This window comes from Giraffa tippelskirchi, chromosome 12, assembly GCF_054371585.1.
Source record: "Giraffa tippelskirchi isolate mGirTip1 chromosome 12, T2T-mGirTip1v1.2.pri, whole genome shotgun sequence".
Taxonomy (NCBI): Eukaryota; Metazoa; Chordata; class Mammalia; order Artiodactyla; family Giraffidae; genus Giraffa; species Giraffa tippelskirchi.
In genome coordinates this window covers 148,746,579-148,816,879 of record NC_137286.1, presented here as the reverse complement: position 1 = coordinate 148,816,879, position 70,301 = coordinate 148,746,579, and the positions used below count along the sequence as shown (strand labels likewise).

At 53.4% G+C, this 70,301-nt stretch overlaps 1 protein-coding gene and 2 long non-coding RNA genes across 3 annotated transcripts; 1 reads left to right on the top strand and 2 right to left on the bottom strand.

Moving 5' to 3' along the window:
- Nucleotides 1-18,016: 18,016 nt before the first annotated feature.
- Nucleotides 18,017-22,572, bottom strand: LOC145530594 (uncharacterized). The gene is made up of 2 exons (XR_014071923.1): nt 22,398-22,572; nt 18,017-19,566 (listed from the first exon to the last, which is right to left on the bottom strand). It is a non-coding gene; the product is annotated as an uncharacterized LOC145530594 (long non-coding RNA).
- Nucleotides 22,573-25,830: 3,258 nt separating this feature from the next.
- LOC145528658 (uncharacterized) lies at nt 25,831-51,785 on the bottom strand. The gene is made up of 11 exons (XM_081547304.1): nt 51,721-51,785; nt 49,671-49,795; nt 47,499-47,637; nt 45,611-45,754; nt 45,470-45,556; nt 42,911-43,099; nt 40,413-40,504; nt 38,414-38,971; nt 37,799-38,374; nt 37,507-37,755; nt 25,831-28,307 (listed from the first exon to the last, which is right to left on the bottom strand). The coding sequence occupies exons 1-9, from the start codon at nt 51,783-51,785 to the stop codon at nt 37,983-37,985; spliced, it is 1,791 nt and encodes a 596-aa protein (XP_081403430.1). The 3' UTR covers nt 25,831-28,307; nt 37,507-37,755; nt 37,799-37,982.
- Nucleotides 51,786-55,594: 3,809 nt separating this feature from the next.
- On the top strand, nt 55,595-56,240 carry LOC145530493 (uncharacterized). The gene is made up of 2 exons (XR_014071837.1): nt 55,595-56,003; nt 56,123-56,240. It is a non-coding gene; the product is annotated as an uncharacterized LOC145530493 (long non-coding RNA).
- Nucleotides 56,241-70,301: the final 14,061 nt, after the last annotated feature.

Genomic DNA, 70,301 nt, shown 5'->3' with positions numbered 1-70,301 from the left:
CAGCAACACTGACGATGCCAAAACTGCAACCAGCGAGTGAGCCTGGGCCCAGGGCCCACGTGATGGAGGATGCGTGAGGCCAGCTGGGCGGGAACCGTGCAGCCAAGTCCTCCAGCCCCGAGGACGCCTCTGCTCCCAGTTCTAACTCCAGCTAGACAGCGTTCACGTGCAGCTCGGCCAAGACTCGAAGTTAACAAACTGTTTAAAAACATCCCCACTTTTCACTGGTAAACACCGTGTCTACTAATATATATTGAGAAAATTAGTGTTTTCATGCAACAGTTTCTGGTACATTACCTAAACTCAATGTGCAACTCACACACGGCGTTTCGTTGCTAGCAGCATCGGAACGCAATGTTTCACCACCAGCTAGGGGCGTCGCGGCAATTATTTGACAGGCGATAAAAAGAGAATAAAGCTCTTTGGTGCGATTTTTATAGTCTGTTCTCCACAGTCTCATTCATCGGAGTGGAAGAAATGAAGATGTACAATTTAACCAGTATGTTTACGTGCATCCAACAGATATTTTTCTGGGGAGATTAATTGAATTACACCTATAAAATGCTTACATTGTACACTTATCAGTCCTGAGATGGTTTGGAACAATTAGGAGAATATGTTTTCATTAGTAATAGAAGATAACTGCCCCTGCCCAGCAACACTGTGCCACAGCCTGTGAGGGGAACGTGCTCTGATCGGCTCTTTTATGTCACGCCACGTAACACAGAACTTCACTGATGTACGTTAACTCCAAAATCTCAGATTCTCGATGTAAAGTGACCTGTATCAAAACCCCACGCCTTACGTCCTGGCAGCGTGGTACACAAATCTAGCAACAGAAAAAGCTGTGGATTTGTGGGGTGGGTTAGAGATGCCCTGGGGTTTTCCCAGTTCTGCTGTTGCACTTTGTGTGACGGAGGGCTGGCTCAGAGGAAAATGGAGCCATCCAATCCGAGAAATTCCCTTCACCGCCGATGGATGGGAGCTTCATTTTCACACGTATTTTAAGAAGCTTCTGCAGTTTGTCTTTCCTCTCGTAAGCTTGGGTCCCCGGAAGTGTCCGTGACCACAGAGAGCCCAGGTGTCTCCCAGGCATTTCCCACCAGAGGCTGCACCCGGGGACCCACCCTCACGCTCGCAGGAGACCACGCTGCTCTGAGCGTGACACAGAGCGTCTGGCTCCGAGAATAAAGGCAGGACCTTGTGTGCTGAGGCAGCTGCACCTCTCAACACGCACCTTCTCTCGGGCCCCCAGCCCTGCCCTTGAACTCTGCCCCCTCAGCTCCCGGACCCGACGTGGGCTTGGGACCTTGACTCCAGGATGGAGGGAGAGTGAAGTGGTGAGTCACGGGTATTGCAGTCGGATGACGCAGGGCACTGTGGACTCAAGGGCCTGAGTCCCCCAGGGGGCTCTGGAAGATGAGGACCCGCCCTCTTGGACCTGTCACACCCTCCAAGTCCAGCGGCAAGAGCGTGCCAGCCAATCCAGGTGTCCCAGTGCCAATTGAGAGGGGCGTCAGGGGGCAGCTGGGGTCCCACAGGGACCTGGCTGCTGGCTGAGCTGCTTGGGAGGTGGTGGAATCAGGCATCCCAATCAGCCGTCCATCAGTGAGTGTGCAGGAAGACGTGAGTGAGGTGTGGCTGACGGGGCTGGTGCAGCTCCCATGGACCCCTGGGGTGGACTGTAGGTGCCCTCAGCCCCTTCACCCAGAGAAGGGCTCGTCACCCCACCCCACCCCAGCTTTCACACCATCCCACTTGGGCCTGAATCTGCCTGCTGACCTTCAACCTCCGACTCCTTTTCAACCGGCAGATCGTCTTTTAAAAGCGCAAATTTGAGGACCTTAGATGGGAATACCAGACCATCTGACCTGTCCCTTGAGAAACCTGTATGCAGGTCAGGAAGCAACAGTTAGAACTGGACATGGAACAACAGACTGGTTCCAAATAGGAAAAGGAGTACATCAAGGCTGTATATTCTCACCCTGCTTATTTAACTTATATGCAGAGTACATCATGAGAAATGCTGGGCTGGAAGAAACACAAGCTGGAATCAAGATTGCCGGGAGCAATATCAATAACCTCAGATATGCAAATGACACCACCCTTATGGCAGAAAGTGAAGAAGAACTAAAGAGCCTCTTGATGAAGGTGAAAAAGGAGAGTGAAAAAGTTGGCTTAAAGCTCAACGTTCAGAAAACTAAGATCATGGCATCTGGTCCCATCACTTCATGGGAAATAGATGGGGAAACAGTGAAAACAGTGTCAGACTTTATTTTTTTGGGCTCCAGAATCACTGCTGATGGCGACTGCAGCCATGAAATTAAAAGACGCTTACTCCTTGGAAGGAAGGTTATGGCCAACCTAGATAGCATATTTAAAAGCAGAGACATTACTTTGCCAACAAAAGTCCGTCTAGTCAAGGCTATGGTTTTTCCAGTGGTCATGTATGGATGTGAGAGTTGGACGGTGAAGAAAGCTGAGCGCCGAAGAATTGATGCTTTTGAACTGTGGTGTTGGAGAAGACTCTGGAGAGTCCCTTGGACTGCAAGGAGATCCAATCAATCCATCCTAAAGGAGATCAACCCTGGGTGTTCATTGGAAGGACTGATGTTGAAGCTGAAACTCCAATACTTTGGCCACCTCATGCGAAGGGTTGACTCATTGGAAAAGACCCTAATGCTGGGTAGGATTGGGGGCAGGAGGAAAAGGGGACGACAGAGGATGAGATGGTTGGATGGCATCACCGACTCGATGGACATGGGTTTGGGTAGACTCTGGGAGTTGGTGATGGACAGAGAGGCCTGGCGTGCTGCAATTCATGGGGTCGCAAAGAGTTGGACACGACTGAGTGACTGAACTGAACTGATTCCCTTCATGGGCTTCCTTCGTGGCTCGGACAATAATCTGTCTGCAATACAGGAGACCTGGGTTCGATCCCTGGGTTGGCAAGATCTCCTAGAGTAGGAAATGGCCATCCACTCCAGTATTCTTGTCTGGAGAGTCCCATGGACAGGGGAGCCTGATGGGTTACAGCCCGTGGAGTCGCAAAGAGTCAGACATGACTGAGCAACTTAGCACGCATGCACACATGCATGCATCCTTTTCATTAACACTCCTCAGGGGATTCTCCCCAGAAACTGGGACAGGGAGGGTTTGGGAGGGAGGGTGCTCAGCCACAGGCATCTGTGGGTTGCAGTTTGTGCCAACATCTGAGACGTGTGACCCCTGGGCTGCAAACCCAACGAGGACAGAGAATTGCCTTTGTGGCTGGTTGTACCCACCGGCTGGTGCGGGAAGGAAGCGCCGAGTGGCTCACCAGTGAGTGCCTGGGGTGGGAAAACGGTGGAAAACGGTGGATTGGCCAGAGAGCCTCGGCTTCGGTATTGACCTGGCTGTGAGCTTCCAGACCGGACGCAGCTGTGACCGCGTGCGGGCGGCACTGGGAGCGACTGGTCACTGGCTGCGCAGAGCGTCCCGCTCCGGCTGTGGTCAGCGGAGAGGCCCAGAGCACCCTCGGGGGGGCCACACGCTCTTGCGCCCTGGTGGCCCCTCGAGGCGTTCCTTCCAGATGCGCGGGGGACACGCCAGGGACCGGGGACATGGCCGGAGACCGGGCTGGAAGGAGAAGGAGCAGTGGGCCGTCAAAGCACGCCACGATCCCCACGTGCAGCCCTGAGCAGAGCGCGCTTGTCCGGCCTCCCTGGAGGGACCTGGGCCGCCTCCCTGACGCTGCGTCCCCGAGGCCCGGCTTCAGTCCAGTGAACACCATTTCATTTAAAACATCAAGGTTTAATGACCCAAAGAATAGAAATTGATGAGGAAAGACACGTCACCCCTAATCTCAAAACGTATTTCTCATCACAGTCATTAATCCTTCTAAGACTGTCTTCGTCGGGAGGAAAAGCAGAATTGGAAAAACACTGGCTCTTCATCCTGGCCCCCCGACGCCTTGCTCCTCTGCTTGTCAGCCGCCAGGGACCGGGGCGGGCTGGGGACACGCAGGCAGCTCCTCTGGGCCTGCGGGGAGGTTCCGCCACCGGCTGCTCGGGCCCTGTCCTCTGGGGGCCGGTCTTACCGAGGGGCCGGCTCCTGAGCACGCAGCCTCCCGGGCTTAGCGCCCTCCCAGCCCTCTGCCGATCTGGGTTACCCCGTGGCCTCCTCTCGGCCTGTCCTATGCTCCTGGCGAGGCCAGCAGCTGAGTCGCCCTCTGAAGGGAAAGCTTCCTGGTGACGGATTGAGAGCAGCTCTTCCGTCCACTGTGGGTGCCCCAGAGCCCGCTCTGCAGGGTCCCTGGGATGCAGAGAAGACTCCAGGCCGCCCCCATGGTTCTGGGCCCATGGAGACCGACCCAGACGTGGAGGGAGAGACGCCGCAGGGTCACAGGGGCTGTGATGGCGCCAGGCCAGGGGTCAGACGCCCGCTCTGCTATGCCCCTCCCAGCCAGGGCCATCCAACCTCCCAGTTCTTTCCTGCAGCAAATACTGATCTCAGGCTGAAAACACCCAGCTGACCTGGAGCAGAGCGTGGGCCCTGCTGAAGAAGAGCATTATTTTGGAAGATGACAGGCAATACGTGTTAAGGGGTGCCATCACAAAGGGGGTCTAACCACGGGCTCCTGAGGCCCAGCACAGACCCGCGCCTCCCTCTGTCTGGCTGGTTGGAGGCACCAGGGAGTCATCTTCCGACAAGTGTGAATGAATGAATGACTTCGGATAAAGGTGACTGATGTGTAGCTGCTTGTCCACCCGGGGCTGAGCAGGTTGGAAGCTAACAATGGCCTTCCAGGGGGAGGAAGGGGTGTGCAGCTTATCAGGAGGGACGTTTCCTGCTGAGTCAGGGAGACAGCCCTCTCTGTTCTCACGAGGTCCCGGCGGAGAGCACAAACCGGTGGGACGAAGCCCTCAACCAGGGATTTCTGAGTGTGCGTGGACAGCGGCTGATGGGGCGAGTCAGTCTTCACTTTGGCGAGATGTGGCTGAAGCTTCTGCAGCTGACCGCAGTGATGAGGCTGGCTGCCTGAGACACTGTGGGCACCTGCTGTGGGGGCGAGGGAGCTACCCCCCTTCCTGGTCTGTGAAACGGGACAGTCGCAGGATCAACCTCATAAGGCAGCTGGAAGGACCAGTGAGCAGGTGAGCAGGGCCCCTGGCACGCCCGGCGGGCACATGTGAACGTGGAGTGCCGTCAGCGGCACATGGGCAGGTGAGCGGTCTTGCAGGAGGCCGTTGCCGGGCGGGCTTGCGTGTTTTCCCAGCTGCAGCTCAGCTTTGAGAGAACAATCGGCAAGTGGGATTCCTTGTTGACTCACACCCTCGGGTCAGGGTGGCGCGTGTGCCTCCCAAGGCCCAGTGGACCTTCCCTCTGGATGGCCCCATGGTCCATGGGAGAAGAACAAAGGGTTACGTTTCAAAGATGAGTCTTTCTGAGAGGAGTCTAAGCCTTCTGATTCACCTGCTGTTTGAACTGAGAGCAGGCTGCATCAAGCCTTAGGCAAAAAGCAGAGTAAATATTAGAATACACCTCCCTCGTCTCTTTGTCATCCACAAAGGGCCCAGAGCGTCAGCAAACAGGGATGAGGGAAGTGGGGGTGTCGGCCCTCCAGGCTGGAGCTCCCCCACCGCAGAGGGGCCGGGTCATCTCCCCAGGGAGGCAGCTGATTTGGGCTCTCCTGAGGGCTGGACCATCTTCTGTCCTAGGCTGACCTGAATTTCCTGTTGGTTCTGGACATCTCCTGGAGAAGGGAAAGGCTACCCACTCTAGTGTTCTGGCCTGGAGAATCCCATGGACAGCAGCATCCATGGGGTTGCAAACACTAGGACACGACTGAGCGACTTTCACTCACTCACTCACTAGACATCTCTGTGACCCCAGCAGGTTAGTTGAAGATTCTCAGCTTTGCTTTTCCCCCATAAAATAAAGGTACCAGTAGCCGCATCCCGGGCTTGGGAACCAGCTGCTCTGACAGAGAGGAGGTGCCCAGCGCTGACAGTGGAGACGGCCGTGGCTGTCACGGTGGGGCCCACGGGCGGCTCCAGGCCACTGGCCCATGTGCAGCTGCCCGGGTCCTGTCTGAGAGAGGGGCAGGGGGTGAGTGGGCAGGCTCCGAGGGCGAGCAGGGGTCACAAGTGGGGGTTCAGGACCTTGTCACCCACTCCCAGTGCCTGCCGGCCCCGTCCTACCTGAACACTGTCCCTGCAGGGAGCCTGGGTCCAGCAGACCCCTGCCTCCCCTCTCGAGGGACAGCAGACCCCTGCCTCCCCTCTCGAGGGACGGTCTGGAGGAGCCGCGGCTGCAGCCTGCTCCCACCCCCAAGCGATGCTTCCTCCATGGAGGGAAGGTGCTGGTCAGGAGAGCCCAGCTCCTGTGTGGGGAGGGCGGAGGATGGCAGACGAGGCCCCTTCATTCTGCTGAAAGCTCTTCAATGCCATGTGGGTGTCCACGCCGATGAAAGGCTACAGTCTGCAGGGACCCCGAGAGCTCGCTCTAAAACCTGCCCTCCTGGAGGTACCACAGCCCCGCCCTTACGCAGGGAGCCCGTGAATTCACTTCTCGCTTTGAGAAGAGCAGGCTTCTCGGAGAACGAGGTGCAATATTTATAAGTTTCACAGCGGTTCGCCTGGTGGGACGGCTGACCTGCCTGCCTTCTCTGACCTCTGCTTTCTCCTTCTTTCTATATTCCTCTTCAAAACAAACCCAAGGCAAGAGCAGAAATCCTGCTCCCCAAACAAGGCAGGCAAGACAAAGTCAGGAGGGAGCCCTCCTGTCCGTGGAGCCGAGGCCCTGGCCCGCCGCCGTGTCTGCTGCTGAGCTGAGCCTCGTGGAACGCAGAGGCCGCCACGTGGGCCCACTGGTGGCCCAGGGGCCCTGGGCACGGGCTCTTTGCAGAAATGCTCGGGCCACCTCAGTTCCTGCATCTCCCGAAACGCTGAGCTGCTGTGTAAACGGGTGGCGTTTAGGAGGAAGCCGGCGGAGTTGACCTGGGTCCTCAGGGAGGAGAAACGCAGAATGAGGCACCAGCTGGGCGGTCAGGAGGCTCCCAGGCCGCGGGAGCCGTGCGGATGGGGAGGCAGCCACGGTCGCCACTCAGCCCATTGCATCCTTCCCACGAGGTGTCTGGACCAGGACGTGTCATGACTTTCAGCTCCACCCACACGTCCTGCCTGCAGCACCGGGAGTGGCCGTGGTCGGGGGAGAGGGGGCCCCCAGCTCTGACTCGGGACGACGTGACTAGGGGTGATGGTTGAGGAAGTCAGCCCTCCTCAGGGGTGTGCCTGGAGGAAAAGTGTCGTCAGGCTCAGCCCGAGGCTGGCAGAGGCCAGAAGTTAGGGGGCCCTGTGTGCCTCTGTCAGGCCCAGGCCTGGCACAGCTCCGCCCAGGGTTCAGGGGACCACGTGCCCAGGCGCCCTTGGCTGTGGTTTCCGGCCGCTCAGCCTGTGGGACACACCAGGGAGTAGCTGGGGGCAGGCAGGGGTTCTTCCTGGCCCAGTGGCCCTGCACGCCTTCCCGGGAGGCCGCTGGGCAGTGGCTGTGCTCCAGGACTCGTGACAAGTCCAGGTGGCTGTGCATTGGTGACATGGTTTGTCCTCTGTGATGAGCTGTGTCTCTGCACAGAGGTCCTGACCCTACCCCAAACCCGGAGATGTGACCTCATTTGGAGATACATTAAGTCCCCAGCGTAAGAACCTTCAACTTGCAAACTTCAGGGATGAGACCGGATGTTCCATCAGTGTCAGGCACAAGCGACGTCTCAGCCACAACCACCCCCCAACCTCTGGTCTCCCATCGCTGATGCCCCTTCAGCACTGCCCTCTCTCACCTCCTCTCCCCCCATCACTGACGCCCCTGCAGCGCTGCCCTCTCCCTCTCCCCCCTGCCATCAGGCACTCTCCCTGCCCGCCCACTCTATGCCAGCCCCTGTGTGCCAGCTGTCATCCGGGACTACTGTGCTTTTCCAGGTGCTGTCCTGGAAGATGAAAAATGTTTTCTTTACTTTTTGTGCTTGTTTTTTATGCATTATTAGCGTGAAAAGTATTATAAACCTGTTACAGTGCAGTACTCTGTAGCTGATGGTGTTAGTTGGGTACCTGGGCTCTTTTGGTTGGACTTACAAACTGGACTCACGGACGTGCTCTGGGAGTAGAACTGATTTGTATGTAGGGGACTCACTTGTAGGGGGTTGGCAGGTGTAAACAGGGGGCTCCTATGCCGACCGGTGGTGTCCGGAGAAGAGATGCTGAGGTGGACACCTGCAGAGGGAGCTGCTACGGAGGCAGAGGTTGAGGGGCCACGTCCACAAGCCAGCTTTTTGGGGCGCCAGGCATAGCCTCATGAGGAGCCAGCCCTGCCAACCCCTGACCTTGGACTCCGGCTCCAGGACTACACAAGACGATCCACTTCTGGACTGAGTGTCCTGGTCTGTGGTGCTTTGTGTCCGCGGCTGGGCAGCCCCGGGAGGCTGCAGGCGGAGGATCAGGCCCGGGAAGCAGTTCCGGTCTGTGTGAAGCCCTCTGCTCGCCGGCCCGGGGTCGCTCAGTTGTGCAGCGGAGCAGACCCTTAACCTACTCTGTGTCTTATGCCCTTCCTTGGACTTAATTTTGTTTTATTTTTTGTGAACACAAAGGGGTCACAGCGACTACCCTGAGTCCAGGTGCCTGAGCCCCGGGAGTGCTCCTTGGTGTGACATGTTGCTGGTGGCCCCACAGAAGCCGGGGTGGTTTCCACGGTGGCCAGACTGGAAGCCCAGGCGTCACCGGGGAAGCCTGTGAGCAGTGTGGACCCCCTGAATCAGAAACCCCCGCAGCTCAGCCACCTGTGCCTTCGCGCAGACTCTGGGCAGTCTGGGGGAGCTGAGTCTGAGGGCCGCTTACGGGAAGCTTGCAGTAAGCGTCAGGACTCTTTCTTGTTCAGTCGCTAAGTCCCATCTGACTCTTTGCAACCCCGTGGACTGCAGCACATCAGGCTTCCCTGTGTCTCAGTATTTCCCGGAGTTTGCTCAAACTTATGTTTACTGAGTCGGTGATGCCATCCAACAATCTCATCCTGTGTCTCCCCCTTCTCCTCCGGCCCTCAATCTTTCCCAGCGTCAGGGTCTTTTCCAATGAATCCACTCTTTGCATCAGGAGTCTAGTTAGTGCTAATTGTATGCAGAGAAATATATCCAACATCCCGGGATAAACCATAATGGAAAAGAACATATATTAAAAAAGAATGCATATATGTGTATAACCGAGCCACTTTGCTGTACAGCAGAAATTAACACGACATTGTAAATCAACTATACTTCAAAAAATAAATAAATAAAGACCCATAAGAAGTAGAGAAGCGATCGGAACCTTGGTTCCTGGGCTGCCCTGGCTGCTCAGGGAGGGATCAAGGACAGGGCACCTGGGTGCCAACCCCCTGCACACCCCCAGCCCCCTTCCTCAGCGGCAGCTGTGAGGCTCCTGCACTGAAGGGTCCCTGAGACCCTCTACAACCAGAAGCATAGCCTCTGAGCCTCTCTCAGGCTTCAGAATTCCAACCCGTGTTAATGCGAAAAGGACAGAGGTCAAGGTTGCCAGGCGGGTGTCCAGCCCGTCTTTGGGTGGACTGAGCAGAGATGATATTTACAGGAGCCTCTGCTCGTCTGGATGCCAGGACTTCAAAACACAAGTGTGAACTCCAGACGCTGCCATCAGACACATCTGGACCACGCAGAGATTTTGAAATGTCATCCACCCAGAATCTGATGCACATCACGGTGATGTGTTGGTGTAGACTGTCACGTTTTAGATGAAAGCGTTTCATATACCATGCTCCCCGTAATGTCATCAAAGCAGGAGGCACTCAGTCTGAATTAGCCATTTTGGTGTATTATCCTAATAGAGCATTATTTTTAAACTACCGCGATATTTTAATTACATTCTCAGCATGAATCATTAAGTATCTCAGTGAAAAGGCACTTCTGACTCTGATTGCACGCGGAAGACCTGCGACACAGTCCGTGAACGTGAGCCCAGAAATGGCCCAACAGGCTGGCGGTCCCAGCTGGTCCCCACGCACGACACCAGCCTTGCGAGACAGAGCAGGGTGCAGCGGGGTGTTCTCCTTGGAGCTCATCCCACCCTCCGGGTTAAGCCCCCAGCACACACCAGCGACACTTCGGGGCTCCAGGGGAGCCCACGAAGCTCCCCGTCCCCTTGGAGTTGGCGTTCTAGCACAAGAGGTGCGATCTCGTGGAAGCGCTGCGAGCAGCCGCGGGGGCAGCGTGAGGGGCTGGGGCGCTGGCTGGAGGGACCCTGGGGCCCGCTTCCGGTCCTCTGGGCCTCAGTGCGTCCTCCCGGGCTCCCAGCACACGGGGTCTCCAGAACTGCTCCACAAGGATGCACTCTTGGTCCTGGAACACTCGTGCGGGAGCAGGACACTCTCCGGCACAATCACCCCCCATCGGTGGGTGAACCCCAAGCACCTAAGGCCACTGAGTGAGCCCACAAAGTGCCTGTGAGGTTCAAACAGCCAGGAGGCAGCAGCCCGCATCCTTCGGTCCCTCTGGCCACTTATCTGCCGTCTCCAGCTGAGGGTCCCCCCGCCAGGCGGCGCGCGGGGAACGCCCCGGGCCAGGCGGTGATGGCTGTGAGCAGCGTGGCCCAGCGCCGCCTTAGCTGGCAGGGGGCCTGGCGAGGCCCCCCGAGAACGTCGCCGGCCCCCAGGTGGAAACCGGCGGCAGGGGCCTCTCCACCCCCTTTCCTCTTGCTTTTCGATCCCGGAGGCCGCTTCCGGGAGCTTCACCGTGGCTCTCGGGGTCCCCTGTCTGCAGTGCCCACCCACCTCCCCCGCACTGGTCCTGGGCAGAGCCACCCGCCCCGCTGGGCACTCCTCTCCTCCTCTCGATCTGACCTCCGTTTGCGGGCACGCATCTGGCTCCCTCGCCTCTGACAGGAGAGTGCCTTGGGGCCCGTCTCACTAGCACCTCCTCCAGGAGCCCTGGGGAAGTGCGTCTGCCCGCGGGGGAGGCCCGGGCCCCGCGATGCGCCTGCGGACGGGCCGACCTGCGCCTCTGCTACTGCCGCTGCAGGAACCACCCCCGAGAGGTCAGGAGCCGCGGCCCCGGCCCCGAAGCCTCGCCTCTCGCCGCCTGCCTCAAACAGTGATGGCGGGGAGGAGTGTCTGAGGGTGTGAGCCCTGCAGGGGAAGTGCCCGGGTTCAAATCCCAGCTCCACCACTTCAGGCCCTCCCCGCAGTTTCCTCACCCGCACAGCAGGGACCAGGCCTGGCTCGCGGAGAAGCTGGGACCCCGCGCTCCGGGGGTGCGGCCCGGCAGGGAGCTCTGGGAGCCCTGCGGCCTGTCCGTCGGGCCTGCTGTGAGTTTCATCACGCTGTGGACTGGACACCTGGACAGCACAGCTTCGGGAGGAGGTGGGAGGGGGCGCTGCCCCGGGGAGGCCGCTGCCTTCCTGGCTCCCCTGTGTCCTGGCGCCAGCATCCGGAGAGCAGCCACTCTCGCCCAGATCCTGGTGGGGGTCTGTACGTCCCTGCTAATCTCCACCACGCCGCCCGCTGGCTGGAGAGAGCGTGTGAGGTCCGCGCAGGAGCTGAGGCTCAGAGGTTGAGTGACGGGCTCGGTGTTGGGTCAGTAAGCAAAGGACTGGACATTGAGACCAAGCCTGATGTGTGATTAAACCAACAACCCACTCCAAAAACAGGCCGAAGACCCGCACAGACTTTTCTCCAAAGCAGACACACCGATGGCCAACAGGTACACGAAAGGGTGCTCAGCATCACTGCTTATTAGAGAAAATGCAAATCAAAATTAAAACGAGGAATCGCCTCACACAGGTCAGAATGGCCATCATCAAAAGTCCACGTTAACAAGTGCTGAGAGGGTGTGGAGAAAAGGGAGTTCTCTACACTGTCGCTGGGAATGTAAGTTGGTGCAGTCACTATGGAGAACAGGAAAAACTTAAAAAACTAAAAATAGAGTTACCATGTGAGCCACCAATTCCACTACTGGCATATATTTGGAAAAAATGAAGACACTAATTCATAAAGATACATGCACCCCAGTGCTTACAGCCACTCCACTCACAACAGCCAAGTTACGAAAGCAACCTAAGTGCCTGTCAGCAGGCGAATGGATACAGAGGATGTGGAACACAAATGCAATGGAATAAATACTCAGCTATACAAAGAATGCAATATTGCCATTTGCAGCAACATGACGGACCTAGAGGATATTATATGCTTAGCAAAATCAAAGACAAACACCATATGATCACTTATATGTGGAATCAAAAAATAATACAAACAATTGTATATGCAAAACAGAAAACAAACCAATGGTTGCCAAGTGGAAGAAGGAAGTGAGAGGGAGAGTGGCTCAGTCGTGTCCGACTCTTTGCAACCCCATGGACTGTACCTCGCCAGGATCCTCTGTGCATAAGATTTTCCAGGCAAGAAAACTAGAGTGGGTCGCCATTTCCTCCTCTTTAGCCTATTTAAGGAGAAGGCAATGGCACCCCACTCCAGTACTCTTGCCTGGAAAATCCCATGGATGGAGGAGCCTGGTAGGCTATAGTCCATGGGGTGGCAAAGAGTCGGACACAACTGAGCGACTTCACTTTCACTTTTCACTTTCGTGCATTGGAGAAGGAAATGGCACCCCACTCCAGTATTCTTGCCTGGAGAATCCCAGGGGTGGCGGAGCCTGGTGGGCTGCCGTCTATGGGGTCGCACAGAGTTGGACACGACCGAAGTGACTTAGCAGCCTATTTAAAGTCGCTCAGTCATGTCCGACTCTTTGTGACCCCATGGACTGTCTAGTCCATGCAATTCTCCAGGCCAGAATACTGGAGTGGGTAGCCATTCCCTTCTCCAGGGGATCTCCCCCACCCAGGGATGGAACCCAGGTCTCCCGCATTGCAGGCAGATTCTGGAAGAAGGAAGTGGGGAGGGTATCAAGGGTATGGGATTAAGAGATAAAAACGACTATGTACAGAATAGGTAAGAAACAAGGTTATATTGTATGACACGGGGATCGTAGCCATTATCTTGTAATAACTTTTAATGTAGTATGATTTGTACAAATACTGAATCACCATGCTGTACACCTGAGAATAATATAATATTGTAAATCAACTATACTGCAACAATTTTTTAAAAAGGTGTGACTATTTTGCTACTTCTCCAATGGAACCATCTTATCTTTAACTTTCTGCAAGGCGGCTTAGCTCGTAACATTTATATTTCCTTGGAAAAGAGGGGTCTCGCTGTGCTTTTGATTTGCCTGTCGCTGTGATTAATGGTGCTGCACATCTTTTCATGTGCTCATTGGCCATTTGTATCTCTTCCTTGGTGAAATGTCTATTCACATCTCTGCCCATTTTTTAAACTGGGTTAGTGTCTTTTTGTTACTGAGCCCTAAAGGCTCTTCTATATTCTGGATGTAAGTCCTTGATCAGATACATGATTTGCAAATGTTTCCTCCCAGTCGGTGACTTGTCTTTTCATTGTCTTAACAGTATCCTTAGAAGAGCAGATGCTCTTAATTTTGATTATGTTCAATTTATCATTTTTTTTCTTTTATAGATCATGCTTTTGGTGTCACGCTTAAGAAATCTTTGCCTCACCTTACATAAAAAAATTTGAAAAAAGTTTTGAATCACAAAAAGGAATAGGAACAAAGAGAAAAGACAAATGACTAAGTGGATCAAAATATTTGAACTCACATCATAAGGTGCTCATTTGTCTAGTAGATAAAGAACTTCTGAAGTCAATAAGCAAAAGACCAACCATCTAGCAGAATTAATGGCAGAAATACAGCAGACAGAACACAGAGAATGAAATACAAATGCCTCTTGCACATAAGACTCCTAACTTTCCTCATATAAAGAAAAATGCAAATTAAACTATAGTGAGATACCACTGTTTCCCTCTTGGGTTGCCGAAGATTAAAAGTGAAAGTAAAAGTTACTCAGTCGTGTCTGACTCTTTGCAACCCAACAGTCGCAACTCCATACAGTCCGTGGGATTCTCCAGGCCAGAATACTGGAGTAGGTAGCTGTTCCCTTCTCCAGGGGATCTTCCCAACCCAGGGATTGAACTCATGTCTCCTGCATTGCAGGCAGCTGAGCCACAAGGGAAGCCCAAGAATACTGGAGTGGGTAGCCTATCCCTTCTCCAGCAGATCCTGCCCACCTAGGAATCGAACCAAGGTCTCCTGAATTGCAAAAGTGGGATAAATCCTATGGAGAGAAATTTGGCAATTTCCTATCAAAAATTCATACACTTTTTGACCAACAAATTGCTCTTCAAGAAATCTACCTCTTATAAGTATTGACTCAGTGCAAAATATGTATGTTCAAAGACAGCATTAGATACTATGTAAAATATTGAAAATAATCAACCAACAGCAAGCCGATTAGGTAATCAATGGCAATCCATACAATCACTCCATGGAATATTGTTTCCTGGGTTTACGATTCACTATGGGGTGAACTCCATTCCTGGGCCCCACCCCAAGTGCAGAAGAGGAGGGGGCTGGGTTTCACAATTTGACAAACCAGAGAGCTTACTTTTCAGGAGGTGCTTGTTTGTGTCTTTTGAATTTTGTGCATTCAAAATAAAAACAAACAAAAAGGAGGAAAAGGAACAAATGGACATCAGCCTTGAAGAGGTCCTTTCATCCTGAGCCAGTGAATTAACAAAAATGTACAATTTATTGAGCACCTACTTACTCCAGGCAATTTCTCTTCAGCCTTCCAACAAACCTGAAATAAATGGTGTTCTTGTATGTAACTGTTGGAGCTTGAATCAGAAAGGTAAAAGTTTTGTCCAAACTTACTGGAGTGGGGGGAGCTGATGGCTTCCAAGCCAACTTCTGCCTACACTGACACTGTCCTAGGAAGTTTTGCTTCTAATGTCTTGAAAATCCAGAGCCTCTCTTGCATTTGGTTCCGTAATGCCATGGGAAACTCTGGCCCTAGTGACTGCTCAGTGACCAAAGATGGATGATGCCCCCTACCATGTGCTTTATCGAGTAAAGAAGTGCCTTCAGTCACTTCCTGCTCCTATAAATACACCAGAAAGTGTTGTAACACAGGTCCCAACATATTAATTCCAAACTGTCTAACTGTAGGATTCGCCAGAATCAATCCCACATCCTACTGTATCGAAAGAAAAGGCGGCAGGGTCCCAAGGAGTTACTGTGGGTCCACCGGTGAGGATGCCCCAGAAATCGGTCTGTTCCCGCAAGGTGCACGCAGCTTCGAGCTCAGTGTCCATTCCTCTGATGGGATTTGTTTTAATAAAATCTTCTGAAACCTACTCTCTGTGCCCTGGTTCACACGGTGGTTGAAACAAAGCTCCATGCTGTTTATTATTGAAATTAGCAGGTAGTAGACAGTAGACATTGCCAAAGAAAGACAATGCCAAAGAATGTTCAAACTACCACACAACTGCACTCATCTCACAGGCTCACAAAGTAATGCTCAAAATTCTCCAAGCCAGGCTTCAACAGTATGTGAACTGTGAACTTCCAGATGTTCAAGCTGGATTTAGAAAAGGCAGAGGAGCCAGAGATCAAATTGCCAACATCCGTTGGATCATCAAAAAAGCAAGAGAGTTCTGAAAAACATCTACTTCTGCTTTATTGACTATGTCAAAGCCTTTGACTTTAAGGACCACAACAAACTGTGGAAAATTCTTAAAGAGATGGGACTCGCAGACCACCTTACCTGTCTCCTGAGAAATCTGTACGCAGGTCAAAAAGCAACAGTTAGAACCGGACATGGAACAACGGACTGATTACTAATTGGGAAAGGAGTACTTCAAGGCTGTATATTGTCACCCTGCTTATTTAACTTATATGCAGAGTACATCACGAGAAATTCCAGGCTGGATGAAGCACAAGCTGGAATCAAGATTGCCAGGAGAAATATCAGTAACCTCAGATATGCATGTGACACCACTTTTAAGGCAGAAAGCCAAGAGGAACTAAAGAGCCTCTTGATGAAAGCGAACGAGGAGAGGAGTGAAAAAATTGGCTTAAAACTCAACATTCAGGAAACTAAGATCATGGCATCTGGTCCCATCACTTCATGGCAAATAGATGGGGAAACAGTGGAAACTGAGAGACTTTATTTCCTTGGGCTCCAAAATCACTGCAGATGGTGACTGCAGCCATGAAATTAAAAGACACTTGCTCCTTGGAAGAAAAACGATGACCAACCTAGACAGCATATTAAAAAGCAAGAGACATTACTTTGCCAACAAAGGTCCATCTAGTCAAAGCTATGGTTTTTCCAGAAGTCATGTGTGGATCTGAGAGTTGGACCATAAAGAAGGCTGAGCACTGAAGAATTGATGCTATTGAACTGTGGTGTTGGAGAAGACTCTTGAGAGTCCCTTGGACTGCAAGGAGATCCAACCAGTCCATCCTAAAGGAGATCAGTCCTGAATATTCATTGGAAGGACTGATGCTGAAGCTGAAGCTCCAATACTTTGGCCACCTGATGCAGAGAGCTGACTCATTGGAAAAGACCCTGATGCTGGGAAAGATTGAGGGCAGGAGGAGAAGGGGATGACAGATGATGAGATGGTTGGATGGTATCACCGACTTGATGGACATGAGTTTGAGCAAGCTCTGGGAGTTGGTGATGGACAGGGAGGCGTGGCATGCTGCAGTCCATGGGGTCGCAAAGAATCAGACACGACTGAGCGATTGAATTGAACTGAACTGAGATAGTGTTACGGGGCTTCCCTGGTAGCTCAGCTGGTAAAGAATCTGCCTGAAATGCAAGAGACCCCGGTTTGATTCCTGGGTCAGGAAGATCTGCTGGAGAATGGATAGACTACCCACTCCAGTATTCTTTGGCTTCGCTGGTGGCTCAGATAGTAAAGAATCCGCCTGCAATGCGGGACATATGGGTTTGATCCCTGGGTTGGGAAAAACCTTTGGCAAAGGGAATGGCAACACACTCCAGTATACTGGCCTGGAGAATCCCATGGACAGAGGAGCCTGGTGGGCTACAGTCCATGTGGTCACAAAGAGTCAGACATGTCTTAGCAACTAAACAACAAGATGGTGTTACCTATAAATGAAACAAAATGACTGGAAAGAAATAAACCAAATTATTACAAACAAGTAAAAGTCACCATCTCTAGTTTTTCTCTTCTAATCTATTTTTCACAAAATATCAAAAATCCCCAGTATGCATGTCTTTTATCATTTTATATCGGAGAAGGAAATGGATCCCACTCCAGTATTCTTGCCTGGGAAATCACGTGGACAAAGCCTGGTGGGCTACAGTCCATGGGGTCGCAGAGTCGGACACGACTTAGGGACTGAGCATGCATGCAGATGGCGTGGAGACTGCCGGCCGCAAGCAAAGACTAGCAGAGAGGGTTTGCAGCTTGCTCCCTTGGCCCTGACTCTCCAGCCAGAAGTGGATCTGAGATCGGAGCGGGGAGACCCCGTGGGGGAGTCTGCAGGCTGTCGGGGTGGGCACCCCCTCCTGGCTGCCTTGGTTCTCCCTTCAAGCAGCGACAGCGGGCATCAGGAGGTGGTCTGTGCCCAGGTCAGACGGCTCAGTTCTCCTTCTCAATTAGCAGCATCCATTGCCCAGGAATGTTTGTTTCACTCAAAACCTAGAGCTGCACCTGCTGCCGCTGCTCCTGACCCTTTCAGCCGCCGAGGAAGAGCAACTGCACTTGTCACACCGACTGGGATCCTAACCCCCGGTCCCTGGTCCCCCCACCCCTCCTCCCACCCATGTCCCCAAACCTCGTCTCCAATAATTACGCTGCACATGAATCATTTTTTAATGTTTGGTTTAATACATACAGATTCTTTAAACAATAAAAAAAAATCAGCAAACAGCATCAAAATCTGGAAATCTCTTTCTTAACATAGAAAACGGTTTCTTAATGGCACAGGGAAAGAACTCAACAGCAAGCTTGACAACATAATTAGAAGATTGTTCCCGGGAAGGGAAGAGCATTCTTTATACAGCTCTTACTACTCTCAATAAGATTATTCTCCCTGAATAGCTAATCAGCTTTTTCCAGCTTCCCAAATCCGCGTGCTCGAAGCCGCTCTCACAGCTCTCCTTACCCGATAAATGGCAAACAGTGACACCTCAGAAAGGGAAATTTCAAGCGTTCACCGAATGTGAGCAAACAGCGCAATGCAGGCTGTGGATGGCGAGCTCCCGGCAGATTAGCGGCAATTTAGGAAGATGGTGCTGTCACACCTGGTTGACAAGGGTGACAGCACTTGTGATCCCTGCTCCATCTCCACTTTGAGTGTCACGTTTCAACAGAACGAGAGGAGGGGAGAAAAGCCCTTGGGGAAGTCGTTGGAGGCTTCCCAGCGAGCCTTTAGGGCACCAGGAACAAAGGGACGCCAGGGCAGCCGCCCTTGGCCGGGCCCCTCCGGGTCTCCGGGCAGGCGGCGGGTGGAGGGGTGAGTGCCGAGCAGGGGCGGCCGGCCCTGGGCTTTCTGGGGTGACCCTGCCCTTTCCCTGCTCCAGCCGTGGCACCTGGTCCTCTCCAGGGTTCCCGTGGGGGCTGCACTTCAGGATGGAAGGTGCAGGGGCCCTGGATAATGCCAGGCATGGTGACATCGTCCAAACAGCCGGGGGGCAAGAAGGCCCCGAGCGGAGCACCCAGGCCTGGTGGGGGGACTGAGTGAGGTACACGCCGCCCACCCAGGCCCTGGACTCCACGGGTGGCTGCGGAGGATGCGGGAGAAGACGGTAGCCGCCTCCGCCCGGAGGAAGCCCCGGCACGTCTGCCGAGCTCGGTGCTCCGGGAGACGCAGCCTTCCGCAGGCCCTCGGGAGCGGCGAGCGCACCGCTTGGTGGCCGAGGACGCGCTCCGGAGGGCCGCCCCGACATGGTCGCTTTGCTGAGTGGGCAGCCCCGGAGCCAGCCCGCGCGTCCGGCGGGTGATCCTCGCTCCCCAAACCCCGCGGAGGGCCCTGAGGGTCTGCAGCTCTCTCTCTCTCGTGGCTGGACAGACACAGCGGCTGGCAGACTGGCGGCACAGGGCAGAAGCTTCCGGAACGCTGAGCCAGCTCGTGGGGCGCAGCCCCGCGGAGGATCCCCGCCCACGACCGAGCCGAGGAGCGCGGCAGAAGGGGCGTCACGGCGCTGAGCCTCCCCTGGGCACGCGGCTGCCTCGCATCAGCCTTCGGTCGGGATGTCTGCTCCGAGTCTCCGCGGAAGCCACCCCACCTGGCGCAGAAGCGCCGTCCTCCTGCGCGTCCAGGGACATCTACCCCGAGCTTAAGAAGGACGTTTCCGGGGAGCTCACGGCGGGAGGCCGCGCCTGCAGTCCGGCGCTAACCCGTCCAGCTAGCCCGTTTAGGGCGGGCGTGAGGGTCCCGAGTGTTCCTGGGGAGAGGCAGGGCTCGCGAGCCCCCAGCTGGTCTCTGCACAGGGAGGGGACCAGGTCTCTGCCCCAGGGTGCAGCTGGTGTCAGGGCCCCGAGGGCGGCGGTGATCCCACCAGGAGAGGGTGGGCCGATCGCCACCCTAATGAACCGACGTTCCCCGGCTCCGGATGCGACATCCGTGTCCCCCGCGTCCTGAAGAGGAGAAGCAGCTCATCAGACAGGGTCTTCGTTAGCCCTGGAACAGACGCACGGAAGCGCCTCCTGTCCCGTCTCATGAGTTTATGTGTGGGGACCGCTGTTCTCCCCACGTTGCGCACTTCACCTGTGAATGCACGCCTCTTCCTGTCTCCATGTTTGCCCACGTCTTCCCTTTTCCGCTCTAGGCCTCCGCATAGCCTCCTTTTCATCTTGTGCCCCACGGTTTCCCACCGCATTCCTTACAGTTCCTGTGGATGCTTCTTACCTCAGGAAGCTCCTCATGTAACAGCTGAACAGGCCAAGATGTGCTGGGGTGTGGCCCTGCAGAAGCCTGTCCTCTGGTTGTTCCTGGTGCCACTCAGCCCTCCAGTCCTGCACATCCATCCCGTAAGCTTCCACTAACCGCGAACAAGGCCCAGCCCTACACTCTCCTCTCCTGTCTGGTTTTTCCTGTAACTAGCTCTCTCTCCTCACTTGCTCATTGCAGGAGCCTCTATACAAAGCCCAAGATCCTTTGCCCACATTTTTTCTTCTGCGGTTCCTGCCCACAGCACTTTGCCATATTCCAGCATTTGCTCATGCTGCTCCCAGCGGTTTGAAAGCCTTCCATTTCAGAGAGAATGGAATTGCATAATTGATGCAAATTAAACATTCTCCTCCATGGAACATTCATCTGGGAAGTCCAAGGAGTAGCCTTCCAATTATTTTTGCACGTTACCTTCCTGTAACAAGTAAAACCCTTGTTAGAATGAGATGATGGAGTTTATTTTTTGTCTCTAGCAAAGGAAGGCATCTAGGTTGAAACCTCTGATGACACCCCAGCTCAGGAGAGAGAGTTAGGCAGGACCACAGCTTCAGTCTGAGAATCCATAAGATTCTGTTCTAGCTCAGCCTCAGAATATTCCCTTATCATTTCATTTCCTTTTATACCAACTGAAATCAGATTTGTTATTGGAGGAAAACTTACTAGATTATCAAATTATACTTAAAAGTACTAGGAAAAGTGTGTCTTATTTTATGGGACAAGGTGTACCTCACATCATGGTCTAAATAGTCTCTCTGCTTTGGGGCCAAATCTAAAGGAACACAAGCTTTTCAACTTATAGAAAATGAGCTGAACCCAACCTGCTCATTGAAACAGTCAGCCATCAATAGTGTGATGATTTTAACTGAGAGCCACAGACTAAGGGAAAAGGCAGCACCCACTCAGGCTGGTGGCGGTGCTGCTGTTCAGTCGCTCAGTCGTGTTTGACTCTTTGTGACCCCATGGGCTGCAGCACACCAGGCCTCCCTGTCCATCACCAACTCCGGGAGCTTGCTCAAACTCCTGTCCATTGAGTCGGTGAATCCATTCAACTATCTCATCCTCTATCATCCCCTTCTCCTCCTGCCCTCAATCTTTCCCAGCATCAGAGGCTTTTCCAATGAGTCGGCTCTTTGCATCAGGTGGCCAAAATATTACAGCTTCAGCTTCAGCATCAGTCCTTCCAGTGAATATTCAGGGTTGATCTCCTTTAGGATGGACTGGTTTGATCTCCTTGCAGTCCAAGGGACTCTCAAGAGTCTTCTTCAACACCACAGCTCAAAAGCATCCATTCTTCAGTGCTCAGCCTTCTTTATGATCCAACTCTCACATCTGTACGTGACTACTGGAAAGACCATAGCTTTGAATGTACGTGTACCTTTGTTGGCTGGTGATAACCTTGAATTTACCTTTTAACTCAGATTCCAAATGGTGACATCATCATTGTTTTTACACACAAGTTGTTGAGAAAATAAATCAGTGGGACAAGTTCTAATTCCCTGTCTATTTTGATTTTTCAGTTTCAACACTGACCTCAGTAATACTAGGCATTACAAGGGCTGGAAAGGCCTCTGCCCGCTCCTTCAGACACACAGGCCGCCCATCAGCTGGTGGCAAGTCAAGGTCAGAGTGCGGTGGGAGTCACCTTGAATCGAGTCTCTGGTCACTGGCTCATCCGTGGGGAAGCCATCCACACAGATGATCAGAAGCTTGGCTTACGCCCAGACTGCTCACCTCAGTGGTCCCCAAAGACCCAGCCCAGCAGCCTCCTTTTCACACCTGCCACAGGCGCTCTCCTCAATTGAAGATGAAGTCAGTAAATGTAGCGCCGACCCTGACTCCGTCTCCAGCACTGAACGTGGCAGGTCATCTAAGAATTTCAGCTTCAGTGAAGAAGCTAGCACTGCGTTCTAAGGAAAACATCGTGTCTAGACCGAGAAGACTGGGCTTTCGTCTGAAGGAAGTGTCCAGAGAGAAAGTCCAGTGTCACCTCCAGCACGGGGAGGCTATGGTCGGTTCTCCGAGGACAGACCACTAAGAGGGTAAACTTGGAGGATGTCACTCCTCTTGACCTCAGGTAACAGGACCACCCCGGAGGGCAAGGAAGGGATTTCTAGGTCTGAAGCTAGACAGTGGGTTATAAAAGCACGTTTTCAGCTCAGGCATTAGAGACTGCTGCTGGTACTGAAAGCGTCGTGATGAAGAGAGGTGAGAATCCATCTGCTCTCCATGTAATGGAGACGGATGAACCTCGGGCAAGCTGACTGTGCGGGAGGAAATACTCGGTCTGCAGCGCGAGTGGCTCAGTTACCACTTAAGGATGGCCTGAGTTGGTGCACTTAACACCAGTCACCGGGGAAGAGGCATCTCACCACTGGCGTCTCCATGTCCATCCATCGCTTCCGATCCCCGCCCCGCTTCCCCCTGCCTCCCAAGACTAGTTCCATGATTTCTGCCGGGTAAAACGATCACGACACCCGCCCTGGAGCGGGCCTGGGGAGAAGGCCGGCTCACTGCTGACCTGTGTGGACGTGGGGGCACCGCTGCAGGGCCTGGGACCCTGGAGCCCGGACCAGCACCGAGGCCTGGGTGACCTGTCTGACGTCACCTGAAAGCAGCCTCCCAGCGAGTCATCTGAAAACGGTCAGCCGGGCGGAAAGAGGCATAACTTCCGGGTTCCGAGTCCATCCACGTGTTTTGAACCGGAAACGGAGCCTCGCGCTCCCACACGCGCTCCCCCACGCTCAGGTCGTCGGCGCTTGCTGAGCGGGCGCTGCTCCTCCTGTTTGTCAGTCGCACGTGAGTCCTAGACGCGGGTGACCAGCCAGAGAGCCGCGCCCCCCGCCAGACCGGGCAGACACACCCTGCGCTCTGCTCTCAGGAATGGCTTCCTACCCCTTGGTGCCAAAGACCCCAGTTTGGGGAGTTACCTATTTTAGGCTAAAAGGTGGAGAACAGAAGTTGAAAGGCAGAATTTCCTAGGAACTGTGCTGAAGACAGACTGAGGCGGCGGACACCGCCCTGTGGAGAGTCTGGCCCCGTCCAGCCGTGTCCACTGCGGGCTGACTGGGACGTCAGGGCCCTTTTCACAAACAGTGATCCCTCCCGCCGCTTCCTGACTACCGAGATCTGGTCCCCAGTTCAGTTCAGTCGCTCAGTCGTGTCCCACTCTTCACGACCCCATGAACCACAGCATGCCAGGCCTCCCTGTCCATCACCAACTCCCAGAATCCACCCAAACCCATGTCCATCGAGTTGGTGATGCCATCCAACCATCTCATCCTCTGTCGTCCCCTTCTCCTCCTGCCCTCAATCTTTCCCAGCATCAGGGTCTTTTCCAATGAGTCAGCTCTTTGCATCAGGTGGCCAGAGTATTGGAGTTTCAGCTTCACCATCAGTCCTTCCAATGAACTCCCAGGACTGATCTCCTTTAGGATGGACTGGTTGGATCTCCTTGCAGTCCAAGGGACTCTCAAGAGTCTTCTCCAACACCACAGTTCAAAAGCATCAATTCTGCGGTGCTCAGCTTTCTTTATAATCCAGCTCTCACATCCATGCCTGACCACTGGAAAAACCATAGCCTTGACTAGACGGACCTTTGTTGGCAGAGTAATGTCTCTGCTTTTTAATATGCTGTCTAGGTTGGTCATAACTTTCCTTCCAAGGAGTAACCGTCTTTTAATGTCATGGCTGCAATCACCATCTGCAGTGATTTGGGAGCCCCAAAAAATAAAGTCTGACACTGTTCCCACTGTTTCCCCATCTATTTGCCACGAAGTGATGGGACCAGATGCCATGATCTTAGTTTTCTGAATGTTGAGTTTTGAGCCAACTTTTTCACTCTCCTCTTTCACTTTCATCAAGAGGCTCTTTAGTTCTTCTTCACTCTCTGCCATAAGGGTGGTGTTATCTGCATATCTGAGGTTATTGGTATTTCTCCCAGCAATCTTGATTCCAGCTTGTGCTTCATCCAGCCCAGCATTTCTCACGATGTATTCTGCATATAAGTTAAATAAGCAAGGTGACAATATACAGCCTTGACGTACTCCTTTTCCTATTTGGAACCAGTCTGTTTTTCCATGTCCAGTTCTAACTGTTGCTTCCTGACCTGCATACAGGTTTCTCAAGAGGCAGGTCAAGTGGTCTGGTATTCCATCTCTTTCAGAATTTTCCACAGTTTATTGTGATCCACACAGAAAGCTGCATATTTGGCTTCAGTTACATAAGGTTCTTGCCCCTGTTAAAAGTCAAATTTCCCTCCGCCTGTGAGAAACCATTAACGCATCAATTTGAAAGATTTTTTCAGAATCTTTCTGGAAGCTAGACTATCTCAGGGAAAAGAAAGAAAAATCAGTCTGTGTTCCTAAGCCTGGGGAGTGGAGATTAGGAGGAGGGACCACGGTCTCCCCCAAAGATGAAACAGAGCAACTGAGAGAGGGGTACACAGTCCTCAGTGGGAGGCCCCCTTCCCTGAGCGAGCATCGCGGGAGAACCCCCTCTGTGCTTCCACCGGTTCCCCAGGCAGCCTTCAAACCTGCCTCCAGCACGGCCGAAGTCTCCTCCTCCGCCCAGTTATCTTGGATGGGACCCCAAGTCCGCCGAGCCTCCCAGGGCACCTTGTCTGTGTCTCTCCCGTGTTTACGCGTCTCTGGGCGGGAACGTTCCCGCTCACCTCGCACCCCGTCCGGTACCCACTGCTGCAGAGCAGAGACTGGGTGTCACTTGAATCACGTCCTGAGTTTGTTGATAAAACCGATGGCTGGAAGCGCTGACAAGTTTCGGCAGTCAAAACAGTAATTATTAACTTTCCCGTTAGGTACTTGGCCGATGTAATTAATGACCACATGTGTATGATCACCACCACTAAAGGATAAATGCTGCCTCAGCACGCGGCGTGTTCTTCGGGCGATAACAACGTTAGTGAACTTGGGAGGCGTTGCAGGAGTGGGTTTGGGGGAGAGGAACAGCCGCCATCGCCGGAGTCAGCCCAGGGAGACAGGACAGGCTCTTGCTTCGGGCCCCACCTCCTCTGCACCTCCTGTTCCTGCCGTGTTAGATGACGGGCGGCCACTTCTCCGTGGCTCCTGGGAGGCGGGGGTGGGGTCACTCGTGGTGGTCCAGCTCGGGGTGCGGACACGTGGTGGCGGAGGGTCCCTGGCCGGCCAGGATCTGGCGCTGCACGCTGGGCAGACGCTGATGGCCTCACAGCCCGGAGGCCAGAGTCCCAAGTCAAGGGGGGTTGTCCTCCTTCCTGTCCACCTCGGGCTCCGCGACGGCCACGTGGTCATCTTCCCCTGTCCTCACGTGTCTTCCTTCTCTGAGCGTCTCTCTCCGTGCCCGCATTTCCCCTTTTCACAGCAGCACCAGTCATGGCTAGCTCTGCAGCGGCCCCACCTCCAAACAAGGTCACGGTCACAGGCAGCAGGAGTCAGAACGCGGGCGTCTCTTCTGGGGACACAGTGCAGTCCGTGACAGTTAGCTCCCCAGCCTGCGTCGATGACACTCTCCCTCCCCACCCCCTGTGTCAGATTGCATCAGGTGTTCTCAAACCTTTGACCCCAAAGCCCTTTGTGCTAATTGCTGGAAAACAAAAAGAGCTCTTGTGTCTGTGGATTGTATCTATTGATGTTTACCATGCTAGAAATTAAAATAGGGACATGTTTGCATTAATTAATTACTTTAATCCATTTAAACATAACTACAATAAACCCTTCGCTCGTGGTAAAGAACACACCTGCCAATGAAGGAGACATGAGAGACGCAGGTTTGACCCCTGGGTCGGGAAGATCCCCTGGAGAAGGAAATGACACCCCACTGCAGGATTTTTGTCTGGAGAATCTCACGGACAGAGGAGCCTGGTGGGCTACAGGCCACTGAGTGGGCAAAAAGCCAGACACAACTGAAACACACACACATACACACAATAAACCCAATGCACATTCGTACAAACAACATTTTTATGAAAATGGTGTATTTTCCCAAAAATAATCAGTGGGAAGAGTAGCACTGGTCTACATTTTTGCACATGTCTCTGAGGTCCCGGCCGAAGAGGACGGCTGGGTTCTCGTCCGTCTGTTTTCGGGCTGCTGCTGCGTGTTGCTGGGTTGAATCGTGTGGAGGAAATTCAGCCTCGTGCAGATGTGTTGTTGGGGAAGTGAGGGGGGTTTGAATAGCTTTCCAGAGAACTGTGGGTGCTTCATGGCTCCACCAAGATTCAGCCGCACGTAGTTATGAAATCTGAAGCCGCATCAATAAACTCTTACTCTCTTACTGTGACGTCCATTGGTCTGTTTTGCCCTCTAAACGCAGGATTTTGTATCTCAAGTGCCACTGTTTGGAAATTATTGATGCCCTAGAGTTATGCAGATCTTCCAAAGGCTGGTACATTTTACTAGACAATATTTTTAAAACCCACCACAATTCTCAGCAGAAAAGTCTTCAAGTACCGGAGCATCGCAGGCTCTCAGTGGTGGGTGTCAGTTTTCCAAAGTTCTAATTTTCACTTGAACGTTCAATTTTTCTTATTGACAATAAATGCTCTCAGTTATTTTCTTTGAAGTGATGTTTTGAGAAAATGTCTGCCTAATGCCCACATCTGCAGAAGTATTGTTTTCCCATTAAACATCCCTTCAGGCAAAAATGAGGCTCTACCAAGAAAAGGGGGTGGTTCGGGTTGCAAACTGAGACAAACGTGGCCCTTCAGAGGGGTTTCATGCCCACCCCAGCTTTGTCACGCGGGCACTGAAAAGACGTGGGAGAAGGGTCAAGAGTTAATCAAATGCACCCTCTTTACCGCTCTGTCCAGAACATTCTTGAGAGGACCTGGCTTTCTTCCCTGCACGGGTGAGGTGCTCAGGGAGGCAAGGTCTCTCAAGTGCCGATGCCCTGCAGGTTCACGTGCCGTCAGCAGAACCACAGATGTGAGGAGGGTACCTGGCGTCACGTTCCTTTTCTGCAGCTCGCAGCGACTCCCCAGGCTGGGCACCTTCATCAGCGCACACATGCTGTTTCATGTCCATCACATCCCTTTTGCCTTATAATGTGACATAAGCTCATCACATCCCGGGCCTCCCCCGCTCCATTATAAGGTGAACCCCGCAGGGAGGGCGAGGGAGCCCTGTCCTGAATGAGAACTCCAGCCCTTGACTAAGTGTGGGCATCAGGACCAGTTAGAGAACTGTGTGGCCGGGGACAGGGCCCCTCGCTTAAGGGCAGGTCACTGGGCCAGGGCGGACCACTGAGCGCCAGCCAGGAGGCTGGCCCCGACTTGTTGTGCAAATGGTTCCAGTTCTGTGGACACTCTGTCAGCCCTGGGAGACCCCAGGCCTCTGCAGACTGTACTTGGAGCCCCGCAGAGTACAGGCATCTCGACCACTGCCCGTGGAGACGTTTGTCTGACCCTCGTCATGCAGGCAGTCTGAGAGCTTTCCAGCAGGACTGTTTCCTTCTTACTTTTCCCTATGGTTCAGAACAGTTTCCCCCGAGACCACACACACACACACACACACACACTTCTGTCAATAGAGTCTGGACACCTGTCTCCTGCCAGCATTCCCGCTCTCAGGACCAGTCACCTCCCTGGGACCATAACTGCTGTGCTGCGTGGGGCGGGGGGGGTGGTTATGTGAGATGGACCTAGAAAATCCACATGACTCTCGGGGAGGAGGTCATTCCACCTTCAGGACCGGAAGCCAGCTCTGCCCCAGAATCCCTGAGCTCTGAGCAGCTGTTAGTCCCTTCCTGGTGGCCCAAGTCCCCGCCACCTCCGGTTTATGCCGAGAATCTGGAGGCCTCCTCGTCTTCTAGGGGTGGGAGCTTGTTTTCTGCAGTGAAACCTGGATCCTCGCGTTGATTCCGGCGCACCCAGGGTTCTCCAGGCTTCTCCTTAAGTGCTGCATTTAGCGATGCTGTGGGACTCAATTTGCTGAATTTCTAGGCTTTCTCTGGCTCACCTGAAGCTGGTAGGAGGCACGGCCAGCCCTTGAGAACTGCCTGCTTTTGCCCACAGAGGCATGATCCAGGCACTGCTGTTAGGTCACGGGGTCGAACCTTCAAAAATGCGATTCTGGGGCTTCTTCTCCGGAGTTCATGTAATTTTTAAACAAGGGCTATTTTTGCCTGGAAGCCCGAAAAGTCCTTGCACAGCCAGTATTCTCACTGTGGCTACATGTACACCTGCAAACCCCAGGAAGAGCAGCCAACGGGATTTGGGTCAATCCTCCCTGGCCGTGCGCTGGCCCTGGCTCCCCTCACAGCCCCCGCAGTGGTGGACACTCCCTCTGCCCCTCACCGGGCCTCCGCCGCCCCTTCTGCAGTGTTTGTGGAGAACCACGTGCTGTCCCAGCCACTAGGGCGACATCTGTGAGGAGTCAGAGAAACGCCTGCCTCACGGAGATGAACTTCCAAGGGGAAGTCAGACGCGGAACGAAAGCTGAGAAAAAAACCAGAGGTCTGTTAGAAAAGTCCTTCAAGAAAAGTGGCCCAGGCTGCAGCGATCCAGACGAGCAGGGTGCTGGGGCCCTGCTGGGAGGTGTCTTTGAACAAGGGCAGGGGCAGGGAGGGAGTGACCCCGGGGTGTCTGCAGAGAGCAGGTGCAGAGGGCAGGGGGCACCCGCTCGGCCTGGAGGAGCGGGAGCAGGGTGGGGGCACGGCGGTGCGGGAGCCGGGGTCCGCGGACCCAGGGAGCCCCCAGCGTCAGCTTCACACCGGCGTGGGGGGTCCCCTCACGTCCTGCCTGACCTTCTCCTTCCTTCCACCGTCCTGGATGCTGCTCAACAGCCTGCACAGGCGGTTCTCCTTCCTGGAATCTTCTAGTTCTCTTGGTGCTCAGGACGGCTTTTCCTGCGCTCACTCTCTGCCCTGCGGGACCCCAGCCCATGGTCTGCTCACACTTGCTGGAGGGGTGGGTGGACTGGTGCACGTGATGAATGCGAAGCTTTGAGCTATGTCTTCTTTCCTCGCTAGACTCTAAGCTCTGGAGAGGGAGGGTCGCTCCCCATCCACCCCGGGGCCTCCAGAACATGGGGTTCCAGGGGCTCAGCCTGGAAATGAGGTGGTGCTAACCTGTGCTGACCGCCCAGCCCATGTTGGCTGAGGGTGGGCTCAACACACAAAGAGCCTCACATCGGGCGCCAGTCACCTGGATTGGGAGACGGGGTGGGGGTGAGGTTGGGCTTTATTTAAACGTGCTTCCCTGTTAGGGGTTGAGAGGGGCCCCAACAGGGAAATGCCCTCCCCCGTCACAGTAACATCAGAGTCAGCGCTTCAGTCGTAACAGGTAGGGACCTGGGTCCCACCACGGCCCCAGCAGCAAGATGCCTGACATTGGACTGAAACCTTCCCAGAAGGCGCCTGAAGGGGGTCAGGCCAGCCTTTGTTCCCATGAGTTCTGCTGCGGTGGAAGCGCAGTCCTGGGATCCACATTCCAACTCCTCAGCGCTTAACTGCTTACGAGTGCAGAGCTTCAGGCCTGCTCTGGCCACCTCTCACCCTGAAATGCCCCTCACTGGGGTGAAGCTGACCGTGGTCCCCAGGCTCCCTAATTGTCCCTCCTACCCTGGGCTGCTGAAGAAGGGGGTGCGATACACTGCTACAGGTCGTGAGCAGGTCTGCAAATCTCTAAAAAGCGCTGCTAATTACATATAATCTGGAATACCTACGGCATTTGTGCTCTATTTCTGCTTACGAATTATGTGCAAAGACACAATGGCCGTTATGAAGAAATTACATATTGATACCTGCCACTGTGGTTCAAGAGGGAAGTCACTTTGAAGAGTGCGTGACAGCCACACATCTCAGAAAGTGCCCCCGCACAGGCATCAGCATTGACATCACATCCACAGTGCCATCTGGTTACTGTTCTAGGGGGAATGGCCTTTTCTCCTTCTTTACTCACAGACGCCTGGTTTCATAGTGGCAAAGAATCCACCTTCCAGCGCAGGAAATGCAGAAGACACAGGTTCAACCCCTGGGTTGGGGAGATCCCCTGGAGAGGGAAACGGCCACCCACTCCGGTCCTCTTGCCTGGGAAATCCCACGGACAGAGGAGCCTGGTGGGCGACAGTCCCTGGGGCAGCGTAGAGTTGGACACGACTGAGCGACTGATGCGCAAGCCTGGTGGCCGGCTGGGCTGCGGTGGGGCTCCCAGGGAGACCCACATGTCGGTTGGTTTCCTGCCTCATTCCCAGCACTGAAAACTCATGAAAATAGCTGGGACAAATGGATTGCCAAAGACATAGAACGGTATAATGTTTTGCAGAGTTGTCTTTAATTCACACAACTGCAGACTCCCACCATGAGTGATTGAGCTATATGTCAGAGAGACAGGTAAATATCAAGAAACTATCCCTAAGACTAGTTTTGTGGTGTGTGTGTGAATAAATTAATGAGCACCATAAAATGAGATTATAGAGAGGGATGTGTGGCTTTAAATGCACACATTTCTTTCTAGAAGGTACTTAAGGAAATCACTGTGTTAATATATTAAGGACCATTCCCTAGACTCCTGCTTGTTTTTAGCAAATGAGAGATCATTTCAGAGCATGTGGTGTGTACCTCATAAGCGTTATTCATGAGTGGTAGTTCTTTAAAAAGGATGCGATCACAGCCAGTGATGTAAATAAATAATTGAATACATTATTAGATGCGGTTGGAGAGACACGTCTCCCACGGAAAGGAATGCAAAACAATTTGTGGAATTTATGAGACTATTTCACCCTCTTCTCCCTCAGCCTGGACTGTGCAGGGCGGCTTCCGTCCCAGGAGGACAGATGGCAACATGGAAAGACGAGCTTAGCAGAGACAGCTGCCCAGCACCCTCAGCCAATGTGCGAGGTTGACACCCACAGGGAGTTCAGGTGGACAGACTCCCCCTGCTGTGATGGAGGCAAATCAGAGGAACTTGGTGGATGGGCTGCAGGGTCCACTCTTGAAGGTAGACGACAGGTGAGCTTGGGGAAGGCTAGGCTGGGAAGACAGACCCCATGTGTCCCAGACACACCGCCCAGCTCTGGGGCGGTGGGTGGCCTTCACAGAGTCCAGCCCACATTCCAACCCTGACCACCCATGCTGGTCTTTCAGAAGTTTAAACCTGTTGATTTTGCAGATGGAAAGATGAGATCTAATCTTTTTAAATGAGAAAAAAAAAATCACGCTTTCTTACATTCTGGACCATTTACCTTCAAAAAATCACACACCGAGATGATATTAAAAGCAAGAGTTGTTTCACACTCAAAGACGTGCAGAATGACCCGTTATGTATAATTGGTTCCAACCATCCCTCCCGTGACAAGTTTTTACAAGCTGTCTGAATGCACTTAGGGTAGAAAGAGAAAAGACTAAACAACAATCACGCTTTATGTGAATGTGAGTGGAGTCCCTTCCAGTGTCTTCACTGAGACAGGGCCTAGGACAAGCCTGTGAAGAGACATGAACATACGCGGAGGAAACTCCAGCCTTCACCTTTCCGCCTCAGCTCACCTTGACTAAGACCTTTCTGGGACTTCAGAATCACCTCGCTGTGCGCAGATCTGACGGCAAGGGGGTTTAAATACCGTTCTTTTTCTGCATGCACTGGACCTCACATATTAATATTCAGGCCAGGAGCAGTTTAAAATTGCACAGAACGAGAACGCTCGCCAATAGCTCAGTGGGAGGCTGAGTGTAAGTAGCTGCCAATCACCAGGCCGGGGCCATTGTGAGCCCAGACAGCCCTGACAACACCCTCACGGGGTCCCCATCCCTCCCCTTGTTCGGTGGGGCCTGGAGGAAGCGGGTGGAGGGAGGGGGAGACCAGGACCCAAACACGGAGCTGAGGTGGGGCCAGAGGCCAGGCCAGGCCAGGCGGGGAGGGAGCCGTGGGGCTGTGGCGGGAGGTGCCTGAGGCCCCGTGGCTCCTGGGCAGGTACCGCACCCTGCGGCAGCTCCCAGGGGTCTGCAGGGGATGAGGGGCCTGGGGCCCCGCAAGCAGGGCGGCCCAGCACGGGCAGGTGCGCCTTGAGGGGTCGGCCTGGGGACAGGCCTGCTCTTCTGGGGCCGCGTGTCTCCCGCTCCGGTCTGAGCGGCCAGCGGGCCCCAGTCGAGGCCATGGAGGCCGGCTGTCCGCCCCCCACGGCGGAGTCCAACTGTCCTCTGGTTCCTCGCAGGTGCCCTGGGGGTCGGGCTTCCCGGACAGTTTTCCTTCCAAATGTGCGGTTGCCCGACTTCGCCTGAAAAGAACCGACGGGACGGGGTGGCTGCAGCAGCGGCCCCGTCTGCGGGCGCAGGTCGCAGGATCTCAGGGACCGCGGCGCGGCGCGGGGAGCAGCGTGCCCTGCCGACCCGAGGGAGCCACTGGTGTGTGTGTGTTTCCACCCCAAACACATGCGGCGTCTGACCGTCTGACCACAAACGCCCCAGTCCTGCCTGATGTCAGTGTCTGCCGAGAGCGACACCCACCACCTGAGCTGCCGCCCCGGGGAGACGCCCCGTCGCCAGAAGAGCCTGGGGAGAGGGCAGGAGCGTGGGGAGACTGGAGGGGCGGGTGGTGGGGGCCCCGGCTCTGAGCAGGGTGGCGGTGGGGGGTGTTCAGGACGAGCGGAAGCTGAGACCCGGCGGGGTGGAGAGAGCCAGACACCAGGACGCTGAGGACGCCAGGCGAACCTGTGATAAAGGGAGACGATGCACCTGAGCCCTGCTTCTCCTGCCAGGTGAAAGCGCAAAGGAGCTCTCTCCCCGGTGCTGGTGGGGAGGAAGCCCGAGCGGCTTTGGGAAGCTCCTGAGGGGTGGGCTTGCGACCTGCCCCCCAGACAACAGCAGCGACTGAAACCCCGCTCGCCGTGGGGGCGGCCTCTTTACTAGGTGGCCAGTGTTCATCATGGACGCACGGGGGGGTGGGGCGGGGAGGGGAACAGCTTCCACGGCGGCTCCGAGTGGCCCAGCCCCGTCCTTTGATGGCCTCGGTCACCCAGTGGACAGGCACGTCTGGCCGGGAGGAGGCGAGGCAAACAAAGTCCCGTCCCCACGGGGCTTCCGTCTCAGGGCCAGGCTGGCCACGCTGGCAGCCGTAAGCCAGGACCTGACACTGGCAATAATCACATCCCGGTTACACTCGAAGTCCGTCCCCCGCTGCCACCAGCTCACTTGCCGGCAGGTGACAGAGCATCCGCAGTCCCAGGGAGTCCTCTCAACGGGGCCATTCTGAGTGTGTGTGTGTGTGTGTGTGTGTGTGTGAGCACGCAGGCGCAGGCGTGATGGGTGCTGTTACTGTGCCTGTCTGTGCGTGTGGACGTGTGGACGAGCAGAAGGGCAGTTGACAAGCTTGTGTGTGACTTGGGCTGAGCAGAGAGAAGAAAGAAAGGCGCGCCATCTTTTGAGGGACAGAAAGTAGGAATGTAATTCAGCCACAAACGCAGGGGTCTGGACCCGCACTCCCAGCTCAGTCACTGCCTTCATCACATGAGCGCCAGGAAACAAGGGTTCAGAGGGGCTCGCTGTACTTTGCAAACACTCATGTCAAGTCCGGGTGGGTGGTCCCCACTGCGGATGCTGAGATCACAGGGAACAGCCACTCAGCTGGGCGCCAGGCTCGCAGGTGTGGGTTCTCACCCACCGGGTGAAGGGCCTTCTCCTAGGGGATGCCCTCTGACTTCACTGGTCATCACGACCCTGAACGAACCCCGCTGGCCTCGGCGAGGGCCTCGGGCCGGCTCCCTGGTTTCCCAGCTGCTTCCTTGTCTTGCAGGGCTAAACAGCACCAAAGCCATCCTGTGTCTTACTGCTCATTCTGGGATCTAAAGTAACAACTTCACATAATCATGACACCTCCAAAACAAAAAATACGTTGCCTCTGCTTTTATCAGATACTTGCTAATTAATCTAGCTACAAATGCAGTGCAGTCGCTGAGCCTGGAGACAGGGACAGAGCTGCCTGTCCCACCTGCCAGCTGGCAGTTTACCAACGCAGCTCAACTTTCCGCAACACGGAAAACAATCGAGAAATCTCCACGCTCTGCAAACGGTTTTCACTCCCAGCCCCCAGGCGAGCACTTGCTGTGATCACTTTATTGTTAAGTTCCAACCAAACACACACATACAAGCACCCCCAAATTCCACACATGGGCACCCACACCCAGACACACACGTTGCCACAAGAAAAAGTACAGTTTCATTTGCAGACTGTCATCTATTCATTGCTTTTATGCCTCGGATGCGGCTCTGGGAGGACTTATCTGCACGAACAGAACAGATAATGAGTCTAAAATAATAATCCTGGGGAAAGAGGCACATACCCTTCCGAACGCTTCCTGCAGTTTGCAGCTCCCTCTCCGCCCCCAGCATATGTTGCTGGTCCCTCTTGCTTTGGCATTAAATTGCGTTTTTTCTTCCACGTTTGCATCTAAGGCTGTGCACGTGTCTTGTCCTCCTACGGGGACTGCATGTGGTGCAGACACGAGTGCCCTGCTGGGGCCTTGAGTCTGCTCAGGAGCCAGAGGACCAGGTTCAGCTCCTGACTTTGTGACTAGCTTGTGTGTGACCGTCAGAAAATCACTTCGCCTCCTAGAACCTCAGCTTCCTCATCTGTTGATCAGGGATGATGGTAATGCTGATGGAGATCTAGATTTGACGAGGACTAAAGGAGCTGACAGATGCCAAGAAAGAGATGGGTCCTTGGCACAGTAATTCCGCAATAAATTATGCTTATTACTATTAGTTAGGATGGAAACTTGATCTTACACTTTTTGTATCGTTAACGTTAGCTGTTGCACTGAATTTTTATCAGATTGCTTTAAGGTTGTTTTTATTTAGCTTTGAGCATGCTACCTATTTTTAGCTGATGTGGTAATCAGCCTGAGCAATAAGCTACCCGTCCTGCTCCTGATTCCTTGTACATGCCATGTTTCGAACACACCAACCAGAGGTTCCAACACGGACACAGGCTTTTCTCTCTACCTGGAAAGACTTTCCAAGCCTTCCTTGCCTCAAAATCCAGTTCAAAAGCACTTTCCTTGGGGAAATGCTCTCTGGGGAGCTCGTACAGAAGGGAGAGTTCCTTCTGAAATGTTCCAGAATGTGTTCAAGCTGCTTTGACACCACAAACCACATGCATGTCATGTGCATATCATCTCAATTTACATGTATTTCTCAGGCAGCTCAGCTGGTTAAGAACCCTCCTGCAATGCAAGAGAACGCGGTTTGATTCCTGGGTCAGGAAGTTCCCCTGGAGAAGGGATAGCTCAAGTATTCTTGAGCTTCCCTGGTGGCTCAGATGGTAAAGAATCTGCCTGCAAAGCAAGAACCTGGGTTTGATCCCTGGGTCTGGAAGATCCCCTGGGAGGGCATGGCAACCCACTCCATTATTCTGGGAGAATCCCCAGAGACAGAGATGCCTTGTGGGCTATAGTCCATGGGGTTGCAAAGAGTTGGATCCGACTGAATGGCTAAGCACAGCACCCCCCTTGATTGTGAACCCCTCAACCAGGAACCACGTGGCTGCCACGGAGGACATCTAGGAAACGTTCTGAAAGACTGGTGCAGAAAAGCAAAGCTCAGAGCAAGCACAGCCATCGCTGACTGCTGAGACCGTGAGGTGGTCAGTCAGCCCGGGAAAGGCCAAAAGGCTTCTAGCCGCTCCCAGCCCTGCCTCCCAGCGCCTAGCCACGTCCCGGGTGGTATCCACCAGCTTTCCAAATACAACATCCTGTATAACACAGTCATTACCAAGGTATCTATAGATTCCCAGGGATGTGCAGAGGGTCTGGGTCTGCAAGCCCCGTGCGTGAACAGAACATGTGGCTGGGTCGGAATCTGTCAACTGCTGACGATGAAGTTAAGGAGAACTGGTTTCCAACAGGAGGAATTACCACCTGCAGAGGGAACATGCCTCGAGGGCTTGCATAGGGGTTGTTTGCTGGCTTCTTTATCTCAAACCTTTATGAGTATCTTGGCTTCGGACCCTCTGCTTAGCACAGGGAAGAGGATGGGGCCAGGACGGGGCCAGGACGGGGCCAGGAGGTGGTCCAGCTCCTCCCTCGTGGAGACCAGTCTGTGGAGAAGTTGACAAAGATCCCCAATCCCTTCTCTGCATTTCTGGGTCCAAGACATTCTGAAAACTGAAGTCCCTCCCCTGTTGCGGTTCATTGGTGGCAGGTGAAGGCCACCAGCTCACGGGGCAGCAGGACCTTTAGCCATGTGGGGCTGTTTATGGTCCTTACCTATGAAGTGTGAATAGCTACGCTTTAATGTAGAAAGATTAATGTGCTTGATTACAAGATGATACCCAGAGGCTCTGCTCTATGAAGGTGTTAGTCACTCAGTTGTGTCCGGCTCTTTGCGACCCTATGGACTATAGCCTGCTGTGCTTCTCTGCCCATGGGCTTCTCCACGTAAGAATACTGGAGTGGGTAGCCATTCCTTTCTCCAGGGGATCTTCCCCACCCAAGGATTGAACCCAGGTCTCCTGCATTGCAGGCAGATTCTTTACCATCTGAGCCACCAGAGAAGCCCGTTGTGCTATATATGGGCACATATATGCGTATGTGTATATAACATACAGATTATTATTTTGAAACCTAAAAATTCCGAACTCTAAAACACATCTGCCTCCATGGGTTTTGGCACAAAGATTGGTGGGCCTGGAGTTAAGTCCTGTCTTGGGGACCCCTGTGAGGGACACCAGGGTGTGGTGGGGGGTGAGGCACCCCCAGGAGAGTCAAGGTGACAGGAGTGTCTGGGCTGCGGGAGTCACCCGAGGGGCTGCATCTGCAAACCCTCTGGCTGAGTGCTAGGCACAAGGTGGGGACAGGGGGCCTGGGGGAAGCTTTGCAGGAACCACTCTGGGACAGCCCCTCCCCGAAGCCCTGCTCTTGGCTGGTGATGGGGCAGCTCTTCCCAGCAAAAGGCTGAAACCACCGCCCCCTCCTGGAAGGTGGACTGGCCTCAGCTCTGACCTGCACAGAAGTGACCCCGAGCCAGTCCCAGGACCCCAGGGTGCTGTGTGCTTCTCCCCTCATCCTTGACCTTCTGCCCAAATCCTTGTGAACCGCCAGACCAGCGGGCTGGGGGCTGAGAGGCCGGGGAACCGAGTCTATGTCAGCGTGTGTCCCAGCCAAGGCTGCAGGTGCGGGAGAGAGCAGGTCTGAGCACAGAGGCGGGAGAGGGGACCTTCCCTCGCGCCCCACTTAAACCCCCAAACTGCAGAACTGCGAGTTAACTAGACTGTCATCCTTTTAACCCATGAAATGTTGGGGTAGCTACTAAGTGTGGGGGTGCGACCTGGTATATATCCAGGAAAGGAGGAGAGAAAGAGAAGAGCCCGCAGGCACCACCAGCCCGGTCCCGGCCAGGACGCCTGCACCCACGAGTGACGATACCGATGCTGGCTCCTGGCCCTGCCCACATCTGAGGGCAGGGAGCCCCGTGCTTGGCACAGCCCCAGGCTCTCATTGGTCCTCTGTCTGTGATTGCAACAGCAGAATTCCTTGTGATTCCTCTGAGAGACACAAGGCTGGGGTTTTCTCTGTGTATCTGGTTACCAGGTTTAACCAGGAAAGAAAAACTAAATGGTCATAAATTGTCCCACGAGAAGACGTTCCCAGGCCATGAGGCCGCCGGTCCCCGGAGAAGGAGACAGCCGTCATTGGAAAGACACATACCGCTTTGTTCCAGTTCTGACTGCTGTCTGGGACCTGAAACGGTTAGCGCCGTGGAAACCTTCGCTTCTTCTCGCATTGCAGGCTGGAGTGCACCTTCCCACAGCACAGAACAAGCTGGGAGCCTCGGGGGCTTGTCAGGACGCCCGGGCATCTAGTGCCATCTAGCACCACTGCTGAGACAAAGGGCTGCTTCCCTTGTCCCGGCAACAGGACCCCTGGGCGTCCCCCTGCACTTCCTGTGCCCCTGCTCTGAGGTCCCTGGATGTCCCCTGCACTTCCTGTGTCCCTGCACTGAGGTCCCTGTGTGTTCACCTGCACTTCCTGTGTCTCTGCACTGAGGTCCCTGTGTGTCCCCTGCACTTCCTGTGTCTCTGCACTGAGGTCCCTGGGTGTCCCCTGCCCTTCCTGTGTCCCTGCACTGAGGTCCCTGGGTGTCCCCTGCCCTTCCTGTGTCCCTGCACTGAGGTCCCTGGGTGTCACCTGAACTTCCTGTGTCTCTGCACTGAGGTCCCTGGGTGTCCCCTGTACTTCCTGTGTCCCTGCACTGAGGTCCCTGGGTGTCCCCTGCACTTCCTGTGTCCCTGCACTGAGGTCCCTGGGTGTCCCCTGCACTTTCTGTGCCCCTGCTCTGAGGTCCCTGTGTGTTCACCTGAACTTCCTGTGCCCCTGCTCTGAGGTCCCTGGGTGTCCCCTGCACTTCCTGTGTCCCTGCTCTGAGGTCCCTGGGTGTCCCCTGCACTTCCTGTGTCCCTGCTCTGAGGTCCCTGGGTGTCCCCTGCACTTCCTGTGTCCCTGCTCTGAGGTCCCTGGGTGTCCCCTGCACTTCCTGTGTCCCTGCTCTGAGGTCCCTGGGTGTCCCCTGCACTTCCTGTGTCCCTGCTCTGAGGTCCCTGGGTGTCCCCTGCACTTCCTGTGTCCCTGCACTGAGGTCCCTGGGTGTCCCCTGCACTTCCTGTGTCCCTGCACTGAGGTCCCTGGGTGTCCCCTGCACTTCCTGTGTCCCTGCACTGAGGTCCCTGGGTGTCCCCTGCACTTCCTGTGTCCCGCACTGAGGTCCCTGTGTGTTCACCTGAACTTCCTGTGTCTCTGCACTGAGGTCCCTGGGTGTCCCCTGCACTTCCTGTGTCCCTGCACTGAGGTCCCTGGGTGTCCCCTGCACTTCCTGTGTCCCTGCACTGAGGTCCCTGGGTGTCCCCTGCACTTCCTGTGTCCCTGCTCTGAGGTCCCTGGGTGTCCCCTGCACTTCCTGTGTCGTGCACTGAGGTCCCTGTGTGTTCACCTGAACTTCCTGTGTCTCTGCTCTGAGGTCCCTGGGTGTCCCCTGCACTTCCTGTGTCCCTGCACTGAGGTCCCTGGGTGTCCCCTGCACTTTCTGTGCCCCTGCTCTGAGGTCCCTGTGTGTTCACCTGAACTTCCTGTGTCTCTGCACTGAGGTCCCTGGGTGTCCCCTGCACTTCCTGTGTCCCTGCTCTGAGGTCCCTGGGTGTCCCCTGCACTTCCTGTGTCCCTGCTCTGAGGTCCCTGGGTGTCCCCTGCACTTCCTGTGTCCCTGCACTGAGGTCCCTGGGTGTCCCCTGCCCTTCCTGTGTCCCTGCACTGAGGTCCCTGGGTGTCCCCTGCACTTCCTGTGTCCCTGCACTGAGGTCCCTGGGTGTCCCCTGCACTTCCTGTGTCCCGCACTGAGGTCCCTGTGTGTTCACCTGAACTTCCTGTGTCTCTGCTCTGAGGTCCCTGGGTGTCCCCTGCACTTCCTGTGTCCCTGCACTGAGGTCCCTGGGTGTCCCCTGCACTTTCTGTGCCCCAGGAAGCACCCAGGTTGTTATGTGGAGTCGGGCAGGACTAGGCCATCCTCGGGAGCTGCCCCAACATTGTGACCTTGGAGAAACTGAATCCCAGTGGTCTTTCCACCTTGCGATGTAGAGGGACTCCCCCCATACCGCACCCTGGTGCTGGCTTTGACATTTGCTGGTCGTGTGACTTTGAAAAGCTACGCGAGCTCTCCAGGTCTCTGAAATCGCATCTTATAGTGGGGATAATAACAGTGAGTGTTTGCTGGCTCTTGTGAGGATTAAAGGAAATTGAGTAAACTCTGCAAGAGCAGAGGTTTTGTCTAGTTTGTTCACTTAGGTACTTGAGCAGGCCTGGCACATAGTAGGTGATCATAGATATTTGTTGGCCGAGAGCACACTAACCAGCATAGAGTATACATTATAGCCGTTGTACCCAGCCTACCTTAATAAATGCATAGGTACGCGCCGCCTCACGCGTGCACAGCCCGGCGGCCGTCAGCGTTCGGTAAACATTAGCTGCTGTTACTTCCACTATTACTATCATTAGCCACTTTGCCTCACAGGGTTGCTGTGAGGATGTGTAAAACACACAGGCTTCCCTGCTCTGCTGAGCAATATTTCAAGGTCAAGGAGGAAAAGCAGTCCACAAATACAAATTATTACTGTCAATCTCAGCTCCATATTTCAGAATCCCACTTCTGGGCACATTATTTACTCTGTCACGTAGCAGGGCTTTGCTTTTGGTCGGAATGCTGTGAATGAGTCCCCGACCTGAGGAAACGGGCAGATCTCACACTGCGGAGGAAGTCGCAGTGGCTCCTGGTTCCCCAGACGCGCTGGCTGTGTGCTTAGTGGGTGCAGACATCTCAGTGCCCAGTTCCTCTCACTCCAATGCAGGATGAAGTGCTCAGCACGTTTCCCCAAGTCCTCCTCCAGCCAGGAGGGCGTCGAGAGGCTTGTACCGCCTCGGAGGAAGGCCTTTGCTGCCTGTTATCTACTTGCTGGTTTCTTCCAGTGGTCAAGCCCCAGGTCAAAGGTCGCCTTCCCGCTCACCCCGCCGAGATCACGTGGGCCTGCTCCTGCCGGCGACTCTGGGTAGCGTTCCCAGCTGCCCACCGGGTTGCCCTTCTGCAATCCTCTTGGCCTCCATTTTGGTCTCTCCTGAGGTTAGACTCTGCAGCGTCCTGGGCAGCCCAGTGTCACTGGGCCTAAAGCAGGACAGATGGGGTGGGTCTGGGAACGGATGTTTATGGAATGCCTGCGGATCAAATATGAAACAGCCCCAACACTGCAGAACTTGGTCAGGCCTGAAGCAGTCAGGCTAGGAATCTAATGAGAAGCATTGCCCTCCAGGGGACCCTGACAGCCACGACCCCAGGGCGCTGCTGGCCTGTCCCTGGCACATAAAAAGGATAGTGTTTGGATGGCAGATTTGGGTGAACAGCCAAGTTCCCGGTCACCCCTGCAGCTGCTCGAGGTCCATCTTTCTGGCACGTGCAACCATCCGTGGCCCCTGTCACCCAGGCTGGACAACTTGGTGGTGGTCCAGTCCCTCCCACTCAGAGGCACAGAGAGGAGAGGCTACCTCCGCAGGCAGATGGTGATAAGCCTTGTACAAGTCGCTGTATATTCTGATGGGAGAATGCCACATGGGAGAGTCAGGGTGACAAGAAATACTTGATGGTGCTCCGGGAAGACCCTGGGCTTTCTGAGGACCTCCCTGGACCCCTGAGCTGATGATGGAAGGTTACAGCGATCCTGGCACATGACAGCAGGTGCACATGTATAGAAAGTCAAGCCATGAAGCCTTGGTCAGAGCTGGTCCAGACCAGAAACAGAGATTTTAGATGCCCTGGATCTGTTATCATAAGCAGTGTAGCCAGGACCACAACAGGCTCCATAAGGAGTATTGAAAACTTATTTTTTTTTTTTTATAAATTTATTTATTTTAGTTGGGGGCTAATTACTTTACAATATTGTAATAGTTTTTGCCATACATTGACATGAATCAGCCATGGGTTTACATGTGTTCCCCTTCCTGGACCCCCCACCCACCTCCCTCCCCATCCCATCCCTCTGGGTCATCCCATTGCCCCGGCCCTGAGCCCTTGTCTCATGCATCGAACATGGAATGGTGTTCTGTTTCACATATGATAATATACATGTTTCAATGCTATTCTCCCAGAACGTCCCACCCTCACCTTCTCCCTCAGAGTCCATAAAATTGTTCTATGCGTCTGTGTCTCTTATTCTGTCTCGCATATAGGGTTATCGTTACCACCTTTCAAATTCCATATATATGCATTAGTATACTGTATTGGTGTTTTTCTTTCTGGCTTACTTCACTCTGTATAATGGGCTCCAGTTTCATCCATCTCAGTAGAACCGATTCAAATGTATTCTTTTTAATGGCTGAGTAATATTCCATTGTGTATATGTACCACAGCTTCCTTATCCATTCGTCTGCTGATGGACATCTAGGTTGCTTCCATGTCCTGGCTATTGTAAACAGTGCTGCGATGAACATTGGGGTACACACGTCTCTTTCAATTCTGGTTTCCTCGGTGTATATGCCCAGCAGTGGGATTGCTGGGTCATATGGCAGTTTTATTCCCAGTTTTGAAAACTTATTTTTATCGAATAAAATTTCGACAGCGCCGCCTACGACCTCAGAGCCTCAGGGAGTCACCCGTGAGCAGGCTGGCTTGGCAGGAGGCATTCACTGGGTCCCATGTGAGGCTCTCTGTGGTCATAGGAGTCTAGTAAGTCATCTCAGGGCTGGAGCAGCAGAACCGTGCTGAGATGCTGACATCCGGTTACCTGGGGTCAGTCTCCTGGGGGAAGGGAGAGAAGCAAGTCTACACTTTCCTTTTAAGCAAGTCGAGGACAAGTGAGCTTCTCTATCTGCTGTTGGTCCAGAGGGTCTCAGTGACGATAACCCGGTGAAGTGCCTCCTTCCTAGATCTGGGTCCTCAGATTCTAACCACTGAGAACCTGAGTCAGATGTGAATGTGTGTGCTCCGCTGCTCAATCACGTCCATCTCTGTGTGACCCCAAGGACCGTAGCCCACCAGGCCCCTCTGTCCATGGGATTCTCCAGGCAAGAATAGTGGAGTGGGCTGCCATTTCCTTCTCCAGGGGGATCTTCCTGACCCAGGGATCAAACCTGCGTCTCTTGCGTCTCCTGCATTGGCAGCTGGATTCTTTACCACTAGCACCACCTGGGAAACCTGAAGGCCAGACACCGTGGGCTGAATTGCATCCCCAGAAGACAGGTGGAGTCCAGACCCCAGACCTCAGAACACGGCCTACTTGGGGTGGCGGTCTTTGCAGAGGGATCTGTTAGGATGAGGTCACCCTGGAGCTGGGCGGACCCTCATCCGATAGGACTGGTGTCCTCACAGAAAGAGATGCAGGGACACAGACACCAGGAGAAGACGGCCTGTGTGGACAGAAACAGGGTGATGCTTGGGAAGCAAGGGACTTGGGTCACCACCAGGAGCCTCCGGGGAGACCCTCCTGAGCCCTCAGAGAGCAACCAGCCCTGCCCAGACCTGCGTCCAGAGCAGGAAGAGAGGACATCTCTGCGGTTTCTAAGCCACTTTGTTCGGTACTGTGTTATGGAGGCCAGGAAATACTGACCACACGGTGAAGGGCCGGCCACCTGGTCAACCCCTGGCTGCCTCTCCTGAAACCCCTCAACCTGCACCTTCAGGATGAGGCATCTGAGTTCGGGGCGCCCCGCTGCTTTGGGCGGAGCAGCTGCAGATTGAGGGTGGCCCTTGCACAGCAGCAAGGTGACCCTGCGGAGGGAGGGGACAGAAGCCCTGTCTGTCCCCGGATGGCTCCCCAGATGGGGGCTGGGTGCAGTGGGCAGGATGAGTGCCACTTTCCAAAGGTGCTGTCCATGAAATGTCCCCAGAAATGTCTCAGGATGGCAGCTTGTCACCTGCAAGGCTCCCAGTGACACCAGAGTGAGCCAGATAATCACGATGGTGTGATCACTCACCTAGAGCCAGACATGCTAAAATGTGAAGTCAAGTGAGCCTTAGAAAGCATCACTATGAACAAAGCTAGTGGAGGTGATGGAATTCCAGTTGAGCTATTTAAAATTCTAAAAGATGATGCTGTGAAAGTGCTGCACTCAATATGCCAGCAAATTTGGAAAACTCAGCGGTGGCCACAGGACTGGAAAAGGTCAGTTTGCATTATAATCCCAAAGAAAGGCAATGCCAAAGAATGTTCAAACTACCACACAATTGTACTCATCTCACACGCTAGTAAAGTAATGCTCAAAATTCTCCAAGCCACGCTTCAATAGCACGTGAACCATGAACGTCCAGATGTTCAAGCTGGAAGTAGAAAGGGCAGAGGAACCAGAGATCAAATTGCCAACATCCACTGGATCATCGAAAAAGTAAGAGAGTTCCAGAAAAACATCTGCTTTATTGACTATGCCAAAGCCTTTGACTGTGTGGATCACAATAAACTGTGGAAAATTCTTCAAGAGCTGGGAATACCAGACCATCTGACTTGCCTCTTGAGAAATCTCTATGCAGGTCAGGAAGCAACAGTTAGAACTGGACATGGAACAACAGACTGGTTCCAAATAGGGAAAGGAGTACGTCAAGGCTGTATATTGTCACCCTGCTTATTTAACTTATATGCAGAGTACAGCATGAGAAACGCTGGGCTGGAAGAAGCACAAGCTGGTATCAAGATTGCCAGGAGAAATATCAATAACCTCAGATATTCAGATGACACCACCCTTATGGCAGAGAGTGAAGAAGAACTAAAGAGCCTCTTGATGAAAGTGAAAGAGGAGAGTGAAAAAGTTGGCTTAAAGCTCAATATTCAGAAAACTAAGATCATGGCATCTGGTCCCAACACTTTATGGCAAATAGATGGGGAAACAGTGGAAACAGTGACAGACTTTATTTTCTTGGGCTCTAAAATCACTGCACATTGTGACTACAGGCCATGAAATTAAAAGACGCTTGCTCCTTATAAGAAAAGCTATGACCAACCTAAAGAGCATATTAAAAAACGGAGACATTACTTTGCCAAAAAAGGTCCATCTAGTCAAAGCTATGGTTTATCCAGTAGTCATGTACAGATGTGAGAGTTGGACTATAAAGAAAGCTGAGTGCTGAAGAATTGATGCTTTTGAACTGTGATGTGGAGAAGACTCTTGAGAGTCCCCGGGACAGCAAGGTGATCCACCCAGTCCATCCTAAAGGAGATCAGTCCTGAGTGTTCACTGGAAGAATTGATGTTGAAGCTGAAACTCCAATACTTTGGCCACCTGATGCAAAGAGCTGACTCATTTGAAAAGACCCTGATGCTGGGAAAGATTGAAGATGGGAGGAGAAGGGGACGACAGAGGATGAGATGGTTGGATGGCATCACCGACGTGAGGGACATGAGTCTGAGTAAACTCTGGAAGTTTGTGATGGACAGGGAGGCCCTGGTGTGCTGCGATCCATGGGGTCGCAAAGAGTCGGACACAACTGAGCGACTGAACTGAAGAATAGAAACTCCCAATGAATAGGGGTTTTAGCTAGTGGACTCCTGAATCCACTGTTGCTGTTTTTTTCCTTTGAATAATTAGCTCAGGAAGTGTGATGAAGAGTTGCTGTTGCTGGTCAGTCCCTCCAGTCATGTCCGACTCTTTGTGACCCCATGGAGTCAGCACTACAGGCTTCCCTGTTCTTCACCATCTCCCAGACTTTCCTCAAACTCATGACCATTGAGTCAGTGACTATTAAAACTAGCCACTAGAAACTGTTTACTCTGCAGTTTGGTTATATATTTACACTTATTTTCAAGGTTTAAAAATGAAAGAAATAGAAATGAAGACAAAAGCTGAAGAGAATATGGTCTCTGGGGGCTGGGTGAGACAGTCTTTGGGTGGAAAATGTCATAAGATTCTGGTAAAATGACATGTAATTTCTTTAAGTAAAGTTTCTCTAGAGAAAGCACAAATGGAAGAAGCCCGATAACGAGGCTCTTACTTCACATCTGACTATGACGTTGCCTTGGTATTTCTTATAAGATGAGTCACTGAGTGCTCTGAGCACGTCTGTATCTGCAATAATGACTCTAAACAATCTTGGATGTTTGCCAGCCGTCAGCCCCTTCTTCTGGGCCTTGAACGCCTCGCTTCGACGGACCATTTGCCAGTCACCGCGTACACACATTGCCGCCACGCGTCGTGGCCAGCCTCTCCCAGGAAGCTGGCTTCCCTGTGGGCCTGACCGCTGCAGTAACCCAGCCGGCGTGTGAGTGCCGGGCCCATTCCCCGCCCTCCTCACGTGCGATGCGCTGCATTCCCCGGCGCGGCCGTGGGGTGCACGTTTAGAAATCGATTGGAGCTGAGATGGGGTGAGCAGCGAGAGCATGCTCCACAGCCACCTCTGCAGGTCACGGCTCGCTCGTCGGCCCGCAGAAGGTCCTGCCTGCGGAATTAATGAGGAGCCCACGGTGAAGCCTGCGGGGCCTGCAGGCATCCTGCCTGAGCCTCGGACACAGCGTCCGGGCATCTGGTAGCCGACCCAGCAGCGCTGGAGAGGGCAAGACAATTAAACCTCTATAAGTTTGTGGAGCACTTTGAGGAGGAAAGGCACTATATAAATGCTAAGTGTTGTCATCACAGGGCAGAAGGAAGGACAGAGACGATGAATGCTAAGAGAGAAGTCCCTGCACGGTAGAGCTCCAGGGCAGAGCGGAACGAGGCGATTATCTCACACCGAAGTTTAAAAAGTTAAAGAAAAAATAAGTGAGAAAGCCAGGCTCAGAAATGAAAGGAAGGCTCCAGGAAGTATTAAGATAAATTATGCAATTTAATGCAACTTGATGGAGTCGGAGGAGGTCACCGAGAGACAATGGGGACTCTGGAACATGGTAGTGATAATTAATTTCTAAAAAAAATCAATTAATATTTCCTCTCATCGTTCACGAAGGGGGCTGGAGCGGGGAGGGCACACACACGTCTCCCCCCGGAGGGGCGAGGATGGAGAGGAAACCTGAATCCTGTCCACACGGGAGATCCAGAAGTGAGCGCCCGAGGAGGGGCGGGCGCACCCACCCCGGAGCCTGCAGGAGGAGCGCGGGGAGGCTGCCGCCTGAGGCTGCCAGGAGGGACCAGCAAGCACATTTTATATTTAGGACTTCACGAGGACGATAAGGAACAGAGACTTGTTTATTTCCTAGTGCATAGAAATGGCTTTGGATCTTCTGACCCGAAAAGATGGTGCACTCAGAGAAACACACACACACACACACACACACACACACACACACACACACACACACACACAGACGGAGCAACACACTGGAGGCAAGCGTTGAGGCATCTGCTCGCTGGTATTCTTTTTTGTTTTAAGATTTTTTTTGATGAGGATCACTTCTAAAGTCTTCATTGCATTTGTTACTATATTGCTTCTGTTTTATGTTTTGGTTTTTTGGCCAAGAGGCTTGCACCGTCTTAGCTCCCCGACCAGGAATTGAACCCACACGCCCTGCATTGGAAGGCGAAGTCTTAACTACTGGATCATCAGGGAAGTCCATCGGTGGTATTCTCGAGGCAGTTTAAGAGTCCCCTTAGGGAAAGATGACCTTTATCACCTGCTAGTGAGAAACAACGGGCAATTGAGATGCTCCTAGGACACACTGCTTAGCGCTTTATCACACAGAATACTGCTTCCTAAACTTTTTTGTCGGTTTGTTTTGAAGAGAAGAAAGTGGAAGAGACTAGACTCAGGAGGCCAAGTCCTTGAATCATGAATCGCTCATCTGGAGGAACCCACAGTGCCCTCGAGGTGGATGATGTGGGCAAACACAGGGTCCACGGGAACAAAAACAGGCACATGGGAAGCTCCAGGGCCGCAGGGACGGTAGAGCGGGCAGGGCCCGTTCAGTCTACGGCGAAAAGACGCTTGGAGCAGAGAGAACACGAGTGCTGAAATTCGCTGGTTGGGGCACGTGGACAAAAATAGAGGTGAGGGGTCCATGTCACCGGAGGGATGGCTCTGAGTCAGGTAAGTGGGGAACACGGTTGAGGAGGGAGAAAGGAAAGAGACTGAGATGAGGGATAGAAATTGCGAAAGGGCAGGTGGCCGAAACGGTGACAGGCACACGGTGGCCCTGAACGGACACGGAGATGCAGACAGAAATCAGAAGCGTGATCACAGTCAGAGACACCAGGCCAGCAGCAGGGGCGCGGACACTGAAGCACTAAAGGACGCGACTCCAGCCGTCCTTGCTGCACACAGGACCACGCCTGACACCGTGCACTCGGCTCGGATCCCTCTGATCTGCGGCGTGTCATGGAAACACGGGGCTGCAGGCCGAGGGCCGGGGCAGGAGGAGGTTGAGAGAGACTCCCGTGGGGAGAGTGACAGACTTTGATTTGTATTTGATTTGTACACAAGTTGCGCCCCTTTGGGGATATTGATCTTTATCAGCTCAGGGTCTGGCTGCTCGTGTCAGAGAGGGGGCCGCCACACTTGCCCACTGGTCTCTGGTGACGTGGTGTCTGTGTCCCGGTCCTCCTGTGGGAGGAGAGTGGGCAGGGGCTCGGATGCCCGGGGAAGCGTCCTGTGCTCGGCTCCCTCAGAAAAGAGAGGGCCGGCCACCTGGCATCCTTGACGCGTTCCTGCAGCAGAAATCCCAGTGCGATCTCTCTGCCAGCCCGCAAAGAACCTGCAACCCATGAAGGTTGATGCCAACCACACGGCGTTGAGAACTGGTCCTTCCTCAAAGCAAGGATGCACCGTGTGTTCACACGGGTCTAGAAGCCCATCCCATCAGCCACAGCTGCCAGCCCACGTGTGTTTCTGACACCCCGTCGCTCTGTTTTCGCCAGTCCATCTTGCTTTTGTCCGCTTCGGCCCTTCCCAGCTGTCACTGTCTCTGTCCCCCCAGACGCCCCTCCCTTCCTCCCACCCTTCCCTCCTTCGCACTTACCTACTTCTATTTCCTTCTTTTAAGATCTGCATATCAGAAACCAAAGCCCACCCTATTCACACTCCCAGTGCAATTAATCACTGTGAAGTGGACCTGCAAACTAATTCACCCGAAGGTCCAGTCCTGTGCTTCACATGATGGTTAGGGGTGTTTCAGGGGTTGGTGGTTGGGGGTGTTTCAGGGGTTGGTGGTTGGGGGTGTTTCAGGGGTTGGTGGTTGGGGGTGTTTCAGGGGTTGAGGGTTGGGGGTGTTTCAGGGGTTGAGGGTTGGGGGTGTTTCAGGGGTTGAGGGTTGAGGGTGTTTCAGGGGTTGGTGGTTGGGGGTGTTTCAGGGGTTGGTGGTTAGGGGTGTTTCAGGGGTGAGGGCTTCCCAGGTGGCACAGTAGTAAAGAATCCACCTGCCAATGCAGGAGCACTAGAGACCCGGGTTCAGTCCCTAGGTGGGGAAGATCCCCTGGAGAAGGAAATGGCAACCCATTCCAGTGTTCTTGCCTGCAGAATCCCGAGGACAGAGGAGCCTGGCAGGTCGTAGAGTCAGACGCGACTGTGCACACACACATGCTCTATGCAGGGGTGAGCCCAACGGTTCCCCCTACAGTCCTCTCTGCCCTGACCTTGGAAACAACTGAAACAGGCAAGGGGAAGAGCTGACCTGGTGCTGGATATTTCTGGTCTGCCAGCCCAGCCCCTGGTCAGGTGGTGGCTGAGTCCCCATCACAGTGGGGTGGGGGTGGGAGGTCGTCAGGACCTGTCAGGAGGACCCGGAGCCTGTGCAGCCCCGGGGAGAACCCCCAGGACCAGGGAAAGCTCAGCACACCCACAGGACCAGGACTGGTTCAGGCGACACGTTGTCCAGGACCGAGGAGAGTCAGAGGTCAGAGCCAAGCACTGGAGGTCACGTGCTTGGGATTCAGGGCCTGCAGAGCCCAGGCACGAGGGCCTGGGTCCCTGCCTGTGTGGGAAGCTTTCTGCACAATCGGAGGAGCAGGGCTGGCGGGGGTGGGGTGGGGCGCTGAGCGGGTGAGCACCAGCTCCCTTGATCCCTTGCTAGGAAGGGAACCAGCCAGCTGGGCCGGCCTCAGGTAACTAGCGTGGCTGCAGAACGCCGGGCTGGACCAGGGGTCCATCCACCCCCTGCCCCCGCTGGTTCCCACCTGGCTGACTTGCGGGGCCCTCCCCGCAGCTCCACCCCACACGTGCGAGCCGCCCAGGAGCTTCCCCAGGGCCACAGACCAGGGACAACCCAGGCGCTCAGCAGGACAGTGAACACGGGCTGAGAAAAGTAAAACCAGCGATGACCTTTGCCGGGCCAGCAAGTCCCGTGGCAGAAAAACTGGGTTCCAACTCACTCAGGAAACACTGACTTTGAACGTTTGCTGAACTTTGAAGGAGGAGACTCTGGGCTCACCTGGAGCCTCGTCTCCGCCGTGTGGCCGGGTTCTGTGCCGCTGCTCACTCTCCGAACTGTGACTCGTTAAGTCTGGGTGTTGAGCGACTCTGTTCTCCTGACGTCGCTCTCTGGCTTCAGACAAGCTGACATGTGGGGGTGGAAAACCCGGTCGGGGGTGGCCGTTCTGGCGGGACCCCCATGGGAGAGGCACTGTCCTTCCTGAGGCTGAGTCGGCCCCTGCAGGGCGACGTCAGAGGGGTCGCTGGGTGCCGCGCCGAGCCTCACGCCTGCAGGACTGCTGGGGAAGGCCCCACCTGTTGCAGGAACCAGGAGACTCCAGATGGAGCAGAGCCTCAGGGCTCAGAGACATCATCTCCAAGGAGACGTGCGGGTGCAGGGCAGAGGGACCAGCCATACATACCCGTGTGCAGCACTGCTGCCTGTAAGCGCTACACCGGGCACTAGAGTTCCAGTACGTATTTATCTACTGGTTGCAAATATGCACCCTAAACACATCTGTTCTTGCACCTCTGAGCCTCTGGTAATCACTAGTTTACTTTCTATTATTATGCATTTGGCATTAGAGGGGCTCACTAATGCTACAGTGGTCATCATACTACAATATGTGAATACAGCAAGTCACCATGTCCACTTATACAAGGGTATAGGTCAAACATACGTCAATAAAACTTGATAAATTTTCAAAAGCGGGGCATGTATATGCCTACATCAAGTAACACAAACAAACAAAAAACAAAGGAGACATGTGAAAGAGTTACGGAGAAATTCAGATGTTTCCTCAGGATGGAAACCAGCACAGCTGGGTTTCAGAAGCCCACCTGGGTGGGGGCAAAGTGGAGAGACAGGGTTCCAGGGGTGAGTGACTCTGAGGCCAGGCTGCAGGTGCCGGACCATGTGTGTGTGTGTGTGTGTGTGTGTGTGTGCGTGCACGTGCTCCACCGGCAGAGCTGCTGAACCGTGTGCACAGTATGTGAGGTCACCCAGAGCGACCGTCACCGCAAGTCTCAGCTGCAGGTCCCCTCGTTCCTCTGTGTCGCCCCCTGTTTGGTTCCCCGAGAGCCAGAGCGGAAGGCTGTGAGTTTGCTGTAACCACCACCACCCGGCTTCTGGCGACCAAATATGTGATCGTTTCTATTCCAGCATGAGCTGGGCAACACTCATTCACAGATGCTATTTTGCAGCAGATAATTAAATCTCAACAGAGAGACAGAATGGCCTTTCAGTCAATCACAGGGATGCTCGAACATGGAAGCTTCCACTGTTTTATCACGGGACACGAAGTGACTTGGGGACCTCTGAACTAAGAAGCAGAACAGGGAGGTGAGGGCTCGGGCTCTACAGGCTCTGTGGGCAACGGCTCTCAGCTCCAGGGCACGATCATCTGTTGGCACTTTCTTTGACTCATTCCCTCCCTCATCCAAGGGTCCGGGGAGCAGGTGAGCAGTGAGGGGTGACCCCAGGGGACTCATGTTCAGCTCACGGTGACTGAGCCCCTGCCAAGTGTGGTCATGGTACGATGAGACCATATTCATTAAAGGGACAGAGGAAAAGTCTGCTTAGAAGACATAAGAGCACATGCTGTTAGTTTCTGATTTAAAGGGAGAAAATCACGACAAGGCCCCAGCCCTGTATTAGAACCGGGGACTTTCTGAAGTCTCTCCTTCTCATTCAGTAGGGGGTCAGCCGCTCTGAACACAAGGCCAGGACCCCCGAGGGCTGGGCTTCGGTTTGCTGCTCTGAGGCCCCATTTGCCGAATGAAACGTGGCTGCATTACAGGAGTTCAGTAGACAGCTGATAGTTTTAATAAACCTGCTGGGCTGCCCCCCAAACAGAGCCACGTAAGAAAGAAGCAGGAAACGAGGCGATCAGCACCGGGTCCTGGGATGCGGAAACCCAGCTCGATGCAATCAGAGCCTGACCACCGTGTGGTTCTCTCTGGGTGGGCTCCCCACCGAAGGCGCTCTCTGTCTGCAGCAGGACCCAGCCCTCTCTCCAGTCACGCCTTCCTTCCTCCTCTCCTTCCGTCCACAAGTACACGGAGCCTACGCTCTGTTCCGAGCGCTTGGGTCCCCTTGGTGCAGAGCCACGCCTTCGTCCTTCACGGATGTCATGCTCGAATAGGAAGGGCTGGAGAATGAGCTGTGGCTTTCTGTGCTGGACACAGAACCAGCACCTGCCAGGATGTATCAGAGACGGAGGAGCCCCAGGCGGGCGGGTGCAGGGAGATGAGATTTTTATTGGGAGGTCAGGGCCAGGCCTCACACTTTGTAAGGTGTTGGAATTTCAACTTCTCTTCCATGACTCCCCTTCCTCGTATCAGGTGTTAGACCTGTCTATACCCCCAGGCCGCTCTGAGAGAGGCCGGCCCGGTCTCAGGGCTGGAGAGCTGACTGCTGTCCTTCCTCCTCCCCCTGCAGAGGAAAGTGGGTTTAGACCCGGAGCTTCCCGGGACCCGTGTCGGCCCGTCCGCAGCTGGCCTCGCGTCCCCGAGTCCCTGCCCTCCCGACGGGCTGAGTGTCCTCGTCTTCACCCCACCTTCTGACACGAGGCACCGGCGGCTGTGGCTTCAGCCCGGAACCCCCCGCTGCCCCCACGCCGAGGTCCCAGGCCTCCTGAGTCCTGAGAGAGACGCAGAGCACCTCCGGCCCCTGCCCCGCCCTGCCGTCCACCCGCTGCTCCCAGAGACCCTTCCTGGGCCGCAGCGCGGGGCTCCTCCGCGAGGCCGGCCTGTTTCCAGGGTCGGGCTGTGCAGGCAGACGGGCAGCCCACGAGGCCACGCACGTTTGGCCGTGGTTCCCCAGTGGGGCTGGCGTCCGCTCTCCTAGGAGGAGACTGCCTGTTCGGTGGGTTCAGCATCTCCCCATACACACGTCCCTCTGCTCCAGGTGGGCAGGAGCCCCTGTAACCTAGCAGGTGGTGCTTCTGTGTCCGTTGTCTTTGTCCCCAGAGGGCATTTGGGAGCGAAGGGTCACGATGCGTCCGCTGCAGGCGCCATGCAGCCCCAGTTCTCCGGCCTGGAGCTCTGGGCTCCTCTTACGTAACCTCCGAGAACAGATACGCCACGATCCCGTGCTGCGCATTGTTCCCGCCAGTGAAGGAGCCATTAAGTTGCCTTTGAAATCTCCATCCTGCGCCTATCTGCATGCATTAGCATATTTTATGATTTAAATCTAATTATCGGGGTTTTTCCAAGCGATGAAACTGAACGTGACCGAGTCGAGTACTTTATGGGCAAACTTGATGAAAGGCTTTCTTCACGTGGGATGCGACCAAATTGATGAAGGATCAGAAATTTAAAGACGAAGCGAAGGCAACCACTCCATCATTACTGACGGGAAGCTCCCCGGATCTGCCCCTGGATTTCCTGAAACCACCCTAGAGAGCGGGTGGGCCCAGGAAGCGGAATGTTAAACACGGTCACGGTCATTTCTCCCAGGGACAAACCCCACCTCCTGAATGTGGCGTCTCCAGTAGAGAGTTGTTAGAAGTACACATTTCTGGGACGTCTTGGTGAAGGGGCTGTGAGACGTTCTCCGTGAACCAGGGGTCAGCTGGCTTGGTGCCAGCCTGATCTGTGCCATTGACTCCAATGGTTAGTGAATTCATTTCCTAGGGCTGTACTGAAAACGCCAGCTTTAAGTCACAGAAATGCACTTTCCCACAGCCTGCAGGCCGGAAGTCCAAGGCGGGGGTGTCAGCAGGGTGGGCTTCCCCAGGGGCAGTGATGGAGGCTCTGCTCCTGGCCCCCTCCCCATATTCTGGCAGCCCCGGACACCCCTCGGCTCACAGGTGACCACCTTCTGCCCACGTCTTCTCATTGCCTCTGTCTGCGTCTGTCTGTCTGATTCTCCCTCTTCCTACGACACCGGTCACATGGGCTTAAAAGGCTGCCCCAAGGCCGCGTCTTCACTCGCTGTCCTCCCAGACCTCCTCCAGGCACGCTCACGCTCACAGGCCCCGGGGGATTGGAGCTTCAGCACACCAGGGGACATGGCTCAAGCCCCAGGGCTCAGGTAGGCGTCACAGAGCCGGCTCGAGTGGCCAGCTCTCACCCTGAAAGTCTACTCAGATGGTTTTCACAACTAGACTCAACACAACTCCTTCCTAGGAAGCTTTGCCCGGAAGGTATGGCTTCCCACAGATGCCTGACGTCCAGACGGGAAGAGCCACTGGCTGCCCTGTGAGCCCATTCAGGAAAGAAAAGCAACAGCCCCAGGCCTGGAAATCTGGAGGAAACGTGATCGCTAGATGTTGGGCTCTTCCAGTTAATAAAGCCTCCTATCTTAAGTATAAAGTATAAATGATCTTAGAGCCCATCACTGATGCTGGGGAAGTCTGAGGGCGGGAAGAGAAGGGGACGACAGAGGATGAGATGGTTGGATGGCATCGCCGACTCGATGGACATGAATTTGAGTAAACTCTGGGAGATAGCGAAGGACAGGGAAGGCTAGCGTGCTGTGGTCCACGGGGTCGCAAAGAGTCAGACACGACTTAGCAAGTGAAGAACAACAATAAAATCATTACAACTAGTATATGTGTGAGCAACTGAACAACAGGCCATCACACTGTCCTCACAAGCTGGTAAAGACTTTGGCTAAACTCCACCCAGGAAGCGTGGGAATTAAAGGGAGGGGTGAGGACAGTCACAGTCTGTAGGGTTCTGAAAGCATGACCTCCAACTGAGCCTGCAGAGTGGGGGACAGGGCCCGGGGAGTCTCAGCCTTGACCTCCCTCAGCTCTACACTAACAACACTCTGCTCCTCCAGCAGCTCCCGGCCGCCCAGCGGTGCCCACGTGCTGGTTCCTGGTCTGCACTGTCAGACAGCGGCTAAAACACCCGCCCTCCCTGCCACGTGCCATGGAATCAGAAACCAAGTATCGGAAAATACCTTGTATATGATGAAAAACCCTGAAAATTCAACTCTGCAGAGAGGCGGTCCTTTTTCCAGGGGAGAACTAAGCTGTGAGTTGAAATGAGTGCACAGGGTGTGGAAAAGGCGTAACTGTTTGGGCCGAGCGCTGACCCGTAGCTAAAAACCCCTTCATGTCCCGGGAGAAGCCCCGCGCCTAAGACACTGAAAGCCTCTGGTCAGTGATGTCTCTGGACGAAGCCTCCTGGACCCATGTTGCCCTGCTGGCTTGGTGGACGCCTCCAGAATCTCCTTTATTTGCTGACCGGGGACATGGCCTGAGCCCCTTAAGTGTCCATGGGACAACAAGCCCTGAGTAGGGCTGGGGGGGCTGTCCACCGGCCCCTGGCCCCATCCACAAGGCCACAGATGCCCACCTGGTTTTCTGGTCACTTCATTCCCCTCCAGTATCCTGCCCACATCTACCAGTCAGCCTGGCTCACGCCACTCTCTCCTGTCAGCCTCCAGGGTGCCCGGGGGCCCGCAGTGCTCCTGCAGTGACTCCACCACTGCACCACTGGCTTCCAGTGGCCCTGCATGCAGACAGGCCTGCTCTCCCCCGGAGGACAGAGCCATGCCTGTCCCCCGCACCCTGCCGCCACCTCAGCCCCAGCACAGCATCTGGCTCCTGGCCGACCTCCCCCACCCCTGCCACGCGCGTGGACGAGCGGGACCCCCAGGCAACCAGGCCCGAGCCGGGCGCCAGCTGCAGCCCCCTGGACCAGCACACCCTCCTGGAGGCGGAGACGTGGCTCAGAACCAGCCCGGCCCGAGGTCTGGAGGCCGGGCCTCCTCCAGCGCCTGGAAGGAGGGAGTCACTCTTCTGCTCCTACTTTGTTCCCAGAAGAACAGAACTCCCGGTGATCAAGTCACGAAGGGCACTCCCCCCGCCCCCAGCTTCTGTTTTTAGCCTGTGCCTGCCAGGATCTGAGATTCCATGGTGATGGGAGTCATAGAAATAGAGACGGAAGATCAATTGCCTAAAAGGTTCTGCATTCTGTGCTCCCTGCATAAGCGGCCGCGAGCTGGAGGCCGCACACTGCCTACCCGCTAATTCACCCTCTGCTTTCTCAGATGTTCCTGCAAACAGAGCTCACAGGGACCGCAGCGTTTTACCCACCCGAGCATCGATGGAGGCAACAGCAGCTCGCAGGCCCATGGGGCAAAGGAAGAGGCAGGGGGGTGATTATGCCCATCAGTCACCTCCTGAAAAGCCCCAAGATACCCCCAGCACCAACACTCAAGGCCGGTCTAAAGCAGACAGTGGCGTCTACACACACAGGGTCACCCCACCACCCACAAGGTCAAGGGCAGAGAACTAAGCCCAGCTCTTTACACATAACCCACTTTAATCACACTGTTCTGCTGTGTTCTACCTTGAAAAGTGGACTTCCAAGATTCAAAGCCTAAGGAAGAAAGGTATGAAGTTAAGTGAAAGCTGCTCAGTCATGTCTGACTCTTTGCAATCCCATGGACTATACAGTTCATGGAATTCTCCAGGCCAGAATACTGGAGTGGGTGGCCTTTTCTTTCTCCAGGGGATCTTCCCAACCCAGGGATCGAACCCAGGTCTCCTGCATTGCGGGCGGATTCTTTACCAGCTGAGCCACAAAGGAAGAAAGACGCAATAAACACCATAAATGTGAAAACCGCTCATGACATTGATGTGGCTGTTTTGAGAGGCAATGGCTTCGCGGGACCCCTTTCAGGAGCTCACAGTAAACCCACATGGTGGGTAATACTAGCATCTTTCCACAGATGGAGGCCTTCTCAGGTGGCCCAGCACTAAAGAACCCACCTGCAATGCAGGAGACACAGAAGCGGGTTTGATCATAGGTTGGGAAGATCTCCTGGAAAAGGGAATGGCAACCCACTCCTTCATTCTCGCCTGGAGAGGCCCATGGACAGAGGAGCCTGACGGGCAATAGTCCATGGGGTCGCAGAGTCGGACATGACTGAGCATGCACACACCACAGATGGAGACATCAGATGACACGAGGAGGAAGGAGACTGAAGGGCTTTCTAACTTTCAGAAGCAACAGAAGCAGAGCCGTACCCATGTCTGCCCAGCACCTTCCACCCCTGGCCAGTTCCAAGTCCCAGAGCCTCTGCTCCAGTGAGAGTCTGAGTCTCACGCAAGGAGGGCAAGTTGCGCTGAGCTGCGAAGATGTCCCTGGAGCTGGTCAGAGGCAGGACAGTGGGCTTTGCTCCACCAGGACCCAGGTCTCCCATGGTGGGTCCCCTCCTGGATAGTGAGTCTCCCCCTGGAGGGTGGTGCTCCCCCTGGATGGACCTCACCCTGGTGGGTCTCCCCTGGAGGAGTCTCACCCTGGATGGTGGGTCTGCCCCTGGATGGTGGGTCTCCCCTGGATGGTGGGTCTCCCCCTGATGGGTCTCCCCTGGATGGGCCTCCCTCTGGAGGGTGGGTCTCCCACTGGATGGTGGGTCTCCCCCCGGTGGGTCTCCCCCTGGATGGTGGGTCTCCCCCTGTATGGTGGGTCTCCCTCTGGGTAGTGGGTCTCCCCCTGGTGGGTCTCCCCTGGATGGTGGGTCTCCCCTGGATGGTTGGTCTCCCCCTTGTGGGTCTCCCCTGGATGGGTCTCCCTCTGGAGGGGGGTCTCCCCCTGAATGGACCTCACCCTAGTGGGTCTCCCCTGAATGGTGAGTCTCCCCCGGAGGGTCTCCCCTGGATGGGTCTCTCCCTGGTGGGTCTCCCCCTGGTGTGTCTCCCCTGGATGGGTCTCCCCTGGATGCGTCTCCCTCTGGAGGGTGGGTCTCCCCTGGATGGTGGGTCTCCCCATGGATGGTGGGTCTCCCCTTGGTGGGTCTCCCCTGGATGGGTCTCCCCCTGGTGGGTCTCCCCTGGATGGGTCTCCCTCTGGATGCATCTCCCTCTGGAGGGTGGGTCTCCCCTGGATGGTGGGTCTCCCCTGGATGGGTCTCCCCCCGGTGGGTCTCCCCTGGATGGGTCTCCCCCTGGTGGGTCTCCGTGGCTGCCCAGCTGGGAACTGGACAAGCTCACACACAGACTTTGGGAGCCCAGCCTGGAAAGGACTTCCTCTGGGATTTGAAGGGGCTTCTGCCTCCCATGTTCAAACTCCAGCACTGACTCAGGAAGGGAAGGAAATTCAGGGAGCAACACGTTCTCCTTGTGTGACTTGCCACATAGAACTTTCTTTCGGAACAAACAATTCCACTGGACACAGTGGACGCCATCTCACACAACAAACACAGCAGTCTGGGGACAGGGCCCCGGGTTTTCCGCGGTTACAGGAGCCCAGCAGGCTGGGCCACCAGGCCGCTCGCGGGAGGCACTTTGTTGTACATCCAAACCTGATTATCGCATTTGTGAGCACAATCAAATGCTGTACTTGGACACAACCCACTTTTACCTTCTTGTTAAAACCTGTGAGTAGAAACACCCATGTGGTCAATCATCGCCCAGGGAGCAGCCCCGCTTCGCGGGTCGGCAGCGCAGCTGCTTTCAGTCGTCCAGCAACATGACAGATAACAATGCAGATTAAACAGCTCGACCAGGGGCTGTGTATTATAATAGCATTTAGTCAACCTTCACATCAGTACCCACTCCTCCGGGTTTCCTGCCGGTACCCAGCACCGTCCGACGAGCCCGGGCGAGGCGTGGAGAAGCACCGGCACGGCACTCAGAAGCCCCCGGGCGGACGGGACCCTGGCCTGTCTCCCCGTCGGTCCAGGCTTCACCTCACTCCCCCTGTGCCTTAGAAACAAGCATCGCTTTCTGGATAGTCATTCCGTGTCCGTGACCTATCTGACACTGGGAATGCTTGCGCACGCTGGCTCTATAATGATGTCGTGTATTTGGAGACCAAAGAGAAGGATTTGAGCTTGACTTGTTCAGGAAAACGACCTCCTAAGCCCCAGTTTCCTCATCTAGAGGAATCTGTCTCAAATGACACAGATGGGAATCTTCTAAGCAAACTGACAGATGGATCAGAGGGAATAGGCATCAATGGAGCAATGAATAAAATCACAAAATGACTTGATAAACCATTGTTCATTGTGTGAGTCAGTTCTTGTCCCAGATAAATGCTTTTTGCTCAGTGACCAGATAATAAAATAATGTCAACAGATGTTGGGCTTTCCAGGTGGCTCAGTGGGTAAAGAGTTCACCCGCAGAACAGGAGATATAGGAGATGTGGGTTCCATCCCTGGGTCGGGAGGATCCCCTGGAGGAGGAAATAGCAACCCATTCCAGTATTCTTGCCTGGAGAATTTCATGGACAGAGGAGCCTGGCGGGCTAGTCCATGTGGTCACAAAGAGTCAAACTTGCCTGAAGTGACTGAGCACACACACGTTAACTCTGAAAATGGAAAACCAGAATTTGCCAGAAACCTGAGTTGCTAAGGTCTATACACTAGAGGTGTATTTGTGACACCTTGCATCGGAGGAGGTTTCCCAGCTGGGGACTGATCATATCCTAACACTGACCTCTGCGCTCTCCTGCAGATGAGGGGCCTTCGGGAATGGAAGATGAATTTGTCCACCCAGCAAATTCTGCAAGTGTTCTGGGTTACTGGAAAGAAAACAGTGTAGTTCTGTTTTAATGACTGTGCTACATAGGCCTTTATCCCATTGCTTTTAAACTCCATGGAGTCTTTTCAGAAAACAATGCTTGTTTCTAAGGTATGGGCGATAGGGGCCTGTGGAAATGCTTAGGGCTCACGGAGGAGGGTTCACCGAAGACTGAATGGTTGGAAAATGATGCCTGGATGGAGTGAGAGGAAATGGGACTCCATGCCTGGGGAGGAGGCGGCTGGGAGGTGATCCTTGCTCTTCACGTCTCACTGGTGCTCAACACTGGATGATGGTTGCCTGGAGGCCCCCCAGGTCCGCGGGATCAGAGTAGGGCCTCAGACGACGCTCGGGATGAACCAGGCTCTCCCCGGACCATGAGGCATGAGGACAGTGACCTCATTCGCTGGTTACCGTCCGCTTCTGGGCCCCACAGTGCCCAAGTCAGGGCATTGTCACGTGGGCGCTCTGTGAATTTCTTCTGGTCAGAGTGACTGTTTGAGGTTATCTATGAAGAATAATCTCATGTCAGTGAAATGCTTAAAATTGAAATGGAATATGAAGAGATCTTTTTCATAAGAAGATAGATTGTCATCCACCTCGGGTAATTTAAGTGAGATGGTATCTGCAGGCAGGGGCAAGATGGTGACCTCCTGAGTCCCTTCCAACCCAAGATTCCATCATCATTTATATACTTTCCAAACCAAAAGCAATATTCCACGTCTGAGACAGCTCTTAGAATATCTTAGGACAAAATCTGAGCAAAATACCCTTAGAATCCTCTTTATCCTATGTCTTCCTTTTTTTATTTTTAACAACAGAGGAATTACAGTCACCCAGAGAAAGGCCTGCATGGCAGGAGTGATATCTCGGTGGACACAGTGTTCCTGACACTCAGCATCAGCTCTCCTGTCGCTTTTTTATTGTAGCAAAATATACATAACATAAAATATATGTAATATAAAAGATACCGTTGCAACCATTTCTAAGGGCACAGCTCAAACACAGTAAGCACATTCATTGCTGTGTAGCCATCACCACCATCATCTCCAGAACTTTTCCATCTTCCCACTGAAGGTCTGCCCCATTAACACTCCCTACACCTGGTCACCACAATCCTACTTTCTGTCTCCATGAATTTGACTATTCTAGGTGCTCTGGCCCCTAGTCACCACGATGCTACTTTTTGTCTCCATGAATTTGACTGTTCCAGGTGCTTCTTGTCAGTGGAATCATATGATATTTGTCTTTCAGTGCCTGGCTTATCTCACTGAGCATCATATCTTCAAGGATCATCCATCCATGTGGCAGCCTGTGTTAGAATTTTATTTGTTCTCATGGCTGAATACTGTTCCATTGTATGTATATACATACCGCTTTGTGTTTATTTGTTCCTCTATTCATGGACATTTGGGTTTTTTCCTATCTTTTGGCCTCTGTGAACAATGCCCCCAAATGTTGGTGTATCAACATTTGTTTGCATCTATAATTTCTTTTGGGTACAGGCACACATTGGAGATAACTTGGGTTCAGCTCCAGATGATTAAATAAATCAAATACCACTGGAAAACAAGTTACATGAGTTTTTTTGCTTTCCCCTGAATACATAAGTGATGTTTACAACGTACCATAGACTTCCCTGGTGGCTCAGATGGTAAAGCGTCTGCCTACAATGTAGGAGACCCAGGTTCGATCCCTGAGTTGGGAAGATCTCCTGGAGAAGGCAATGGCAACTCACTCCAGTATTCCTGCCTGGAAAATCCCATGGACGGAGCAGCCTGGTAGGCTACAGTCCATGGGGTCGCAAAGGGTCGGACGTGACTGAGTGACTTCAGTTTCACTTTCACTTTATAGTCTATTAACTGTATAATAGCATCATGTCTAAAAAAGCAATGCACATACCTTAATTTAAAATACTTTATTGCTAAAGAATGCTAAGCATCACCTGACAACCCAGGGTTGCCACAAACCTTCAATTTGTAAAAACACAGTATATGCAAAGGGGAATCAAAGGAAGACAACCAAAGGCTGTATTCTGATCATTAATCCCTTATCCGGTTCATGATTCACAAGTATTTCCTCCCGTCCTGTGGGCCGCCTTTTCACTCTGTGAAAGTGAGTCTTTGATGCACACAAGTTTTTCATTTTGATGAAGCCCAGCGTACATGTTTTCCCTGTGTTGACTGCAAATAATGATATCTTACGGGGAGGATGTGGTTGAGATTCCTGCGGGGTTCCCTGAGCGGTTTCAAGCGATGGGCAGTTGAGAATCGCAAGAGACACAGGGTGAGCATTCTGCCAGCCAGAGCTCGCCCGCTGCCCTGCTGGTCCAGCAGGGCCCGCAGGGTGTCCACGCAGAGGAGCGGGTGGAGGGCCGGGGGGGGCGGGACGCCGGTGGGCACGGCTGCCGTGCCCTGTGCTGTGCTTGCTCACCTGCTGTGATCCGCAGCCCCTCCGGCAGCAGGCATCCCCGTGAGTGTGCATTCAGAACCCCTCCTCCTCCCTGCCTGCTCGCCGCCCTGGGCCATGGCAGGGCTGCCCTAACCTCCCAGCTCACGGGGCTGCAGCCCAGAGTCTTTCTGTGAAGGCATTCGGCAAACAAACCGCAAGTCACCGTCTTTGCATCAGGTTTTTGACTCGTGGAGGAAAGAGCCCAGGAGAGCCCTCCCTGAAAGGACCCCCTTCCTAAACCTTCACCCACAGGGATCATGTCCTCCTCGCCCCACGTCTCCAGTCGGGAGGATTTCTGAGCTGATGGAGGAAAGGTGCTTGCAGTGTTGATTTCAGAATGTGCCATCTGTCCGCTTGGTCATTATCAGCTTCTTCCTTAGGTAAGACCCAGGGAAAATGCCATGTTATAAAAGCAGAGCATATTCTGTGCTTGACCCATGTGCTGTAAAAGGTAACTCTAAGAACAACGAAAATAAAACAATAACAAAAGTAGAAGAATTCTTGTCCACTGGGGCCATCCAGGGCTTCCCAGGTGGCTCAGTGGTGAAAAATCTGCCTGTCAATGCAGGAGATGTAGGCCTGATCCGTGGGTTGGGAAGATCCCCTGGAGAAGGAAATGACAACCCGCTCCAGTATCCTTGCCTGGAGAGTCCCATGGTCAGAGGAGCCTGGCGGGCTACAGTCCACGGCGTCACATAGAGGCGGACATGACTTAGCAACTCAGTAGGCATGCATGCGGCCATCCTATCAAAGCCAAATAAATTCACTCACGTGTGCCTGGAGGAAGCAGATACAGACACAGCAGACATACAAACAACGGGAGATGAGGAAGCCCACATTGGCACATGCCAGGCAGAGGGGCCAGTGTCCTTTGGGGACAAGAGAACAGGGCTTTCCCGAGCCTGTGTGTTAGACGGAACTAACTGACCATCATCCCGGGCGGAAACCTAATGAAAACTCAACGACAAGAGGACCCTAGGCCGGGGGCACCAGGGACAGAGGTCAACCATGACTAAAATCACGCGACGGCACGAGCCGAGTGGCCATGGAGGCCAGTGCTGGTGTGCGGGGGGCCACACGCCAGCGGTGCGGGTCCCATCGGTCATAAGTTCTTGGAAGGGATCGGGTCGGGAGCTTCCTCGAGGGCGCTGGTCCCGGCCGCGGGCCTCACCGCTCACGGGGGCTCAGCGGGCGTTGGTTGAAGGGTAAGTGAAGGTCGGGTGGGGTCAGTGCGGGCGGCGCCCATCCCACACTGTGGTCTGGGTCTCTGAACCTTCGGGGGATGACTTCACGCTCACGGTCACGAAGCCAAGTAAAGGACAAATGGCTCTGGAAAAATTTAAGGTCGATACTCGTGAATGGAAGTCAGTTTTCTCTAGACCATTCTATCGCAGAGGCCATGAGGACAGGGTGATCTAGTTCCTCGTTTTTGTGAATATCTAGAAATACTGCACTTAGAGGGAGCCAGAGAGAGTCAGTGAGTCTCACACACACACACACACGCACACGCACAGCTTTCTGGTTGCTGAGGGTCACAAGGACAGCTGCAGGGGACACCGAGTGTGCGGGCTTGTGGGGCATCACTGTCAGGGTGCGGATGGTCTTTAAACTTAGCTCAAGGTGGGAAACTGTCGCCTAGTCCTCCTGAAAAGATGTACCTGGAGAGTCCCTGAGTCCCGGTCCGAAAGGAGAGTCAGAGCCGGGCTCCTACCAGGATGGTCAGCTCCCTTTGCCAGGGGCACCACCCTCGGACGCGTCTCCAGGCCGTGCCTGGCCTCTGACAGAGGTCAGGCAGACTAGCAAGGTCTCAGGTAGTGTCCCGTTTGGGAGCAGAAGGAAGGAAGGAGAGGGAGGGGCTGCCAGCTGTCCTGCTCCCCCTCACCCATGGGGGCCACTGGGAGCTGCGGCGTTGGCCATGCAGAGGGTGTCCGCCCAGAGACGGTTCTGCGCTGTGGAACAGAGTTGGAAGGACTCAGAAGTTCTGACTCCGCCTACCTGCTCACCTCCTCTGTCCTCTTCCAACCCCAGCAGGTCACTGATTTTTCAGCTGATGAATGCTGAGTGTCCACTTGGCCTGTCCTCAAAGAACTGCAGGAAAACCTCCAGGATACCATCAGGAAAAAAAATCACACAAAACTAATTTGAACCTCAGGGGCTTCCCTGTTAGCTCAGTGGTAAAGAAGCCACCTGCCAATGCATAAGACGCAGGAGACAGGGAGCTTTGATCCTTGGGTCAGGAAGATCCCCTGAAGAAGGAAATGGCAACCTACTCCAATACTGTTGCCTGGGAAACGCCATGGACAGAGGAGCCTAGTGGGCTACAGTCCATGGGGGTTGCAAAGAGTTGGACACAACTGAGCGACTGACCACAAGCACAGATTTGGATCTAACAACCTGGGCTGGGAATTTTGGAAAACTGAGAGGATAAAAAGTTCTAGAAAGTCTAGAATCTAGCTCTGTACATGTTACTTCATTCCTCTAGCACCTGGATGCTCGGAGTGTGTCCAGCCCCATCTGGGGCTGCTGAGACCAGCAGGGCCAGCCCTCTCGACCTCCCGAGCCGTCTGCAATCAGAAGACCCTCGGGGAACCGGGCGTGAACACACGTCTGAGAAGCACTGCTCCAGGACAGGCACGAGGTGTGACACGTTTCGCCAGAGTCCGCGAGGCCAGGACGACATTCTGAGGAAACACAAGATGTTCCTACGCCTCACCTGGTGCCCAGAGAGGAGAAAGCAAGAGACGCCTGAAAGCAACGCCCTGTTGGCCTCTGGAACGTCTGCACGCTAGAGCAGACTGTGGGTTGGAACAGAGAGTACTTGGAGTGGCGTGGTCTGAAATACGAAGATGCCTAATTGAGCACATTCCTTTCAGAGACAAGAGCTAGTTCAAGCCGTTCCAACGACGCAACTATTTCTGGGGGCAATAATGAAATTAAAGCTGTTGGCTCTTCAGGGAGGAATGAGAGAATGAAATGCCAAAACACAATGCTTTTGTGATGGGGACAGGGGTCAATGCCAGATAGCAACTGTGTGGAGGGAAGGAAATACTGTAATGGAAGACTGGGCTGGGAGGTAGGAAAGGAAAGGAAAAAATATGTGTCATCAAATTGGGAAGACTATATGAGATTGATTTTATTTCTGTTTCTAGAGAACCCAATAATACCAGGTTCCAACTGGCAGCCCCATTGGCAAGCTTGAGTGAGCACCAGCAGCCAAATAGAGAAATCAAAACCGTTTCTCACTCATTGGAGTCATTTTTGAGGCACATTTTTGGGAAGAGTGACAAGGAGGCTGCTGGTGTTTCTGTTCCATGGGTGGATAAAAACAAATAACAGCCATCAGTTTAGAAGAGGTTTCCTTACAGAGGAAGGCACGGTGACCAGCACAGATTACAAACAACAGATTCTTGCAGGATTCGATCACAGGTTCCCAGCTTTGGCTTCACCTTGGATCCACCTGTTGAGTTTTCCAAAACCCTGAAGCCTGGGTCTCACGCCTATAAATCCAGATGAAATTGATCTGCAGCCAAGGTTGCCAGCCACTGGAATATGGACATCCCCAAATTCAGTGTGCCTGGACCCACCTGCAGGTGCCATTCAAAGGAGGAGCCTGGAGATTGGGTTTCTAACCCCAGGACTGTAGAGTTGGAGGGAACGTCTCCCCCTCCCTGACAACGAGAGTCAGCCTAACTTCAAAGTCACCTCTTTGCATGAACCTGCCAGGAAGTTGACGTCACATAGTAAACCACTGTCCCAAGGTTGAAGGAGACCCAGCACTCAGGAAGAGAAGAGATGCTCATGTGGGGCCACCTTGGGTAGACAGGACAAGATGCAGTCAGGAGGATTCAGCCAGGAGGGCCAAGGGGCTGGTGGAGGTCAGTGTGAGCCCTGGGGCTGCAGATGGCAGGGAGGCTACACCACCTCACAGGCTCTTTCTCTCCTCAGTCAGCCAGACACTTGTGGAAAGGATTAGAAGGAGCCCAAGAATTAGCCCTTCTAGTGAGGACCCAGGGAGGAAAGCAGCGGGCACTAGGGAACAAGGGCCAGAAGTCCACCTGAGTCTTCCCCTCCATGTCCATCATGTCCATCAGAGACACAGTACTACTGGTTAAGAAGTCTCAAGAATGAATGACAGACACCAAACCACACATCCGACAAGCACAGAAAACACTAAACAGGATGAATATGAAACAAAACAAAGACGCTCACTTAGGAGATCATATTAAACTACTGAAAACAGGAAACAAAGAACACCCTGAAGGGAGTTAGAGAGTGATTTTATATGCACAGAAACCAAGGAAACCAGGAGACAATGGGATCACACCTCAAAACTGCAGAAGGAAGAAAAACGGTCAACGCTGAATTCTACACCCAAAGAGAATGTATTTTAAAATGAAACAAGAAATAAGACATTCTCAGGAAAGAACTAAAACTGATGGAACTCAGTGTCAGCAGATGTAGTCCAACACTGAAAACAATAAAGCGGTATCAGACAAAATCTGGATCTGCACAAAGAAGTGAAAAAGCTCTGGAGCAAAATGCATGAAGGCAAACTGAAATTCATCAACCCAGTGGACATGAACTTGAGCAAACTGCCAGAGATGGCGAAGGACAGGGAAGCCTGGCATGCTGCAGTGCATGGGGTCTCAAAGAGTCAGACACGACTTAGTGACTAAGCAACAACAACAAACTGAAATTCATTTTTAATGTCCTCTGAAAGGTAAACTTTGGAGTCTGGACTGAAGGTGGGAGAGCTCCATCCAGTTGGTCAAATCTGACCCACACCTGTTTTTGTTTTACTAGAAAGCAGCTATACCCATTCATCTGTACATATTCCAGGCAGGTTCTCATGCTGTGGTTGGAGAAGTGAGTAGTTGCAGTAGATATGATGGAGCCTGTAAAGCCTAAAATACTTAATATCTGGGCCTTTAAAGAAAACCTTTGCTGACCCCAGGTGTAAAGAAAAAATAGTGGCAGTGTACCTGGTGTGTCTAGTATCTGTGAAAGCGGAGGTTATGACAGAAAGCACACAGAAGAGGGACAGGAGTTGGTGACATGCTGTCGTAAGGGCCTCACACGCCACAAAAATGGGAATAAAAGTATTTTAGCACAGACTCAATCCTTCAATACATATTTGACATTTATATACATATTTTAGACTGTGGGGCAATTACTAAAATTTTTCTTAAGAGGTATAAACTATTGGGGACTTCGCTAGTAGCTCAGTTGGTAAAGAATCCGCCTGCAATGCAGGAGACCCTGGTTCGATTTCTGGGTCGGGAAGATCCCCTGGAGAAGGGACAGGCTACCCACCCCAGTATTCTTGGACTTCCCTTGTGGCTCAACTGGTAAAAAATCAGCCTGCAATGTGGGAGACCTGGGTTCCATCTCTGGGTTGGGAAGATCCCCTGGAGGAGGGAACGGCTCCCCATTCCATGGCCTGGAGAATCCCACAGACTGTACAGTTCACGGGGTCGAAAGAGTCACACACAACTAAGCGACCTTCACTTTCACTTTATAAACTATTGGTCAAGAGAGGAGATTAAATGGACTCATACAAAATGCCCAAATAACCCAAGAGAATGCAGGAAAGGAAGAAAAAGAAGGGCATACAGATATTAAAAGTAGAAAGCAGCAAATAGAACCCAGTGGCTTGTAAACACAATAATACACACAGCTACTTAGGGTTCATTCCAGGAATTCAAGGATAGTTCAACATTCAAAAGTAAGCTCACACAGTTTCCCATATTAAGGCACTAAAAATGAAAAATTATATGATCACCTTAATAGATGTCAAAAAAGCATCTCCACAAAAACTCCTAAAATTAGTAAGTGAATAGAGTAATAGGATGCAGTGCTTTCTCGTGCACCAGACCAGCCGGGGGCACAGACCCTGGCCCAGAACCTACGTGTAATTCCCATGCACCAGCTGGGGGGTACGGACCCTGGCCCAGAACCTACGTGTAATTCCCGTACACCAGCTGAGGGGTACGGACCCTGGCCCAAAACCTACGTGTAATTCCCGTACACCAGCTAGAGGGTACGGACCCTGGCCCAAAACCTACGTGTAATCTCGCAGGCCCGACCACAGCAATCACAAAGACTCTACCTGGCAGACTTTGCAGGGGCCGTGCCCTCCACCCCACACCTGGGACACAGCCCAGGCACCACCGTCTCTAAGGGGAGTTGCTCCAAGGCCTCAGGCCCCTTCATGTCCATGTTCCCAGGATGGACAGCCCTGTTTGGGGGCCTATCTGGGGCCTTCCTCAGGTGCTGCTGTTGAGGTCTGCTTGTTGGGAGGAGGGGAGAATCTCTAATCTCTCTTTGCTCTGACTCAGTACCCAGTGCTTTAAAATCCCTAGCCCTTTCCCCTCTGCCTCCTGCAAGCCCTGGGTCCAAAAAAACACGGGAGCCTTTCATTTGGGGCTGCCTCAGCAGTGAGATGACCTGATGCCTGCTCTGGTCCACCAGACCCCAGCTGGTGCCAACCTACAGGCAGGATGGAATGTGGGCACCAGGGCCTCATCTGGCCCAGCCTCCTGCTCCCCCTTCATGGTACGTGACAGGAGGTTGGCTGTAGCTTATTTTCTTAATCAGCTGTTCTGACATCTGGCGGCTCAGCCTTCAGCCCAGCTGAGCTCTTCAATATGAACAATTAGAATTTGAAATTGAAAAAATAATACCAAACCATAAAGTACTTAAGTACAAAGCTAACAAAGTATGTGCAGGATCTGTATACTATAAACAACAAAATGCCAGCAGAAGCGATCAAGGAAGGTATAAATAAAGGGCGAGACGTCCTGTGTGCATGAAATAGAAGGCTCATTGTTGCTGAGATGACCATCCTCTAGAATCTGATCTATAATAATCTCAATCAAAATCTCACCAGGGCTTTTTGCAGATGTTTACAAACTGATTCTAAATTTCTACAGAAGGCAAAGGAACTAGAATTTTCAAGATAGTGCCGACTGGAAGCCCTCATGTTACTCCAATTCACGTATGTAATCCTGACAGTGGTGAAAAAGAATGGACACACAGACCAACAAGCCAGGATAAAGTTCAGAAACAGACCCACAAAAACATAGTCAACTGATTTGGGGCAAAACAGCAACATCAATTCAATGGAGAAAGGATTCTTTAAAAAACTAGAAATATCATATAGACCTGTGTAAATAAATGAATAAATAATTAAGCCTTGACACATACTTCACACTTTATCCCAAAATTCAACTCAAAGCAGCTCATATGCTTAAATATAAAATATAAAGTTATAAAACTTTTATGAAAAAAATCCTGTTTGACCCTGGGTTTGGTCATGTGATTCTGTTGTTCAGTCGCTCAGCCGTGTCTGACTCTCTGACTCCATGGACTGCAGCACGCCAGGCTTCCCTGTACGTCACCATCTTCTGGTGTTTTCCCAAACTCATATCCATTGAGTGTGATTCTAGATATGACACCAAAAGCATGGCCCAAAAATTTCTGATAAATTTTACTTTATCAAAGTAAAAACTTGTCTTCTGTGAAAAATACTGTTAGAAGGATGAAAGGCCACAGACCTGGTAGAAAATACTTGTAAATCAATATCTGACCAAAAACACTTCTATCTAGACTATATAAAGAATGTTTAAAACTCAACAACAACAAAAAGGAACAACCCAATAAAAAAGTGACAAATATCTGATCAGATAATTTACCAAAGAATATATATTGATGGCTCGGCTCATAGGCTTTGGCTTATGAAAAGGTGCTCAACATCATGAGTCATTAAAGAAATGAAAATTCAAACCATGACAAGATACCAATCATCACACACCAATTAGACTGGTTAAGATTAAAACCAAATGAATAACATTTTTAAAAGGAGCAATACTAGATGTTGGCAAAGATGCAGAGAAACAGATCCTCTTGTTTATTACTGGTGGGAACACGTCCAGACACTTTCTAAAAACAGTTTGGTAGCTTCTTACGAAGTTAAACGTAACTGCACCATAAAACCCACCAATCCCGTGTATGCATGCTAAGTCGCTTCAGCCACGTCTGAGTCTTTGCAGTCAGATGTACTATAGTGTACATATACTAAATTTAGTACTAATGTACTAAATGCACTATAGCCCACCTGGCTTCTCTGTCCATGGGATTCTCCAGGCAAGAATACTGGACTGGATTGCTGTTGGCTTCTCCGGGGGATCTTCCCGACCCAGGGATCGAACCCATGCTCTTAGGTCTCCTGCATCGGCAGGCAGGTTCCTTGCCACTAGTGCAAGCTGGGAAGCCCTATGTTCCCACAGTCAATAAAAAAATAAACAAAAACCCCAACCCCCCACAGCTATGTGTGAGTTTATAGGAGCTTTGCAGGAATGCTCAGAGCAGTAATAGTAAGGATCAAACGGCTATTGATTCATGCTGCAAATGGACAGATCTTGAGTCCATTTTTACCAAGTTAAAGAAGTTCATCTCAAAAGGCTACTGTGTTGTAAGACTCTACCACCAGACATTTTGAAAAAGGCAAAACAGAAGTATGCACAACTGACCAGGTTGCCCAGACGGCCCTGTCCAGGAGGGAGCCTGGGGGCAGGTTCCCTTAGCACTCTCCCCGGGCGGGAGGCGCACCTTTTAGGAGACCCCCTCCCCCGCCCCAGCCCAGCACGGTCCTGGACGCTCTGGCACCTGGGCAAGGCTGCCGTCACAGCTCTTGGCAAAGCACCGATTAAAAG

Bases quoted from the DNA above. Each gene is read 5' to 3' on its own strand.
- LOC145528658 (XM_081547304.1), bottom strand. From the start codon at position 51,785: ATGACATCCGTGAAGGACGAAGGCGTGGCTCTGCACCAAGGGGACCCA. The intron at 45,755-47,498 runs GTGTCTCTGACT...TTAATTCCGCAG, and splicing joins GCGCCCCTGCTGCTGGCCTG to GCAGGACCTTCTGCGGGCCG. The intron at 43,100-45,469 runs GTCCGTCGAAGC...CTCCCTCCGCAG, and splicing joins TACGCGGTGACTGGCAAATG to GGTCACCTTGCTGCTGTGCA.